The following is a 54,004-nucleotide window of genomic DNA, read 5'->3' on the forward strand; positions in this document are numbered from 1 at the left end:
AGTTACAAATAAGTTAAAATAGAAAGGTGTATTTTTGTTCTTTTACATATATAAAATAGAAAAAATTAAAACTTTTAAAACTTTTGTTTTAAGTTTAATTGCGCATTTTTTTGTTTTACTTAGGGATTAAAATAGTACTATGAAAATTTATGGTCCATCAAAGTAGTTTCGATAAAGATCAAGGGCGTGTTTTGACTAGTTTCCTGTTTCCTGTGCGACTTTGAAAAAAAACTGAAATAAATGTAATAAAAAAGCGATTGAATATTTTTTTAGATAGTTTATTATAAACTCATATCCATGTGCTAAATTTTTACAATGAATTAGAACTTAATTTATACTTTATTTCGCAAACATGACATAGTTTATAATCTTTTTTGTAGAAAAATATATAAACTATCCAAAAATTACAAAAGTTTCGCATTTGAAGTATAAGAGTTTTGATTCAAAATTAGCCAACAGCTACTGAATTTTAATAGCCACTTCAGAAATTACTTTACTATCAAACAAAAAAGTCATTCTACCCTACTGGAAAAAGTAGAGACAAACCCCTGAAATAAAGTGTTAAAAATATGTATTACCAACTTTTTGATATTTTCTTAATTTTTCTGAAAGTTATAGGCTGGAAATATGCAAGTTGGTATTTTCATACAAACATTCATAGTTTAAAAACTGCTATACTTGTAAAACTATAGCTAATATACAACTAATTTTCTTTTAAGTGTACGAAAACGTAGCCTATATTGATATCTTGAAATTTTTGCAAAAGTAGTTACAAAGTCAAGCATTTCTCCCATAATTTTGCAGAAACTTCTTTAAAATGTTTTTTACTTTGATTTAAAGAAAATCTATACTTAAACTTCGATAAGTTTTATTCTGAAATGTACTGTCATTTGTAAAAGTTTATTCAAAATAAATATTGCCAAGTTGTATACAGTTAAAAAATCTATGCAACGTAAAACAATGGAAAAATTTGTTTGTCAGATCAGTAACTATTTTATGTTATTAAAGTTTCTCACAAGGAGTAAAAAAAACTTAGTTAAACAATTTTTATTAGTTTTTCTAATAAAATTTTTGTTTTTTAGCGTACGATCTAAAACTAAGGGTCAGCAAAGATTAACTCGACAAATATTTTTTATTCTGCACTGTTACTTTTTTAAAACTTTTAGAAAATGCATTTTATTAAAATAAATTATAAATATACTTATTGAATTGTGAGCAAATTATTCTTTATCTTTGCTATACATATATTTTATTACGAATCTGCTCTTATATATATTTTTAGGTTAAAGTAAAACTTTTAAATAAAAGTTTTATCGGATTGTTTTCCTTTTTATAAGTTTCGGAAGATTAATAATTTCCCAAAAGAATTATTTAGCAAATCCTGGTCTGTTACTGATAAAAAGTCGCCGGTTCCTGATCTAAGCTAACACACTTGTTTTTATGATTAAATAGTAGTGCCCGTTTATTACAAATAAATCCTAAGATTTTTGTTATGAAGTTTTTTTAATATAACTAGACATATTTAATGTATTACAGTTTTTGAACTGAGTTCAGATATTTTAAGAGTATATAAGCTTATTTGAAACTAATAAAATTTTATTTAACTTAGAAGCTTTAACGTTGAAGTTTTAAGTTTTGTATGTGTAAAGAAATATTCCTCAAACCCCAGTTGAAGCTATACTTACTAACTGATCTCAACACTAAAAACCTAATGATTTAAATAAAATTTTACCATAGTTATGTTAAAAAAAACTTTATATTGCTAAAATTTATTTAATAAATAGCTGAAAACTTTACAGTTTTTTAATCATAAACATTCAAAAATTTTAGTTTAAATACGACGTCATAGTTTTCTTAGAGATTAAAATAAACAAATAAATTATAAAGAATAAATATACGATTTATTTAAGGCATTATTAAGAATAAGACAACTTGGTCTTAAATAAGAAAGTTAATTAAAAAATTATCGATCTTCAATTATAACTGTGAAGTCTCACATAATGCAGAAATCTAACTTCAATTAAAACTGTACTTCGAACTTGAATAAAAGTATGGTTTTAAATATACAAATGAACTTGACCACAAGTCTGCTTCTCATAACAACTTTCTCATGTTTGTTCTGCACCATCGCAGCTATTTCTTATGGCACAAAATTCAATGGATTTGCCAAACCGGATGACTTCCATTCCATGGTGGCCGTGGCAACCGAGTTCGCAAACAAAAAGACCATTTTGTGCGGCGGTGCGGCGATCAAGGAAAACTGGGTGGTAACGGCAGCTCACTGCTTGACCTACCAGGACGAGGTCGGCGACAAAAAAATAGTGGACGTTTCGGTCGTGCAAAGAGCAGTGTGGCTAAAGCGGAAGAGCGATTTCGTCAACGGCCTCGAGATTTGCTCAAACAACCCGATAAAAAATCCACTGAACCCTGAGGACGAGAACTACAAGGTCATAAACAGCGAATCCGAGGTTGTTGACGCCGAAAAGTACTACGTGCCCGCCAAATACACCCAGGAATGCGAGACGTACGACATCGGGTTGATCAAGTTGAAGAAGAATCTTACGTACATCACCGTGTCAAACACGCCCATTCCCGTGGCAGAAGATGCGTTCATTCCGGGAGATGACTGCAGGATTTTGGGGTGGGGAGAAACGGAAAACGGGCAGTACTCCGTTGCGTTGAAGCGAGGCGACGTCGACTTGTTCCTGCCGAAACCTTGCTGGGACGAAGTGGGGTTTGACCCGACGGCATCCAGAGTCTGCGCTGGGTACCTTGGAAAAAACAGGGGCGTGGCCGGTTGCCAAGGCGACGGCGGGTCCCCGTTAGTTTGCCGTAAGGCGAACGAGTGGCGCTTGTACGGCGTGCAGAACTACTACAATAAGGGCTGCGGTACCAAGAGAAACGTTGTGATGTACACGAGGCTGTCGGCGTACAAAGGCTGGATGGACTGCGTGATGAGCAAGCAGTCGGAGCCGAAGTCGGCCGAAACGGTAGCTGAAGATTGCCGGAGCGAGATCAAAGAAGTGGAAAAGAGTCCCGGAGAGTGCGGAGCAAATTCTGGCGGGAGAAACACAGCGCTGATCGTCGCCGGTATCATCTTCACCGCGCTGAGTTTCGCCGGCATGGTGTGGGCGTTTTCGAGGCGCAGCAGCATAAGACAGAACACACAGAAAGAGAAATATGTCAGGGACACTATCGACGTCAGGAAGACGGGACAAGTCAGTTTGTACGACAATGAGCTGGAAGGCAAAGACGCGGGTAGCGTGATCGAGCCGAAAATAATATCGGGCCTCATCCCATCGGATCTGCCAGCCAGGCCGAAAGAAGGAACGGAGCAAAACGTTTACTTGAAGCTGAACAATTACGAGAAGAAGCTGGAGCAGAAAAAATCAGCGGAAGAGCACCAGCAATCATTTGTAGGAAAATAATAAAGGTCGTATGCTTGTGAAAGTGTTTGTATTAGTTTTTTTGTGGAATAATTGTGATTAAGTCTTTTTTATTTGTTTAAACAACTGCACAAAAAATGCTTAATCTACCTTAAAATTAGTTACAGTTTTCCAAAATAACTTTTTTTTATTAGTAAGCTAACAAAACGAAATATTTTAACAGTGAAATACTATAATTACCATAATAAAAAAAGAATCTAACTAACTTTAAGTTCTTTTTTTATTATATGATTAAAACTATTTAAAAACTGTAACACGTTTAATTTAATTAAACTTATATCTTTACCTGAAGTGTAAATTAAAAAAAAAATATTTTTGATTTTTTACAACGAATTGTTTTTTTAATTATTTTAATTTGAAAAGGAAATTTTGTGAGAGAACTTACAGTACCACAAGATATGTTTGAGGACAAGTTTAACATTTTTTATAAGAGTAAAAGTGCTAGGAAGCATTGCAATATCTGAAAAAATAGTTTTTCTACTCATTATTAAGGGCAAAGGATTTGCACATGCATTTTTTTGCCTACCTAAGTTTTCCTGTATCTATCTCATATATCTATCTCTATTTATCTTTTCAAAATACTAAATAAACATTTTGTTTTAACTTATAATCTCATGCTCGAGTATTTTTGTGGCAAATTTCTATATAAATATTGCTATTAACCCTTGAGACTGTACTCATAACTTGTTAACAACAATGTTCTAGAAAAACGTCTTTACTGTTAATTGATGACTACAGATTCTTTGTATTCTACTGACTAGCAAGATTCAGACAGAACAAAACCGGGCCTCTTCAGTCTAACAAAATATTTTTTTTCAGATGATGGAAGTGATATGATTGAATTTTCTTATTAATACACAGTAGGCTCGTTAGCAGACATTGGCTACTTTAGTAAATAGAAGTCTAGCTCTAGACTACGTGTTATGTATATATTGTTTATTGAACGAAAAAAGCGCTCAAAAATTTGGTCCAAAGACCTGGCGTTCGAAAATACCTTTCGGTTATCAAGTCATACACCAGGATACATTTAATATGCATAGTTGGATATTTTCTGTTTCAAACTTTTTTTTTTGTTTTTACACTTTTCCAAACTTTTTAGAAGTTAAGCATGTTAGGATGTGGTTAACTTTTGTATTATTTTGATAAAAAATTACCAAATTGCTGCGCTACTTCACCCCAAAACTAAAACCTGCACATAAATATTTAAACTATCTATGGCTATTTTCATCACTTTAGTTGGAGAAACTCGGAGTTACTGAAAATTTATGATATATTTTAAGTTTGAATTTGTTTATTTTATTTCCGAAAATTCGACAATGCTTTTAATGGTTAATAAAAACAAATTGTTTAGTAATCTTCCTTTATTGTACCAACATATGCTTCTGTGTGTTAACGAACCAACACTCTTCAACTGGGTTCTGTAAAAAATAATTACTGTAATGAAAGAATAGAAGCATAGAATAAAGTAGGTGTATACATGTTTTAATTAAAATGAAGTAATTTCTACAGATAATAGTTAATAAAAGGTAAAAATACTTAATATTAAATCCGACTGTTATAAAACTATATAATACTTGTAATAATTAAGTCTACAATAAGTAAAGTAGACTAAAATACACAACAAAACAACAAATCATAATATAAACAAAGCACTCACGTTAATGGAAAGAATAACTGATTAAAATTTACTTTTAATGGTGAGCTATTTTAAAAACCTTCAGTTTTTTTACAAGGAGATATATATTTTATTTGAGAAAAATTATAAAAAATATATTTAATTCAGAAAACGTACACGTACGTCAGTTAAAAAAGTATAATACTGTGAAAACTGCTGTTGTAATTATTACTGTTTATTTCTTTTATTTGTTCGAAAAGACAGAACAAACAGAATTGTTTCTTAACTATTAGTCAATTAGAACAAAAGACTTTTTACAATGTTGCATTTTATCTGTTCTTTATGATTTTAACGAGAGGGGTCATTTCTTTTTTTTTTGATTAGCTTTGCTTTGTAGAATTTTATCTAAGCTATAAGTTTCTTTTTACAGTTATTTCAAAACAAGCCTAATTTTCAAGATATGAACAACCAAAGTTTGTAAATTCATTGGTTTCTAATAGAATAAGTAAAATGAAAAAGCAAAAAAAGACTATTTTGTTTAAAGTTTATCTTCTCCTAGAACAGGGGTCGGCAGCCTTATGTAACTCGCGGGCCTACTTTCCAAGAAAAAATTGCTCGCGGGCCGCACTATTTACAAAAAAACATTGAGGGCCGCACTTATGAAAAAAAAAATTTAGTAATTGGTAGAAAAATATTATTTATGTTCAATAATATGATAAGTTAAGCAATATTAAAGCACTAATAAAGATTATTAATTGATATAAGAGCCTAACTGTAAGTTTTTATTACAAAATTTTTATTTATTGTCTTTAAAATGTATATTTTTGGCTTAAAGGAGCTCGCAGGCCGCAAATTTTGACTTTGAAGGCAGCATTTGGTTCGCAAACCGCAGTTTGCTGATCCCTATCCTAGAAAATGAATATTTTTTTTGTGAACTAAAGAATTGCAAGTTTGGTTAAATGTCGAAATGAACAAAACAGATAAAATCGGCCTCTAAAAATATAACAGTAGAAGTAGTACTAATTTCTAAAAATACTATGAAAGTAGACTAGAAAAATTTTCTTAATCAAAAGACAAGTAAGTTTATTCTAAGTAAGTACTAAAAGTTTATTAAAGATTTTCAAATAACTATTTTAGTTTATATACTATCAAAATTTTAAGATAATTGTTAAAAAATAAGTTCCAAAAACACTCTAGTAAATCAAATTTAATGGCTTCATGAAACTACTTTAATAAAAATAAAATAGATTTTAATCAGTTAATTAAATACATATTTAGAAAACCAAAGTAATATATACGTTTTACTTTAATTAGCAGTTTTCTACTCTTAAATAAGTTTTATAGGCTATTTATAAAATACAAAAATGTTTTAAGTTAGTGCAATCTTTTTTTATTTAGTTGTATATAACCAACATTTTTAAAATAAAATTTATCCTTTATTCAAATAATTCATACTAAGTAGATTTGATAGTCAAAACTTTCAATGTTTTTTTAGGTAAAAAATGGTTTCTGTAAGCTATAATTTAATGTTTTATGTACTTTAAAGATATATATTATTTATTTCATTTTGTCATTACCTGTTCTAACATTTTAGTTTATTAAGCTCTTAGACATAAGATAAAACTACTTTACTTAGTGTTCACAAAACTTATAAAACTTTTTCTTTGGAAAAATTTTCAAATTAGTATTTAATTTGTTTTGTTCTATATATTATAAAGTTTCTTTTTTTTATTATTATTCCAATTACAGTCTTTTAAAACTATGGCTAAAAAACGACTTTAGTTTTGCAGTTAAATTTAAGTTATAAGTTAGAATAAATATGCTTATTCATCTACAAAAGCTTTTAAATGTTTTATTAACAAGTAATAAAATCATTAACATAATATTAAAAATATAACAATATAATAAAACATTTTTATTAACAACTATCTTTTTTTTTGATACCTTGTTTAATTAAATATATAACAAGTAGTTGATAGCTTTTATTTTATATATAAATATAACTTTCAACAGTGTTTCTTACATCATTAAAAAATATGTAAATCTTAAACATGTTTTAATACTAGTCTAAAGCTGTAATATAAAGCTTTTTATACCAACGGAAAAGATAAAATAATAACACCACTTAGTATTCGTTACTTGTTTTATTTATTTTTCATGGTATGTATCAATTACATGGTCAAACAATTTTTTTTAATATTTATTGACAATAAGTTAAAAGGTATCCGCGGTGTGCGACTTGATAACCGAAAGATTTTTTCGTACCCTAGGTCCTAGGACAAAATACTTGGAGCGCTTTTTTTTTCGTTCAATAAACTCTACTTGTTATTTAAACAGGACATTTAGTTAAATTTTTAGTGTGTGAATATAAGTTACAAAAGAAAATAAAGTTAATCGTTTCATTCGATTAACAAAGCAAGGATTAAATATTTTATTAAAAAATGAACTTGAATTTAAGTAGCAAATGGCTGTTTATATGAAGTATTTTTTGTGACACAAGATTTTTTTTATAAAAAAAGTAATACATACATACAAAACTTTTGTTAATTTTTGTTACTGAAAACATTGTTTAAATGGAAAATTTTGTAAAAAACTCAACTAACTTTAATAAAATATTTTTTGGTCACATACCAATAATATAAAAAATAAAAAAATGTTTCACAATATTGATGTTTTTTAACATAAATAACAGAAACCTTGAAAACTGACGAGTAAAAATTTGTTACAACACTAAGAATTAAGAAGTTATATAGGATAAAGATACAGAGCTTTGCAAACGCATTGAAAATAATGTAAATAAAAACAATGCAGTTTTTTCTTTCTCACAAGTTTTTAGAAGCTCATGTTTGACTAAGGTGTCGATTTTGAGTTTAGAACGTTGTTTTATGACTACTGCTGAAACAAAAAGCCTTCTGGGTATAGACTATTTATATGTTAGAAATATATTGGCATATTCTGAGTTATTTGCTTTAAAAAGCTACAAGTATTAAGTGTAGCATGTAAGTTAGGAGTTATAAAGACCTTGAACGTATTGAGTATTCAAAAGATCTTTTATTCAAAGTTCGTCTTACATCAGTATCAATTTTTTGAACTTTATTCTACGTTAAGTCACATGTTTTTTATTTGATGATAAATGTATTTATACTATAAAAAAATATTGAAAACTAAAAAAGAAACCAACTCAAACAATTTCAGTATTTCGAGTATTGCAGCCAAAATAAATTCAATATAGTTTTATGTGGAAGTCGCAATTCTAAAACTAACGAATTTCTAAGTAGTGTGTTTAATATTGAGGCAGGAAATAAACAATGTTAACATCATGCCATAAATAAATGAAACTTGGCTATGCTCTGAAATAGCTTGCATAAAAGATGAAGTTTAAATGCTTGCTGGCTTTTATTTTCGTCCTAAATCCATTAGGTACATAAATATTCATCTGCTAGAAACTTATGGGTTAAAATAGCTGAAATGTACGATTATCGCTTTAGTTTCTGTTGCTGTTCGTTTATTGATGAAATTTACGTTTTGGGAGGATCCGTATTAGACAATAATGACAATCATTACAGAACAAGTTCTTGCATTAAGTTAAACACTGAAAATAGCAGTTGGAAAAAAATAGCAGAACTAAAAGAAGATAAAATGTTCATCGTGCACGGTTTTCGAAGGAAAAATAGCTGTCTCCGGTCGGATCTATATAATCGAACACGATGAAGAAGATAACGAGTGTTTTGACACGGTTTAGGCGTACGATCATTTGGGGCATTTTTGGTCGAGCATGCGAAGATGGTTGAAGGGAGACACGATCACAGTTCCGTTGCTATCAGAAAGAAGCTGTTCGTAGTTGGTTGTCGTAGGATGACCAGTGAAGTTTGCAATTCGACTTGAAATAGATTTGTTTTGCTGAAACAGGCTTTGCAGTTTTGCTTAACAAAAGTCTTGAAATGTACACTCGCAGTCATTTTCATGGAAAACAAATTTGTTTGTTTTTAGTGAGCTTAAAAAGCGTTTTATGGATTATGACGCAGAAAAGAACGAATGGTTTGCATATTTGAATGAGTGAATGTTTATTTGGATACAGTTGTATTAAATTACCTCAATTATACAAAGTACTAAAAATCTCGCACGATTTTTAGGAACTTTTTTAAACTAAAATAAATAATTTTATCTAAGTTCGTATGGTTACAAAAACTTAAAAAGTAACTAGAGTTGTTGTTTTAATTTAACATACATATTTGTCTTTTTTTTTTGATCAATTAATTACATGAAGAGTAGTTTTGAAGCAAAAGATAAATAAACAAAATTTTTGTTATTATCTGAACTATTCTAAGAGGCTTTTAGTTTTATTTTGTAATTTAGGAAAAAATTCTAGTATTTAAAAAAAAAAGAAGATCTTTAGTTTCACTTAGTTTCAATATTGGAATGAAGAATATAAAAACAGCAATGAAAGTTTTGGAATATTTGTATTGCCTTAGTAATAAAAGTTTTAACTATTTAAAGATAGATATTAGATAAATACAGATGAAATCTTCATATTTTAATATTCTAATATTGAATTAGTCGAGGTATGAAAATGTATTTATAACTTAGATTTTAATGAATATGTTATGAGTAGAAAAGTTTAAAAAAGTGGTAGATTTTATAGAAGGGATTTATTTAGAACTTTTTAATGGACTAGCAAATTTAAACCATCCTTTTTCTACCTCAAGTCAAGGTATTGAATTTTAATTCGGAAGCACTTAAATAAAATCATTATTTTTGCTGGTAACTGAAATTTAATACCTTAGGTTATTTATTTAAAAGTGCTTTACTTAACATCGAACTAATAAAATAGTCCTGGACAGAACATTAAACTGTTATCGTGGTTTATGACTTGATAAAAAAAATCGCATAGTTTTTCCTTTGACCAAATTTTTGAGCCCTTTTTTTTCGTTTAATAAACAATAAAAACTAGAAGTTTAATTATCAATTGAACTGTTATAAGTTAAAGAACACGTGCTCTAATTGAACGTATAATGTTTTGCTCAGAAACAAAAAGTTTAATTTACTATTATTTTAACAAAGTTTTTACTAAGTCTTGTAAAACCTTTATCGAAAATAAAAACTTGTTATGCATAATGATATGATATAAAAACGCTTTTAAAATATTTACAAATTATTACAAATTTACAAAACCTTAAATATATTTCTTGAAACAGATTAAAAATTACTTTTATTTAGTGCTTTCCTAAAAATGAAGCTAAAATTATGGTTGAATTCTCTAAACTTTAACAATAGCAATTGGGTTTACTGTATAAACGCTAACAGCAGTATTTTAAGTTAATTATTATGATCTTTAGATAGTGCTTGAAATATACTTTATTGAAAGTCCCTGCCTTGACAAATTTTTAATTGTTAAAAAATTCTTAAAATTAAAGTATTTTAAATAATCAAGGTGTATGTTTAAAACTGTGAAAAATTTAGTGATTAACAATAATTTAGTAATTTTTTAAAGTTTTATATTATATAACTGAAAATGCTGCTTGTATAATTCAAAGTATTCAGCTTTCAAACTGATATAAAAAAATTATGATGTTAATAAATATAGGTTATTACAGATTTTTATTTAAAACATTTAAATTTAATTTAAGATATCTAACAAATTTAGTTAGTTTTAAGTAATCTAATAATAAATTTTATTAAAAAAACTGTTATATCTTACAAATATAAATTTATCTTGTAAATTTTCCGACTAAGTTTCACTATTTCAAAATTAATTTTTAACCCTTTGGATATAAGTATTCTACCATACAGTAGCAAAAAAGTAATAAAAGTTTGTACCTATGAAAAAAAGAATTTAAACATATACTTTTGTAATTTTTAAAAAAAGATAAGTTTAGCCATATCAGATTGTAATTTTGACTTTATAAAGTACAATCAAGTTTATATATTTTATAAATCTAAAGTTAGATCATGCTAAAATTATTCAAAAAAATCGATGCCCGAAAAAGGACTAAAATATTTTGATATAAGTTAAAAAATATATTTAGTTGTGGTTAGGTAGTTAAAATGATATGTTCCGTTTATAGTAAACTATGATAATTAAAACTTTAAAATCAAAATTAAATAATGTAAAAAATTACCGTTCAGTGTTCATTAAGTACAGCCACACTGGCATTGTGGTTACTCTAAAATATTGTAATTTTTATTAGCCTTTTCTGATTTTAAAATAATCTGTTTATCAGGACTTAATTAATAATTTAAAAGTAGAAATCTTTAAAAACCAAACATTAATTTGCTAGTTTACAGATCTAGTAGTAAAGTCTCCTTTTTGATTAGTGGTAATAAAAAAAATTCTTTAAAACTATGTTTTATAAACAATAAAAGTTGTAAAACGATCCAAGTTTAAATCACGTTTTGTACAACTGCTAGAATTAGAAATTGTTAATTATAGTAGCTATGGTCCTAATTTTTAGTATAAAATTGTTTTTAAATTTTTGTTGTATATATATTTTCAATTATGTTTTATTGTCACATTTATGTCGTAATTTCGATCTTTTAAAGTTCATATTCTTAATCACTTCAATTAACTGGCTAAAAATAAAACCAGTCCATACTTGATCAAACTATAACTTTACAGATGTAGTTTTGTTATTGGGACTTTTAAAAACAAATTCAAAATTAATTTTTGTCCAGGATATCAGAAATAGAAAATCAACAAAAAGGAAGAAATTGTGGGTGTGAAAAATTTTCTCAATAGATTGATAGGGAGAAATACTTTCTTAATACAGACATACACGCCAATTACTTTTTGTAAGCAGTTGTACTCTTATTTAGCTATAGCTAGCTAAAGTAGAAATCCAATTAATCGTTGTGCTTGAGTAATATGAAAACAATTTGACCTGGACATGTCCTGTACGTGACGTTAAACTGTATCTTGGTGTATGACTCGATAACCAAAAGGTTTTTTCGTACACCAGGTCCTTGGACCAAATATTTGAGCGCTTTTTTTTTAGTTCAATAAATAATAAAGTACTAAAATGTATAATCCTTGCAAAGCTTTATTTTAAAAGAACTAAAATTCAAATAATTTTTTTTGTGTCTTTATTTGATTTATTAAGACTATTTTTGCAAAATAAGTTAAAATTATGATTGTATTTGTTAAAAACATGATTGCAACATATTTAGTTTACTCCAGCTAGTTAAAAATTTTTATAAGATTGAAGCTCACTCAAGATTTTTTAAATTTTTTGAAAATTTAGGAAAGTTTTGATATTTTTACTTTATCTTTGCTAGTTTTTAGGGTTTTAAATCTTTTAAAGTACATTTATCACTTGATACTATGTCAGCATTGTATTGTTATGAAAGTTTTAGGTATTAAAGCTTAATTTACTGTACTTTTTTTTATACTTAATGCTTCTTACAGGGGTGCTAAAAAAACTTGAAAACCTGGAAAAATCTGGAATTTGACATTTTAGGCTAAAAAACCTGGAAAAACCAGGAATTTTTAACAATTTTAAAATGTTTAGTAGTAAAATTTCGACTTGACACAAAAAATCTATCCTATAGATAAAATTTTTTTGTCTTCATCAAAATTTTTTTCTATAAAAAAATCATTTAAGTAGCTTTACGGTATCTTTTAAACGTTTTTATACTAAATAACACAGTCCTTTAATTTAAACTTAACTTTAAACTGAAAATAGACCCAAAAATGTGTACTTTTGAAAACTTTTTGAAAATCTGGAGAAAACTTGCCAAAAATATTTGGCAACCCTGTTCTTATTACATTTTTTTGTTTTCCTATAAACTTAGGCTAATTTGATACAACTTAAGCTATATTTTGGTCACTCGGATAGTTTGTTACTTCTAGAGTGGTCAAAATACCTGGAATCCTGAAAAATCTAGAATTTGACAATTAAAGCCAAAAAGAAACTATAGAAACCTGGAATTTTAAACAAAAATCACTAAAAAATATGAAATTTTTGACTATTTTTACATGTGAAATAGTGAATTCTCTTAAATATACACAAAATGTATGATTTGAATATATATTTTTGTATCTTTAATTTTTTTTTAACAAGAAATAAAGTAGCTTTACTATATCTTTTCTATGTTTTTATACCATTTAAAACAGTTTTTACCTTAAATTTGGTGTACACTTAAAATGAACTATAAAAAAAGCTTTTTCTTTAAATAGAAATCATGGAAAGATTTTTCAAGAAACTCTTTGAAACCCTGATACTTTTTAGAGTGGCAACCTTATAAAGATGTACAAAAAATTAAATACTTAAATTTAGAAAAAAATGTAGTCAATCACTTTTTAAGACTATTAAACATTTACAATTATAAAAATTTCAGCTGTAGTTCTTCACAATATTTATTTCATAAATTAATAACTTTTTTTGAATCTTTAAGTTACGTAAATAATATATTTATTTACACATTTACTAACAAACTCAGGTAAGTTTTTTTAGTTACTTTAAAAAAAAATTGTTAAACAATATGTCAAATCTAGCTATAAAAAGGGGGAAATACACTTTTATTTACTTTTTGGTAACAGTATTGCTGTTGCTTACACATAAGCAAAAAAGCATTTTACTTACTAAGACTGCCTATTAAAGCACTAAAAGTATGTCCCAAGTTTACCAAAAATTTTAGTTATTCTAAAGTAGAGGACTAAACATGTAAAGTTTCTAGTTCTGTAATCATTAAGTGTGAACTATAAACTACTGTATTTATAGCAAATAAAACCAAAGTAACCAAATATTACAGTAAGATATTGAAGTTGACAACTTCAAAGAAATCAATGAGTTATGTCGCTTTTCCGACTTTACATACCAACATATGCTTCAAAGTTTAGGTACTTATTTAAGCTTGATTAGTTAGACTGGATACTAGATTATTGTTTCTATATCTGCCATATAAGTTCTTGTAAGGACAAATTCAAGTTGCAGACTGTTTCATGGATTTTGTTGATGTTTGTGTAGTTCAGTTTGGAGCTAGTTAAACAATAACACTGAAAAAGTACTAGTAACAAAAGTTGTCTATTTGTTATTTTAGAATACATTAGTTGGCAAATGTAATAGATCTTAATGTCAAGGTATTATAAAGTTTTCAAGTTTTTTTTAGAACTACTTATACTGGGTAGCTGTCAAGTTTGCATAAGGGCATAAAATGCACAAAGTTACTTTTGCATGAAGATACTTTTACACGAGAGGACAAAATTGCACAAAGACACTGTTGCACAAAGGGTCACTTTTCTACAAAGACACTTTTGCACCAGTTGACAATTTTGCAGGGAATTATTTTTGCAAGGGTTGAATTTTTATTTATTTTTGTCTTATTATTTTTTTATTAATTTTAATATAAGATTATAACGTTAAAAGGCATTAAATCCTGGAGATCCTGATAAGCTAAGCTTATTGGAATAAATACCACAGATGTTCTTGTGCTAAAACTTTATTTCAACTAACGGCGTTTAACTGCTTTTAAATAAATTTAAGAACAGATATACGGAATCTATAAAATATTAACACACATTAGAAAAAAATCAGAAAAAGCATGTATAATTATACATAAAATAAACAATATACATAAACACTATACATAATTATACATGCTTTTTCTGCTTTTTTTCTAATGTGTGTTAATATTTTATAGACTCTGTAGATCTGTTCTTAAATTTATTTGAGAGCAGTGAAACGCTGTTAGTTGAAATAAAGTTTTAGCACAAGAACATCTGTGGTTAATTTTAATATATATATATTTTTTTACTATCACTGTTACCCTTAACTCTTACCCTTGGTCGGTAACTTTTATTATTATTTTTTTTTTACTATCACTGTTATCTCTAAACCTTACCCTTGGTCAGTAACATTTTTTCTTTTTGATTTTTATTATTATTGTTATTTTTTACTCCTGTGCAAAAATGACCCTTCATGCAAATCCATGCAAAATTGTAACTTGTGCAAAATTGTCTATGTGCAATTTTTTGCCCTTGTGCAAAATTATCTTTGTGCAATTTTGTGCACTCGTGCAATTAAGTAACCTTGTGCAATTTTGACCCGTTCCCACTTATACTAAGTACATAAAAAGGTTATATAGGGTTAGAAAATTTAAAATAAAAAATAAATTCTAGTATGAAAAACCTTTTTTTTCATATATATTTTTTACAGATATAATTTTACCCGTATTAAAGTTTTGTTACTATCTGTTACTGGAAAGTTCAATATGCTATCGTGTTAGTTTAATTAAATCTTACTATCTAATTAATATAGAAAATGTAGCACAATACTTGAAGTTTATGAAACATGTCTAAATGACAAACAAAATATTGTTATGTAAACTATAGTTTTATATGTTTATATTTTAAAATCTGTATAAAAACAGAAGTAGAAAGTTATAAATAAAATATAGATTTTATTCTACAAAAAGTATTAAGTTAATTACTTGTTTTTTTTACTGTTAAAGTTGAATACATTTAATATTTAAAATTAATCTTTTAAACTAATGACGTACTTTTTTAATAAGTTTAGAAGGATACTGCTAACACTTTTATAAAGTTTGTTATAAATGAGAAATAAAAGTTTGTTGTAAAAAGAAATAGTTTAAAATCACAAAAAATGATATAAAATCAATTGTAACTAAAGTTTTTAATATTCATATTAAAACTAACTGTTTTTTTAATGCAAACTGCTATTTAAGAAATTTCATGACTAGTAATGAAAAAACTGTTTAGATGTAGTATTTTTTAAAAGAATTTGTATTTTTGAAAGTGGTTTTGAAACTATTAATACTGTTATAACAGTTACTAGTTACCTTATTAAAATTAAAGAAACTTCTTAGTTTCTTGATTATGCTTATTTTATATAGTTTATTCAAAAATACTAATAGTTTAAGGGCATAGGGGAGATAAAACACTTTTTTTACAACTTGATCTTATTTTATATAGTTTTTACTAAGCTACAAGATGCTTTTTACAGATTTTGAAAATTCAAAATAGTTTTTGAGATATAGCTGGTAAAAGTCGGAGGTAAGAACAGTTAGCGGTTTTAGTTTGCGCCTCCCATAAGGAACCTATTGTTGCCTCCGACTTTGACCAACTATATCTCAAAAAATTTTTTGAATTTTTTAAAATCTATAAAAAGTATCTTGTAGCTTAGTAAAAGCTATATAAGATAAGATCAAATTGTGAAAAAAGTGTTTTAGTACAAACATATAGACTACAATTTTTACATTTAGACTTTTATCGGAAATTAAAAAAATTACTAAAGAGCCATATACTTTTTTATTCTTTAAGCTAGAGACCTCAAATTTTTAGGAAATTTTCTTTAAATAGTTTAAATCAAAGACATTTGGAATTTTTCAAAATAAAAAAACTAAAACTATACATATATAAACAAATAAAAGTCATTTGTTCATAAAGTAATACTTTTTTTTCAATTTAAAGTTTAAAGTAAATAAAATTAAATGTTTGAGTTTGTATATAGATATTTATAATGACTAATCTAAAAGTTTAAAGAAAATAATATTTAAGTGACATAGTATTTTTTTATTTTTGGTTTGTGACTTAATAAAGGAACTAATTTATCTAACCAAGTTTAATTCTCTCTATACCCTAGTTACTTCAAATTTAACTAAGTATTAAAAGTTATCTGATAATTAAGATAAAGCTCTACAAAATAAGACTTCTTGTAAAAAAGGTTGACAACCTTATGGTTTTAATACTAACTGTTAGTACTTGAGTTTTTTATAAAGTGTAAACTTATATTTTTACTAAAATCATATGTTCTTTTTATTCAATAAGCCATTGCAAGTTTCTAATTTTTAACTTATTATGTATTAAAGCATTAAATTAAAACAATTGAAATTTTTTATAATTTAATAATTTTTTTAACAATATTGTGAGATTCAAAATTTTTAAGTTTTATTTGTTTTTTGAAATGTTCACAATCATATTGAAATTTAATCATGATAAAAGAAACTTTTTTTTAACTTTGTTTAGACACTTTATGCTTGGCTAGTGTAAATTATTAAGGTTAGTTTTAATTAGCCCCAGTTATTCTAACCATAGTTTATTTTTAAATTTTCCATAATTGTTAATTAAAAAATAGAATTACAGCTTAATGTTGAATAATATAGTTATAGTAAAAATTTCTACTAAGTAGATTTTACTACAGATATTGATTTATTTGAATATAGTAATGCTTATGGTAGAAGTTAACAATTAAGTTCACAGAGAGCCACCCTTTAAAGGAGCCAATATAAATAAAAACAAAGGTTTTACTGAATTTATTACTTAACAATTTTTCAGGTGTGTATGACAGTAAATTGCAAGTAAATGAACCAAGATTATTGTTAGTTCTTTTGCTTGTGATCATCGTGCAAGTGTGAAAGAATTGTAAAATAATAAACCGAATAAATTTTTGTTTTGATTTATATTATTATTAACTTTTAATTAAAATATTTAACATTGAATATTGTACAATTTAATATAATTAGTCAATAAGTATTTTATTTTTAGTCTGTCTAATGATCAGTCTTTGTATAAAGTATATTTTAATTTCAGATACAACACTAGGAAGAGTTTTAAGATCAAGCATTCTTAAAACAACTCAAGCACCAAAATTTCAAAGTTTTAAATCTCTAACAGTACCAAAAAGAAGTTTTTCAAAGTTTTCTGGTTATAATTTACAATGTTGTCAAAGAAAAACTATAGTCAGAAGATTTCAGTCTAAAGCATCACCTATTCAGAAACAATTTCCAAATAAAAGTTCAAGCGAAAGTTTCGTTTTTATTAAGTATGCTGGCTTTTCTTTAGGAGTTAGTTCAGAAAAATTTTACTATACTTTGTTGAATAATATTTAAAGTTTGAGCTAAAAATTAATAAAACATTTTTTTTAAATAAAAAAACACTAATTTTTAAGCTTACAGTATTTAAATTCCAATTTTTTTAATATCTGAGCTAGTTGATATTACTTAGTCAACTACAATATGTATGTTGAGATTAATTTTATATCAATTTTGATTTTTAATTTTGATATAACAGTTTCATATAGAAATAAAGTTGATATAATCATACAAATAAAACTTTATATGAAAACAAGTGTGTAGCACAGAAAATTTTAAACTTGTTATTCAAAGAAAAGCCTATAATATTAACTGTAAGTAAGTTTTAAATAGAGTATTAAAGGTTAAGTTTAATTTCGAGATAGTACATTTTTCAAAAAGTTTCTGATGCAAACTTATGAATCAAAAATTTTTCAATGTCATTTAGGGAATTAACTAAAAATCTATACATATTTTTATATTTAAAGTTATAGACCTCAAATTTTTTGTACAAATTTTTTTCTTATAAAATCTGTCAGAACAACTAAAAAAATTAAAAAAAAGTTTATGACAAAAACTGGAAAATACTTTATTTTTTGTTTATTAAAGAAAAGAAAATTAGTAATGTTTTATGATTTTTACAAAGACTAGACTAAAAAATGATTGTACATAAACTGTAATGGGAGATACATTTTTGGTGAAACAATACTATTTCTTTTTAATTTGCACTATCCTTAAAGAATTTGTAAAACTTTCAAAATCTGATTGCTCATATTTTAAAAGTAACCTTGGACTTAAAAAGAATGGCAAAAAGTAAATGATAGCTCAAATTTTTTTTTATGTTTAAAAAATATAAATAAATATAAACATTAGCAGTATTACTTATATGCATTGTTATATTAAGGCTTCCAATAATTGTTACAAAGTAAAGTTTTATATAAACCACTTAATGCTTAATTAAAGTTGTTTAGTACAACAGTAATGCAAAAAAACTAATCATTTTTGAAAAATTCAACTAGTTTAACTTTTTTCACAGACCATTTTATTTGTGTATGGAATTGAAGGTCTAAAGAATTACCAAGAATCAAAAACAAAAAAATCACATAACAATTTGTATAAAAGGCAAGAACCTCAAAAGGGTCTTTATATTAATAATCAGGTTTTCAGAGTTCTTAAATGGTTGTTTTAACTTGCATGTTCAATATATTATAAATATTACATATTACAAAAATTGTTATTGCTTTTATTTTAGTTTGTAAAAAATAAAAACTTGATATTAGTTATATAATCTACTAACACTAATTTTTCAGATGGTAGACCCAACGTACTTACGCATACTAATGGCTAATGCAGTTGTATTTCTTGGCTGGAAAATTAGTAGTCTTGAAAGTTTTATGACGAAATATTTTACACTGTGTACAGTTGAAGGTTTAAATCATTATTACAGAATAAAAAAATACATTTTTTCAAATTTTGCGTTCTGCATACATTTAACAAAAAAAAAACTTTTACTTTCATAAATAACAACTATTTTTAAAATTTACGAAATTGAAGCTTGCTTACGTTATCTAGATAACAAAATTAACTTACTTTAAAAAAAACAATAAATAAAAATAACAATTAAAATTACAGTTTAAACTTAATTTGAAATACGAGAATCAAAAATAACTAACCTTAAGTATACAGGTGTACGAAATTTACCTTCGATGATAGCAAATGCGTTTAGCCATAGAGCATTTTTTCATTTCGCTCTGAACATGTACGTGCTGAAAGGGTTTATGAATCCTTGGAGCAGTGAAGAAAAAAACACAACTGTGCCTGTATGTTTTACTTTTAACAGCAAGAATTAATTTAACTTTAAAAATGAAATAATAACAGAACGTCAGTAAGCACGACATGTTTCTACCGTTCTACATTTCTGCAGCCTTATCAGGAAGTACTTTGAGCTTTTTCGTGAAACTGTTGACTAGAACTCCAATTCCTTCACTTGGAGCTTCTGGTTAGTGTACCGTTACTTAATTTGTTAATTGATTTTCAAGTTAATAAAAAGATTAACATAAAGTAAAAATTTCACAATACTAAGATTTACAAAATTAGAAGTGAGTGTAATACTAGAACTAAAAATTATTTTAGTGAGGATTTAAAACGGAACTAAGAACTTAATTCTGTTGTGAATTATTTCCAATGTTTTTATTTAAACTCTCATCGTTTTTAACTCTACTGGTTGTAACATATATGCGCTAATAAACAAACATTTACTTTATTTTTTACTCTAAAACTTTTATTTTAAACTTCTAATCTAAAACTTCTAATTTTAAATTTTTTATTTTTAGCATATAAAAAGTAGTTATTGTTTTAAATATCCAACTAAAATAATATAAAAATTCGAATATATATTTTAAGTTCCAGATTTGTAATTAAAGTTTTGATGTGATTTTTTTATTAGAAGATCATAAATTTTTATATTTCTAAAACGTAATCAAAAATATATTTCTAAAAATGTTTTTATATGACTCGAGTTTAGCTTAGAATTTTCTAAACATAACATGTTTATTATATTTACACTAAATATCATCTGTGTTAGTTAAAGTGTATTTTTAATATGTAATACATTTTAAATATAATTAAAATATAACGTGCTTTAATTCTGAAACCAATTTTTAACAACTTATAATAAAACAACATATATTATATTTTTCAATTTCAAAAAATGTTTAGTTACAATTGCAAAGCTAAGATCTATTTTATAACAACTAACTTTGTCTCATGTTTAGTATAAGTGTACTAAGATTTACAATACAAAGAATTATAATGTTCTGATTGACTTTATTTATTGTACCACACTTTCATTGTTAAACTTGCTATACAGTAAAAAAATTCTTAAGATTTGTATGTTATGAAAAAACGATAAACTGATAAATATCTTGGTTAAACTAACAACTTTATAGGAGCAATAATGGGGTTGCTGGGATACGCTTGCGCCAAATACCCGAACAGCCAGCTGAGTATCGTGATTCTGCCCAACTTCACTTTCAGCGCGGAGTCGGGTTTGAAGGCGGTCTGCTTGTTTGACATGGTCGGACTCGCCTCGATGATTTTCAGAAGCAGAATATCGCCCATCGACCACGCCGGTCATCTTGGAGGACTGTTTTTCGGAGTGTAAGTCAATAAAATGGTTCATCAGTGCATTAATAAAACTTATCACAAAACCCAGTACAGTAACCACTCGCATCTTTACGCACTCTTGACTTTACGCACTCTCGTTTAGTTACGCATTTTAGAATTCCAAAAAATTCAAAAAAAAATTAATACTTTTTTAATATTGCAGAAATTAGGTTTGTTTTTTTTTTTATGTAAAATATGTTTTTAAATGCTAACTCACTTCACTATATCTTTAGACTTTGTAAACTTATGTTCCTTGACTAACTGATAAACATTTAGTTATACCTCAGTATATCAGAAATATTGTTAACAATAAGAGTTAAATTTAAAATTCTGAAAGAAATATGACTGTGTTAAATATTGCAAGTATAATGAAATAATGAAAGTTTAAAACACAAACTAATAATACAGCACTCTTGCACTATATATGAACAAACATCTAAAAAAGAAATCTTATGAAACTTCCTAGCAAAAAGTAGCAGTGATACTTAATAGATATAGAGTTTACATTTAACACAAATGCTTAATTATAATTGAATTTTCTAAGTAGAATAGAATATAAATGTTCAGTATCAAATAAATCTCATATAAATAAAGATAAAATCTACTTATTATTAAAATCAGTAAACTTTTCTAAAAGTATTATTATTTTATATAAATTTAAATCCTTTTTTTTAATATATGTATAGTTTTATCCTTTGATTTCATATATATAAATAAATTAAACAAATTTTTTAAAAATGAGAAAGTCCCTTGTTTGCTTTTAACTAGAAGCAATATCAAAAAACAGCCATTATAGAAAGTATATTTAGTACCTCTCGTATCTTTACGATCTCTCGTATCTTTACGCAGTTTTTCTGTGGACACAATGTGCTTAAATAAGCGAGTGGTTACTGTAGTGTACTATTGAAAATTAAAAGGTAATTCTATTGATATAGTCATTAAGTTTTATTAAACTGTTATAAGTTTAAGGTTTAAAATTGATAATATTTTAGAAAATTTTGTGTTTAAAATAAAGTTAGATTTAAAATAATTAAAGGAAAATAAATTAATTCAATTTTATTATTTTTGTCTGTAAACAGTTAATCAATTATAAATTAGTTTTGAAACTAAAAATTTTTGTTTTAAAACTAAACATTTTTGTTTTAAAACTTCTTGGTTTTTATTACTTAATTTTTTTTTTGGCTTTCAGTGAGTACTAAGCTTAAAATTCAGGTAATTATTTGTAGATGGTACGCGTACGGAGGTGAACAATTGATGCTTGGTTGGATGAATTATGTTTGCAGAATGTTTGACAAGTTCACCAAAGATGACTAGAAAGTTTTGCAACGACAATGATGTTGTTTTATATTATTATTTAAACAACAAACTGCCAAATGACTTTTGTTAGAGCTAGTTAAGGAATATATTTGATCGACTGTGGATTAGTTGTGAAAAAAATATTTTGATAAAAGTTCTTTCGCTAATATTTTTTTTTACTACAAACTTATAGGTACTAAAACAATAGTTTTTTTTTGTTTCGTGCTGGAAGGTTTTTGTAGTGAAACTTGTGTTATGTTGCCAACCTATGTAAAGTTTGATTATCTTAACAGATTGCAAACAGTTTAAATTTTTTATAACGTTTATAAATTACTTAATTTGATACCCTAAAAGTTTATTACCCGATCAATATTATTTTGGTTTACTTGTTAACATTAATTAAATAATTTTGATTAAAAAAAATCCTAGGAGCACAACATATAAGTCCTTTTGAACTTTAATCAGTCTCCTTTTTTTATTTGTTAATAAAAGTAAAATATTTTATGACAAAAGATGTTTTATTCTTTCTAAAAGTCGTCTAGTAAAGTTTTGTCGGTTTTAAAGTTTTGTTAGTCAAATAACTTAAATAATGTTTAAGTTTTACTGAGGTGATTCTAATTTCTGTTGAAATATGATTTTATCGTTTAAATTAAAACAATCTTTGTTTTTACAAATACTACAAATATTTTCGTAATTTTTTGTTTTAGTGATTTGTAAACTACTTTGTTTTGGAATACTTGTTTAAATGTTAGTATAATAAACATACATACAGAAATAATGTTATAAATGTTTAAACTTTTTATAAATGGCGTTTCATACTAGGTTCTCCAAAAGCTTACTAAGTAGAAATTTAACAAATCAGTACAAAAAGATCAAAAGTGAGTTTTGTGTATACTTATTGTGATACGATTTATTTAAAGTGTGTTTATTTCAGTCAGCCAGGCACCCGTCATCACCCATGCGAACTACTTACCTTTGAGGAACTCATCGTTCGCCAAAAGCCTGTTTCTGGGCAAAATAGATCAAGAGTATTTGTTTCCCTATCCATCCCACAAACTGCAACACGAGTCCAACGATGACACCAACGTGTTGTCGGATTCCGTGGAAAAGTTCTTCGACCAGCAGGTCGATTCGAAAAAGTTCGACTCCGACTGCAGAATAGACAAGGAAGTTTTGCGGGGTTTGAAGGACATGGGACTTTTCGCCCTGCTCATCCCCGAAGATTACGGCGGCCTCGGGCTGAGCGCCGCAGAGTTCGACCGGATAACCGAGAAAGCTCTGTGCAGGGACGCCTCGATTTACCGCGTGCTGATGAGCCACAACATGGCCGTCGAGGCGCTGCTATCATCCGGTAGCGAGGATCAGAAGCAAAAGTACCTTCCCATGATGGCGAGCGGCGACGTGATTGGCTCGTTCTGCTACTGCGAATCGCCCGACGGCGTTGACCCGAGCCAGATCGAGACGACGGCGGATCTGGACATGGGTGAGGAGAACTGGGTGGTGAATGGGGAGAAGAGGGCGATTGTTGGCGGGAAATTTGCCGATGTTTTTGTGGTGTTCGCTAAAACCGCCCTGCTCGAAAGAGACGACAGGACAGTTGAAAAAGTAATCACTTGTTGTTTTGTGTACTTTTTACTTGTTTTCAACTTTTGAAGTAAAGGTACTAGTTATTTTTGAACTTAATGATATATTTTTAAAAACTTTTTTTTTTGTTAATTATTAAAAAAGTATTTACTAAAATGTTCAGGGTTGCCACTCGGTCAGGAAAAGTCAGGAAATCAGGAAAAGTCAGGAAAAATTTAAAAAAATGACAAAAGTCAGGAAAAGTCAGGAAAAAATGGGGGGTTTTGAAAAAAAGTCAGGAAAAGTCAGGAAATTTGATAAAATAAAATAAAAAAAGATCAGATTTTGTCAGTTTAAATTTACAAAATTCCTTGTTTTCCAAAGCCTTCAAATGGTAAAAATTAATTAAAAGTCCTTTAAAGTCAGAAAAAAATTCCAAAATTTTCCTAGAAATTTACAAAAATATTTAATTTTATTTCCAATGCCTTCATCTGGTATAAATTAGTAAAATATCCTTTATAAAACTGCAAAAATTTTCTCAAAACATTTTGAACATCTTTTAATAGTTTCAATTGTTAGATTATGTATTTTAGAATAAGTTTAATTTAAGAGTTTGATTTAGAAAAGTCAGGAAAATTTTGGTAAAAAGTCATGAAAAAGTCAGGAAAAGTCAGGAAATTTTTCTCTGCTTGATCAGTGGCAACCATGAATGTTTATTTAAATAGTTTCTTCAAACATTTCTTTTTGAAATCAAACCAAAACCTTATTTTTTATCAAGTGTAACTTACAAAAAAATAGTTTATAAATAAATCTTTTACCATGACAGATAACAACATTTATAGTTGAAAAAGAAGTCGAAGGTTTCTCAGTAAAACACGACGACGCTTTGTTGGGAGCTTGTGCGAGCGGAACAGCGACTCTGAAGTTGGAAAATGTCGTCGTTCCAACGTGCAATGTGCTCGGTAGAGTTGGAAGTGGGTACAAGACCGCTGTGCAAGCATCTCAGCTCATCAAGTTTGTTTTCTTATACAACTTAAAATAATATCTCAATACATTTGCAAACACGTTTTCGTAATTACAAACGTACTAAATCATATTGCCTTAGTCTTATATTTAAAACATATTATAAATGTTACTAAAGTCAAATATAAAGCAATCATACTTCGTTAACAAATATTCACCATCAGTTTATCCGTTTCATTCACAATTCTACAAAAAGACAGAACAGCGGAAGTTACGCGAGCGGCATCATCAAGCGCATGATAGAGTGGGCCGGTTGCCACGCCGACGAGAGGAGCCAGTTCGGTCGGAAGCTGAGCAGCTTCGAGCTGATCCGAGACAAGATTTTAATGCTGAACTGCGAAGCGTACGCACTAGAAAGCGCCTCCGTGCTCGTCGCAAGCAGGCGGGAGTGCTCGCTGGAAAGCAGCATTTTGAAGGTGTACAGCAGCGAGTGCTTGTGGCGGGCTGCCAGCGAGTGTTTGCAAGTTTTCGGCGGAATGGGCTACATGAAGGACTATCCGTTCGAAAGAGTGCTGCGGGATTCTTCTCTGTGTTTAATAGACGTGGTTAGATTGTTTAGTTGGTATCGTATGATAGTTAGTACTGATCTTTTTTATTTCAGTTTAAAAATGTTTTATTTGTAAACTTTTGAAATAGTAAAATATTAAAGTTTTAGAGATATTTTTTTACATTTGATGTTTTTGTTTTTAAGGCAGACTTGTTTAATGGTGACATGAAATGTAACAATTTGCTTCAAGATGAACTTAAACAATTTTTTATATTAAAAAAATGAAAATAGAACTTTTAGAACATAATACAATATTTTTGCTAAATTGTTTTCTTCAGTTTTTATAGAAATTAAACAATTAAAAATAGACTTACGTGTTTGTACACTTAAGGTTCAAACTAAATACTAACGATGCAAATTTATTTGACTGGGTTGAATTTTATAGATTATAAAGTTATAATTTTATTTGATAGACGTGATTGAAGGTTTTATTAGTTTCATAGTTTAGGTTGAACTATGCTTAATTTTCCAAACTTATGACTTATTTACATTTAAAACGAGCTCAAAAGGTATGATAAGTAATAAATGTTTTTAAACTAATTTCACTTCTTTCACAAAACGTAGTTTACAAAAATAACATATTAAAGTTTGCAAGTTTTTCATTTAAAAATATTATCTGTAGCTATCATATAAAAAAATTATGTTTGAACGATTTTATGATTTGGATGTTTTAAAACTTAAAAAAGTATCCTTTTAATCGAATTAGCTTAAAAATTTTACTATCTAAAAATTTTTGATTACTGTACTTGATTTTTAAAAATAGTTAATATTTTACATTGACTTTTACTAAATTTAGCTTTTGATATTATCAGCACGGTAAAAATTTTAAACATAAAATAGTAATTAAAAAGTTTAAACATAACTGACTCATTTTCAAAAAAAAAGTTTATTTATTAATTTCGTTTAGCTCTCTTCAGAATAACATTGCTAAAAACTATGAATATTGTAGAGTAATTTTAGTTATATATAATGAATTTTGAAAAGTCTAACAAAAAATAGTTACGTCATAAAGAATAAAAGTCTGTTTAGAAAAAGTTTGAAAAAAAATAGAATAGAGCTATACTGAACTAACTTAAAGTAATTTATAAGACAAAATTGCTAAAACAAAAACATTTAAAATAGTAGAAATTTTTTACCTTAAACTAAATTAAATAAAAAGCACATTAAAAATACGACAATAACAACAACAAAAAATAATACTACTAAAGACCCTATTTGTAAAGTTTTAAATTGTAAAAATCTCTTTGTTTGCAAATTTTTGGCTCGCGAGATCTAATAAATAGAGATTCTAGAACTGAAAGATGGTAGGTGTTTCTAGCTCGGGATAGGATTTCAAACCTATTATCCAGGTAGTTCTCGGCACAAACAGGGTTGTTGAGGAGGTGCTGATGAATAGATGACTGTTCACCTTTAGGCTTCACGTCGTCATTAAAAATAAACCTTTTAAGCTTTTTCGTGACATGCTGCTCTCGCCTGACGTGGAAACGTTGAGATGTACGACCTACGTAGTCATTTCCGCAATGACATTTAAATATGTAAACTACATTACTCAAATCATGGGTAGGTGTGGCATCTTTTACGATTCCGTTAAGTGGGCGGTTGGTGTTGTACACAACACGTAGCGAAACGCTGTTAAAGGTGGATTTTATAGCCAATGAAGCTTGCTTAGCCAGTCCTATAGAGTTTTCACCCATATAAGGAAGGCGGAGGTACACTGGGCAAGGATGTGGGCCGAAAAAGGGTAAGCGATTCATTTTGGACTGAGTTGCCTTAATTGTCTTCTTGATGACTGTTTCGGGGTAACCTAGTGAGAGAAAAATTTTGTAGATGTTGTCAAATTCTAGATTCAAACAGTCAGCAGTGCAAATTTTAATAGCTCTGTTAGTAATGCATTGTATGATCTTCAATTTTTACATCGTCGTACATCTCAACGTTTCCACGTCAGGCGAGAGCAGCATGTCACGAAAAAGCTTAAAAGGTTTATTTTTAATGACGACGTGAAGCCTAAAGGTGAACAGTCATCTATTCATCAGCACCTCCTCAACAACCCTGTTTGTGCCGAGAACTACCTGGATAATAGGTTTGAAATCCTATCCCGAGCTAGAAACACCTACCATCTTTCAGTTCTAGAATCTCTATTTATTAGATCTCGCGAGCCAAAAATTTGCAAACAAAGAGATTTTTACAATTTAAAACTTTACAAATAGGGTCTTTAGTAGTATTATTTTTTGTTGTTGTTATTGTCGTATTTTTAATGTGCTTTTTATTTAATTTAGTTTAAGGTAAAAAATTTCTACTATTTTAAATGTTTTTGTTTTAGCAATTTTGTCTTATAAATTACTTTAAGTTAGTTCAGTATAGCTCTATTCTATTTTTTTTCAAACTTTTTCTAAACAGACTTTTATTCTTTATGACGTAACTATTTTTTGTTAGACTTTTCAAAATTCATTATATATAACTAAAATTACTCTACAATATTCATAGTTTTTAGCAATGTTATTCTGAAGAGAGCTAAACGAAATTAATAAATAAACTTTTTTTTTGAAAATGAGTCAGTTATGTTTAAACTTTTTAATTAAAACCAGTACCAAAACCAAACTATTCAAATACATAAAATAGTAAGTTATGAATATTCAAAATAAATTTTACTATATTCTTATTTCTCTTTCTTCTTATTTTTGTTTATAAGCCTATACTTGATATAAGGTGTCATAAAATGTAAAACTTCTAAAATTTAACAAAAACAATATACGTTACTTGAATTTATATTATTTCTTTAGTTTTTTTAAAAATTAAACAACTTTAATCTACTTTAGATACTTGTTCACAGGCTCCAAATTATTTACTGAAGATGCAAATTGCTTTGACCGGGTTGAATTTTGCATCAAAAACATTACCTGAGGAAACAAGGTTTGTATAAAAAGTGTTTTATCAAACATATGTATAGTTTTCTTGCTAAAGGTGAAGCTCAAACACTTAAGTTTACAATCTTCAGTATTAATTTTAATCATTATTTAATTTGTGTAAATACTCAGGTACGTTTTTATAACAAGTTAGTTTTACAAATTAACCCACATTTTTGTAATTTATGCATCGAAAAGTTATTACATTTTTTTTACATTTGTAACTTTGTTAAAATATTCTGGTTCATTAGAAAATAAATAATGGAACAATATTTTTCAGAATCCTAACAAATTTTTTTACATTTGTAACTTTGTTAAAATATTCTGGTTCATTAGAAAATAAATAATGGAACAATATTTTTCAGAATCCTAACAAATTTTTTTACATTTGTAACTTTGTTAAAATATTCTGGTTCATTAAAAAATAAATAATAGAACAATATTTTTTAGAATCCTAACAATTTTTTTAATTAAATAAACAAAACTAATTTGTAAAACATACTCTATTAAGTCGTATGATTAAGCATCTCAGTAAAAGTTAAGCTGTATACAGATAAAAAAAGCAATCTCTAGTAGTATAATAAAGCAAGATAATTCTTTAGATGTATTTTGTTTTTGTTGTTCACCTAACATTCTCTTTATAGTTTTAAATTGAGTATTTTAAAATGTTTTTGTTTTATTTAACAGAAGATGCCAAAAAAAAAAAAAAGAAATTTAAAATATTAAAACCACCAAATTATTTGAGTTGGTGATGGTATGAAAAAATTAAAACAACTCAAAATCACACTTCTGTATAACAAACAGGAACATGAAAAGTTTGCTGTCTCCCACCAAAAGGCTCATGTGGCGGCACCACAGCTCGGACGCCAGGACCATGATGCAGCAGCCGTGGAAGAGGTCGACCTACTCGCCCGCGCTCACCCACAAAAACATCTGCGACGAGCTTCAGTCCAACATCCACCCATGCATGACGGATTGCGCGCGCGTCGTCGACTTCTGCGTGGAGAAGTTCCACGCGAGGCTGCTGGCGCTGGTTGCCGGCATGGGGAATACCCTGACCGAAGACGAGCTGAAGCTGGAGCAGATCGCGGACGCTTGCACGAAGATGTTCATGATGTGCGCGGTGCTGACCAGGTGCAACGAGTCGGTGTTCATCTCGTCGGAGCGAGAAGCCGAGCGCGAGATCGAAACCGCCACCGTGTACATCAACAAGTGTTACGAGGAAGTTTCGCACATTTGTTTCAACCTGCACCCGCGGTTCGGCATGATCAGGGAGGATTACAGCGACGAGCAGCGGAAGGTTTCGGAGAGAGTTTTGCGCGACCGCGAGTACATCTTCTCGCACCCGCTGCAGCTGGCTCACAAGTACGTCGAGCACCCAAAGTACTTGGAAGCGCTGGAAAAAGTGTTGAAACTCGAATAAATTGTAGCGTAATTTATAGCCAATAGATCATAGACAAATGTTTTATCTGCGTAACTTTTTAATGTATCGTGTACAAGTTTTTACTTATCAGCTAACTTATTTTATGTTTTTTAAAGACAAGGAAACAAACTTTCTTAGAATGCAATGATAAAAGTTATTTAAAGTAACAAATAGAAATAAAATATTTGACTTCATATTATTTTTACATCAACTTGTTTAGAAATTTGCTTGAAATTTTATTTATTTTAACTAATAAAAAACTTTATCTAGTACAACCCAAGGGTAGATAATGAATTTATATATATTTTTATTCGATACATTAGTAACTTAAGAAAAACTATTTGAAAATTTTATAAATTATTTTTACCCTTTGATAGATTTCAAATCAATTTTAAGTATTCATATTTAAAGAAACAATTGTGCACAACTATGTGACTAAGTATAAAAATATTTTAATAAATCTTAACCTACTTAAATTTATTTTTATATTTTTCAAATAAAGCAAGTTTTTGTTAAATGCTACTCTCTCTCATTACTTGCTCATCAAACCGTTTTTTAGTTGAGTTTAGAAAAAAAATTAAATATTGCTAATTATAGTTTTTTACGATAGGTATACATTTTATACTAGTAGTTTAACTACTTATTTTTTACTACATAATGTGATTGAAACAGTTAAAGAAGTTTATGATTACTTTTTTTTTTCTTTTTTTAAAAGATGTGAATTCAACCATAAACTCAACTTAATTTTTACACACTATGCGTTAATAAGAAAAATGACGATAATAACAACAGAAATTTCCTTTTTTTTTAAATATACTTTTTTGTAATTAAATACTTTTCTAAGCCTAGAAATGTAGCTGTAACAAAGAAACAATATTTGCAAACATAAAAAAAGTGAAGTAAATTATTATAATTTTCCTTCAAACAGTAATCTTAATCAAGTTATAAAATGAAAAAGAAGTTTGAAAATTCTGAAGTTAATTCAAAAATTAATCTTATTTAATTATATGAAGAATAGCTTAATAAAAATGCTGCAATTTTGATAGAACCACTGTTATCGTAGCTTAACAAATAAACTTACAAAATAAAATTTATGGTATTTAACAAGACAGTTTTTAGTGTTTTCCTTAAACGAAAATAAATAAAAGAGTAATGTCATTGATAAAAACTGTATAAAAAAATATTTTGAAGTTTATCCTGGAAACTTCTAAAACAACTTAGACTTTTAAATCAAATATCAGCTCAGTACATAATTTACTACCTTGGTAGGCTAGCGATTTATGACCACTCTTGTTGTTAAGTGTAGGTATTAAAAAGCTCGCACGATACTTGTGGAAAATTTATATACTTAAAATTTAAATTAATCATAAAAGTCAGCTGGTAAAAGATTATTGTTTGATTTAAACATACATAGACCTAACTCATGTAGATAATAACTTTTAATATAACAAAAAAAAGTTTGAAACTATCATCATATTTTTTATAAGGTATGTAAAACGTCTTAGGATGTATGCTTGGGCATATATGCAACGCGGGCCTGGCGGTTACTGACTATAACGCGCTTGTATATAGGAATCCTAAGTTAGTTGTTAAGCTAGCGTTTAGACGGATTTAGTTAATTAATAAAGTAGGTTTGTAAAGTTGCAGATAAATTATACTACTGTTTAATTGAAAGTAGGTTTATAAAGCTGTAGATAACTTGTACTATGTTTTTAAAAATGTAACCCAGGCTAGTTTGTTGTAACTCAAGCAGAGTCCCACACACTTAGTATAACACATGACAGTATAAATCCTTTAAAATTCTCACGATAATTTAAAAACTTATTTTGAATTTCACTCCAATGTTTTTCTTTCACTGAATGAGATTTTTTTGTTGCAGTATAAATTTTCTGTTTTTTTTCTAAAAATTTAAATTTTGATGAATAACTTGAATTTTTATTTTAAATTTTGTAATATTTATTTATGATTTTTTATAAATATATCAAAAAAATTAAGACTCAGGATAGTTTTTTGACTCAACGAGTAACAACCCTGCATATGCTTGTTACTCAGGCTGATTTAGTTTTTAGAAAAGCAAACTTTACAATTATTATTGAACTACCAATTTGGGATCTCAATTCTTTTATTTATGAAATATATAAAGACAACAATTTAAATAATTTTATAAGAAGACTTATAGTATGTGATTTTAAAATGTAAATCTTACTTTATGTTTAACAAACATTCTTAAAATAGACTAAAAAAGTTTGTTTTGTATCTTAATATTATTTTATACTAACAATTAAAAGTTAAATATTTTATGATTAATTAAGTTAGTTTTTTTCTTTTTTAGTTATGTTTATTAAAAAAATAGTTTTACGTTTTAAAATATTTTAAAATTCTTCAGTTATTCTACTTTACTTAAACATTTTAAAAGAAATAAATACTGTTAATTGATATCTCTTTCAGTGTTTTTATTATGCAATTGTAAAATATATGTAGTTAAAATGTATTTTGATGTTCTTATCAAAACTTAGACTAGTAAGCACTTTTTAAAACATTCATGATGATTTAGAATTTTTTATCCGAACTAAAGGCTATTTATTTTTAATTAATAACTCTTTTTTTCCCTTAAAAATAATGCTTCAAATTGTCTGTTTGTTATAACTATGACATTTCAGTAATCAACAAGGTTGCCACAAATTCAGAACAATCCTGAATACTTTGAAATTTATGAAAATGTCAGTTTGACACTGAAGAATGCTTTTTAGCAACTGAATAATGCTAGTAAACTTAAGTATCACTATTTGTTTGTACTTTTATTCAAAAATATTATGTTGCACTTATTTCAGTCATCAAAGTAAAGTTTAAAAGTACAAGTAGTAATTTGCAAAACAAGAATTTAAAAACAAAAACATTATGTATAGAACTTTACTTCGTATTATAAAAATATAATATTCTTAGTTGAATCAGTACTAATTTAACTCAAAGTTGTTAATCTCTGGTTTTTAACAGAAACAGTACCTTCATACTACAAAAATGTTTGCAATGCAATTTTCATTGAATATTAAAACAAAAATTCATTTCAAAGTTCATGCACGACTAAAAATCTCTTAGTGACGTAAAAATATAATAACCACAAATGTTTGCTTCAAAAAAAGTATAAGTACTTTCATCTACACATCATTTTAATTTGAACCTCTGAATTTATGTCTAACTCAGAACAATTTAGAACAGGTTGTAAACACCTGTAAAACTTTTTTAAACTTCAAGATTTTCTTTCGTTAACTAAAACTGAAACATTTTAAATGTTATGTACAATAATTTTGTACTTATATTTATTTGTGAGCTAACCGATAGCAAAAACATGTTTAAAACTTATGGAAGCCGGTTTTTTTAAAGCCATAAAGGTATAGCTAAATGTTTATTAGTCAAGGAACATAAGTTTACAAAGTCTTAAGATATAGAAAGGAATTGTATAATCACAATTTAAAACAGGTTGTGAATACCTATTAATTATATTTAAAACTTCAAGCTTTTTTATTTGAAAAAATAGAAACATTTTAAGTGTAAAAAGTAAAGTAAACTTTGTATTAAAATTTCTGTTTTTAAATTAACAAATAGAAAAGTATGTTTAAATTAAATTTTTAGAAAAGTATAACTTACAAAAGCCGTTTTTATAAAAAAAATACTGACAGGAAATGTATTTTAAAATTTCGCTTACTGAATTCATAGCTTAACCACCTCAGCTGTTTACTTAAGAAAAAAGTCTAAATATTTTCATATAAAATGTAATTCAACTTCATGCTTTAAAATGATGTTCAGCTTGGAACTAGTTGAAACAAGCTGGAAAACTCAGAAAGTTTTTTATTTGGTTTTTAAACTCAGGCTGACTCAAGACAGTTTTTTTTTTACCTCAGTATAGTTTTAAGATTTCAGACCAGTTTTTTTCTTTTTTTTGAATGAGATATACTTGATTTAGTTTCAATATTTTATTACTTTGTGGTATTTTTTGTTGAAGTGATTGGTTTTTCTTGTCTAATTAAAAAAATAAAAGAATTTGAAAAAAACCCTGGCTGCCTACAGGTCAGTTTAAAGTCAATCAGGACAGTTTTGACTGAAAGGGTTGTCAAACTTAATTAACAGTTTCTACTTTCAATGTTTGACTAAAAAAAAAGAATATTTTAAGAGTAGCAATTATGGTGTTAGTACAATTAAATTTGTTTTTATTGTAAATTATAAGATTGTCATTGTAACTCTTTTTTTTTTGAATTTTACATCTTTTACCTACTAGAACTCTGCTTTTTATCTAACTTGTTTTATTAAAATAAGCTAAAATAAAAAAATTAACATTACAATAAGTATTAAATATTTACTGTGTAAGATATCTAATTTACTGTATAATACCAATCTTAAACTACTTTTTTCACTAAAATTTGCTTCTTTATATTTATTATAGAAATAAAAAGTTAAAAAAGTTTAAAATCAGCAAAATTTTTTCTTCTAGCTAGTATTATTTATTTTTGCTATTGATTTAACTAGATTAAAAGTTAATAATGACATTAAGTTGTTTATAAAACAGGATTTTCGTACACTCATATTACTCAGGATAATTTTAATGCTATTTTAAAAGTTTGAAAAACTTACGCAAAGAATTTATTTTTTGAAAAACTAATGCTGGTACATGTTTGTTTGAACTTTTTTCGAAAAATTCAGACTAATGTGACGTTATTCCTGAATCTTAAGCTATTTTTCAATTGACTATTTGGTGAGTTATTTGGTGTTTTTTTCATTTAGCTTTATTATTATGTTATTTAGTTTTTGGTCAACATAGTTATAATTTTAAAATTTTAATTTTACTTTTTCATAAGTTGCAACTAAAAATTGCCTCCTTTTTAAATATTTACTTAATTTTGTTCAAAAAAAAACAATAATATATAATACGCCTAACATAAATATATTAAGTTTTTAAAATTTAGTCTGCTATATTATATTTTATTAGAACACATTACAAAGAACTTATTTAGATATGTTAAATATTTTTTACTAATCTTAATCAGAACCCACCATTTACTTAAACAAAACAAAGTTTTATTTTCGTGCAATGCGTGCTTTATTTAGCGACAGTAAAAAGTAAAATTCAAAAAATTAAACAAGTTTAAGGAGTTCAAAAAATCTCAAACATAAATAATTTTACATTAGAAACAAAACTAAATATATACTTGAAATTATATTGTATTAACAAATCTGAACTTTCCATACAAGCAACGTTGTTTTACAATTTCGGATACTTTTGAAAAGCTGCACACTTTAAACTACCATTTAGGATGGTACCTTTAGAAGTCCAACTTTTTTTGTTTATATTATAAAGATACAAATTTAGCTTGAAATCAAAAATAAAAATTTTATCATTTACACCAAAAGCCTCAATATATCCAAGTTTTGCTCTAGGTAGACTAAAGGTAAACATGGTAAACTTTCTGGAAAGTTTGTCATATATTTCATAGCGCGATAAATAACCACTATCTATTACAAACAATTTACTACCCAAACTAAAAGAAACATGATCACTTTTAGCTATATTCAAGTCAGATAGACATGTCCATTTGTTATCATGATGATCATAAGATTCTACTGATTTCAACGTTTCATGGTAACTATAACGTCTTTCAACATTAAGTTTAAAACCTCCAGTAACAACAATTTTACCTTCGAAAACTGCACATGCTGAGTTACTTCTTTCTGTTTGTAAGCATGCTACCTGATTCCACTTATTGCCTTTTATGTCATACTTATAACAATCATTTTTATAATAATCATCATAATTGTCTATGAATCTTTCTTCATGGTAAGTTCTAAAATAGCCGCCAATTACATAGATACTTTGCATAAATGAGCAGACACTATAATATTCTTGATCAAAATGTACAGGCGACAAATTTTGCCACTGCTTTTTTTTGATAGAGTACATTTCAAAAGAAGATGTCCAACTATATTTATTATCATACCCACCAAGTATGTAAATATCAGAACCAACTACAGCTGATTTGTGTATATACCTTTTTGTTAACATCGGACGTAAAGTTGAAATTTCAAAATCAGGACCTTTTAATTCATGAACTTCATTTGTTACTTTTTTTTTAATACTACCTCCACAAATAACAACATCAAACTCTTCTTGATTGCAATAACGACTTTCATACAAAACTGAAGGTGTACCTCGAAAAGGTTTGGTCATTTTTAAAACTAATAAAAATTTGTTTCGACCTAAATATTCAAATATTAACAAATATTTAAAATAGACACAACCTATATTTTTCAAAGGAACAAAAATAAGTCTTACAATATTGAAACTTGACTATAAAAAACTATAGAAATTTTGTTCTTTACATAGTTTTTTTTATTAATAGCTAGTTATAATAACTAAACATTTTTAGATATTAAAGTTAACCTATTTTTTATAATTATTCAAAGTGATGTTAATCTTCGTTAAAAATCTAAATTGAATTAAATACAAGTAGTTTCAAAAAAAATGTATTGATTTTAATAATAATACACTTTCTATAAAATAGTAAAAATAAAAATATACTTTTGAAAATTGCTGAATCGTACACTGTTTGATGTTATTATCTATACTTAACCACTTTTATTATGTGTCTAAAACTACTAATCCATCTAGTTTTAATTGCAAGTCCTGTATTAGAAACTATTATCGAACAAAGCTAATTTAAACTTAAACTATTTTTTTAGCATGTAAGCACTTCAAAAAAAAAACTATTCAAAAAATAAGCAGTTTGAATTAATTTAACATTTAAGAAGGCCTGTCATAATTAATGAATTAAAATCAAAATTTTTCATTGTTTAAATAGTTTTAAATTATATAAAAAGTTTAAAAATTAATACCTTATCAAAAACTTTTAATATCATTCGCAGTTTTATACTTTTGCATGTTTGCACTTGGCTGTGAGCTGTGAACGTGAAAAATTCAAATGATTTCGAACGCACCTTAAAAGCAAAAATGAAATTGAAACAAAATTCTTCTTTTTTGTTTAACTAAGTGATATCTCGGATTTTTTTATGATGTTAACAAACTCTACTATTAACTTGAAAACTTTATTTGACTATTGTTATTAATAAAACTTTACATTTTACTAATGACTTCATAAAGTAGTTTAATTCATTACTTTTCAAAAAAAGAATAGAAATATTGTTGTCCTTTATTTAATTTGGCTTAATTTAACAAAAAAAAAAGGAAGTTTTTTACATAATTTTCATTTGTTCCAACTGTTTAAAAGTATTAGTAGTACTTTTTAAAAACCTTTTTAAAAACTAAATTTAATTTTTAGAGATAACTGTGCAATGTATTATATATCACTAATATGTGTATGTAAATTTCAATATAAGCAATATGTAGTTTTGCTTAAAGAGTTAAACATGTATAAATATTAAATATAAATTGAAATATATATTTAAATCAGCGTTTACTAAAATTGATATAAACTTCAATGTATTTATTTAAAGCAAATACTTATTTGGTTTTACGAAGTTACATTTACGTTGAAAAAATATTGAAAAAAGCTATTCAATAAAGTTTTATAATAATAAGTTTAGATTTAAAAGCAATTAGTTAATTATTTCAAGATGTTTAATAAAATAATATTTAATAGTCTTAAAAAACAGTTGTAAAGCAGTTTAATTTAAAGTATAATTTCTATTATATAAGCTTTTAAAAAAAAAGATTTACTAGTTAAAGATATTATCTAAAAATTAGTTATAAAACAAAAATCGTTTTCTTGTTTTTAAAATAAGTAAATACTCTTTTTTTATACTTTATAAAATAAAACTTTAGTAAACACTACTAGTTATAAATAAAAAATATAAAAAACTTAAACTACCATGAAAACACATAATGTTATTTTTTTATAAGTACTTTACTAAGGATTCTAAATAAAAATCAATATTAAACTTATTTACTTTTTACTAATAAACAAATTCCTGTTTTAAAAATACTGATGTTTTAAGTCTGTTAATTGTTGTAATTATCAAAAACACCTTTTGCAACACAGAAAAAAGATTAATATTTTAGACAAACAAGTACATATAAATTATAGCTCTTAATTTAAGTATTTATTTATTTTTAAAAACTTTAATAAACACAATAAGAAAATATTATATAATGTATACAACTTACAAAAATATTCGTTTGAGTAAGGGCTATGTCATTGTTGTTTTTCTTTATAATAAATCCATAGATTAAATTTTACGAGATTCTGTAGAACACGTATATATTAAATATATATTTATCAAATTATATAGAAACTATAATTTAAACAGCTGTTTCACACATTGAAATGTAAAATTTCATGTGATCGTCAGTAAGTTACAGTTTATTATAATAGTGAACAGAAATTTCGATTTTAAAATTTTTATAATAATTGTGACGTAGTAATGGTACAGTTTATTGTACGATTAGCTGAATTTGAAATACGCTGTGAATGTTATTTTATGCTTTTTTGTTTTACAAATTTGTTTTTTTGCATAACTTTTGTATCTTTGTTTAGTACAGTGCTTTTTATTTTGAATTTAACTGGCTGATGATTAAAGCTTTAAGAAAAATTAAAGCTTTATGAAACATATGTTCCAGAATTTTTAAAATCGCCATTTCAATAAATTATTTAAAAGCCCTTCAAGTGGGCTCAGTTGAAAGTGTTTAAGTTTAAACATTAACCTTATTTTATATATATATATATATATATATATATGTAAATATATAAAAAAAACACTATGTTTGTTTTTTTCTATAAAAGCTAATTCACAATTCTGATAAACATTATTTATCTTCAGTCACTTTTTAAAGTAGATAAATATACCGGCACTTACAATTTGTTCCTCTCTATTTTAATATTTACTTAATAATAGACATATATATTATTTATGTAAAATGAACCAATTTATTTTCACTTATCTTAATTACAATCGTTGTTTTTTTTTACTAAAATTTCATAGTTAAAATATTGAATTGTAACGTCAATAATTGTGTGAAAATAATTTAGTATGCTTTTTTTTGTTATACTAACTTAACAACAAACTTACAAATTAAGTGTCCTTATTTATAACATTAGTTGGACTTTGTCTCAAATTTTAGACATATATATTGATTTGTTATTAGTAAAACTTTAATAAAGTTATCTACTCGTGATGTCAACCACTAAGATTATTTCAGCATTAAGCATAACTACAATACAATTAAAAAGACTATATGAATAAAAAGTTATAGTTTTGCTCTCATCCGGCAGAAATAGTAAATATGAACTGTTGTTTCAGAATAAGAAAGTACTCGCATTTTAAAACTTAGATAACACTTAAATAAAAATATTCTTTAAAAAAATATTTTATAAGCAGATTTTTAGAATAGCCTATATTAAGTCTAATTAATCAACTTACGGCCAAAACTATTTAAATGAGTTATTAGTTTGAAGTAGGAATGGAAAACGTACGGCCCTTAAAACCTAATTTCAACTTGATAAAAGCTTGTGCAGAACAAACAAAACATTTAGAAATGTGCTCGTAATATGATTTTCACTACAAAGTGTATATTCGTTATTGAAAAATAGTTTCATTTTAGTTTTTTAATAAGTTGTTATGGTTTAACTTGCAGCCCGCAAAGACAGTTTGGTTTAACTGGCCTAGTGACTAATAAAACTGACCACGCTAAATTCAAGTGTTAGAAAAGTTGTTTATTTAAAAAGTTTAAGTCATTATAAACTGAAGTAGTATAAAGTTAAAATCAGTACACAACACAGCCATTCTGAATATGTTTATATATCCTTATAAATTTTAACAGTTTATTGAAAAAGATGTTCTAAATTTATTAAAAACGAGGTTTTTTTTAAAGTTAAGGTGAACAAATGTGGATATTCACAGATTAAGTACTTTTTGATTGTTTTACAAAAAATAATGTTTCTTGCAGTTAAAAAAATATAAGCCTGAAAGCATGTGTGTTTAATTATCATAATTTTATATAACTTAATACAAGCTTTTTCTAAAAGTGAATGAGTTTTAACAAAATTATCAGACAAAATTTTGACAACTTAAGACTCAGAGTTTTCGATCTGATTATTATGCAAAAATATAAATCATGACCACATTTAATTTGGAAAAAACTTCAAATGATTTTTTTAATAAAATCTTTTAGTTTGTAAAAAGAAAACAAATGTTTGTCTTAAAGATAGTACGCATTAAAAGATAATTTGTCGGAAGATCTTATAAAAATGAATTAAACTTTTTATTTGAATACTAAAGTCCTATTTTATATAAACAGAAGATATGTATAGTATCAGTTATTAGTTAAAATATACCTTTTTGTTTGTTTTCAATTGGTTTAAACACATTTAAAATAGAGATTACAAATGAACAATCAAAGGAGCAATTTTTTAAAGACATAAATATTTACAATGATCTAGTGTGCACAAGTAATCTTCTTCGATGATTTTATGTGCTCATTTTTAGAAATTTAAAGAACTACTGTGCAATATACGACCATGTTTAATCAAGTGATATCATTAATAATTGAACTAGGTATTAGTGAGTTTAAAAGTTTTTCAAAGGATTGTGTAACAAACAATTTTATTAAAAATATTGTTCTGTGTTTTACTGATTTGTGTACAATTGTAGAAGCATTACTAAAATAGACATGTTGTTCGCTTAGAAAATATTTATATAATTTAGGAGTATTTCCACGATTAACAGTTTTAAGTTTCCATAAAAAATGTTTTTACGTAGATTTGTTTCATTTAAAACTTCCTTAAATATTTAGAGCATACAAAACAAATTAGGAAGTTGAAATTTATCGTTCTCGAATAGTGTAGAAGTCTAAAACACTTCAAAAAAAAAACTCTGCTACGAAATTTTTACAAAAACATTTTTTGTTTATTAAAACGTATTTAATAAAATAAGCAGAAACCAGATAAACAATAAAATAGTCAACTATAACAAAGTACTTGTTTATAAAAACCTTGTTCTAAATAAAATACTTGAACTTCAAAAAAAAAATTAATTTGGTTGGTATGTGTATATCAGAAATCGGTGAAAAGTTTACAAAAACTTATGATTTAAACCAAACTGATGATAAGATACGCATAAACGTATTCAACACCTAATAATGTTATTAAAAAAGACAGAAATAGTAACATAAAGAAATCTATATTGTATGTGACGAATCATGTGGACTAGTTTAAAGTTTACTTCTACAAACATTCACTATTAACTTTAAGACCAGTGCCTTTTTTACAATAAATGATTTGTTAAACAAAATCTTTTTATTTTGAAAACTGTATTCTACTATATCTGAACAATGTTTTATCAAGACATATATCTCACTAAAATTGCAGTGATAGGAATAGTTAATACTTTTTTATAGAATTTAAAATATATAAGCATAGTTTTACAATCGTTTTAACTTCTTAAAAAATAACTTCACAAATTAAAGCTGTATTTTGAGTTAAATTGATCTTAAAATCAATACCAGGTCAAAAATATAACTAAACAATCAGTATATATCTTCAGCCGAGAAAACCAAGAATATAAAGCGAGTAATAATACTTTAAGAATACATTTTACTTATTACAGAAAGCACATTTAGCAAAAGTTATGAACAAAAATGTAATTAATCATTATCATATCAATATTACAAAATTTTAGTTAAAAAAAAAGATATAAAAGATAACTGCTTTAAAAAACAAAATTAGCTAAGCCTAACTAACAAAACTAGCAAAAAACAATGAAGCATCTTCCGAATTTATATTTAAAAATTGTTTTTTTTCCGAAAATCTAAAGTAAGCAGCAGTTTTCAAATCTGCCAGCTTGGTTCTTGTCATCGCTTCTTGTCCATCAAAGTTTGTAAAGCTTTATCTCGGTTCAAACTTTCTTCACCTGACGTCAGTAACAAAACTCCTTTTATTTCATCTTGGGGAAATCCCATTTGCGAGAGTTGCAGTAAGACTTCTAAGAACTTGTGGGTCTGCGAAAAATTTTGACATTTTAAATTTGGCAAGCACCAACATATTTCAGTTAAGCATTATTTTATAATAATAAACTTAAGTATACAAGGAAATAATATAAGGATAAATTGCTATAAACTAATCTGTAGTTTGAAAATTTTCAAAAGACTAAACAACACTAAAGTTGAAAAATTATCCTTTTTTAACATCTTATGAAGTATTTTTCCCCAAGTAAACTAAACTTTTTCAAGAACTTAGTGCAAAAGTTTAAAGTTCAACAAGTAAATACAGCAATATCTAATAAAAGTATGAGAAATATCTTCTTTTTTTTTTGTCAATAAACTTATGTAAGTACTTAAGTTGTTAAGGTTTGTAATTTTTTTTACATACTTTTATGAAATAAATTTAATACAAAATTTTTTTTTTAACTTTTTTATATAAATCATAACATGTTATTAAATGTGATTATTGATTCCGTAGTATTCGAAAAAAATATTATATAAAAGTGTTGTAGCATGCCTCTTTACTTAACAGTAGACAAAAATTATTAAATTTTATCTAAATATTAATTAACTAATCAACTTGTTATCAACTTAAAAATAGAACAGATAAACTTTATGAATAAAACTATGTTGTTTTGAATAAAACAGTTTATATTAAGTTGTAAACAATAAATTACCTTTTTAATATCTCCGTTATATATGTCAAGGGCCTCATCAATATTATTGTATTCGTACAATTTGTTTTTCTCTTTTAGTTTTGTAATTTTTATTAATCTTGATACTACCTGTTGAATTTATTTCTATATAAAAAAGCGCACAAGTTTAGTCAAGCGTAAAATACCAATGAACGGTCGATGAATATTACACAACAAATTTAGAAATAGGTAAAAGCCTTAATTACATAAATATTAAATCATAATATAAAAACATAATAAATTAATTTTTGTTGATAATATCAAGAAACGTACCTTAAGTCTTTTTGATAACAAACATATGAGTAATTATTTGCACAGTAAGTAGCTATAAATAAAATATTACATAAGCGAGATTTTCACGTCTTTATACAATTTTATTATTAGTTGTTTACTGGAATTAAATGTAAATAAAGAAGAAGTTTCTAAAAGTTTTTATTATTCTAAAATAAAAACAAAATATTAAGATTTTTAAAGAAATAAAAATTGTAGTAGTATTATATCTTAGTTATTTAAAAAGATAAGCTAATATTTTATAAACGAAAACTTACTTATTAGAATGCACAAAAGTTATTGTTTTAATGCATTTTTATAAAGTTAACATTTTCTTTCTTTTTAAAACAAGTTAGATTAGTTAAGTTTTAAAACACTAGCAGCTAAAGAACAAATAATTGTTAAAATAACTTATTTAAAATAAAATATGTATATAAATATATATGTTATGCATTTTATGTATATACAATACAAAACCTATGAAAATACTCGCTTAGCTATCTAAAACTTGACTCATTGTAATTATCACAAAAATATATAATTAAAAATGAAACTAAAAGATAAAACGAGATCACAGAAAATAGTGCTAGTAATTAAAATAAAGCGCTTAAAACAATACATTGATGGCTACTTTCAAAAAAATTCAAAATAACCATCTATAACTAAAATTAGTAATAAGCGAATTCTGAACGCTTATAACAACTTTCACGTAAAATACATACTTTCGACTGATCGATACCGAACTTCTGCAGACACCTGAGCACCAGATGCATGCTGAAGCCCATCTGTGCGACGTTGTTGGCGAAATTGCGCTCCTCCTCCGTCAATCCTCGCAGGAGGGACTGCACGTCACCTTCCTTCCTCTTGTGAGAAGTCACTATAGGGTAGCTCACAGGTTCAGGAGCCTGAATATTAAAAAAAAGTATTTCAAATAATATATTAAACCTTTTGATGGTTGTTAAATAGATTAACTTTTAAAACAGTCTTAAATTGTTTTTAATTTTCTTCAAGAAGTATGAATATGGTTTTTAAAATTAACTAATGTTTTTATAAACAGCTCAACAAGCTTAATAAAATTTGTACTTTTGACAAAAGCTCGACGCTTAAGTTTGACTTCAAATTTTATAAGATTAATATTTTTCTTGATAAATATACTTTTAAATCAAACTAGGTAAATAAACAAATTACTTAAGAAAGTTATATTTCAAAAAATGCAAATAACATACATTTGTTCTAAAACTGTCTACTAATCAAAAACCAAAAGTAAACATGCAAGTTATTAAGTATATAACATTTTTTTTATCAACCTGAAGTAAATTAAATAGTAAATTAAAGTAATTATAATATTTTGAAGAATTTTTTTGTCTATTTATGTTTACTTATTGAGACAATTAGTAAGACTTAAGTCTAAAGATTAAATAGTTATTAAAGTTAGTTTTAAAGATAGCAAAAAATATGATTCAAATCAAAAGTAACTTAGAACTTTTAGTTAAGACCGCTATAATGAACAGTGTTTTGATGTTCACATAAAGTTACTTTTAAATTATAAAAATACAAAGTTGATTCAAAAAAAAAAATTAATTTTAGCTTAGTATTCGTCATAACATGCATTTTTTAGTTTAATAAGCAAACTGTTAAAATTTTTGTTTCTACTTCATTTCAAAATGCAAGTATACCTTAACTAAATTAATATCGTACTAATACATAATGGAACTGCTAACGTTTACGTGTATTTGATAAATAATTTAACTTGCTTTATAATTACAAAAAAATTGCAGTACGTTCAAAAAGTGTTTTAAAGTATAAAACAGAAAAACAACACCTACCTTTTTTCTAGCAGTTGGTGTTGGAAGTTGGGGCAAGCTAGTTAATGCTTTGTTCAGTGTCTCTTCAAATTTACGTTTCTCTTCTAAACTTCTTTAAATTATAAATTCAAAATTTAAATCACTACTAACACAAAAAAATACTTTAAAAATTCTGAAAATTTTTATTATACACTTAAAAGATATATAAGAAAATAAAAAGTAAACATGTTGTATCCTTTTACCTAGTATTGTCTTTTGGCACTGTTCTTGGTTTTGCAACCGGTGGTGTTTTTACCAATGGGCTGTAATTGTTGGTATAATTTTTGTTTTCTTCCTTAATACTTCTGGGATATCCATTGCTACTGGTAGGTTTCGATTTTTCAACACTTTTTGTAACTTCATCGGTAAGCAAGTCTCCCAACTGGTTGAGAAGCATCTGTTTGTTCTTGACCTGGTCAGTATGTTTCACAGCACCGTTGTGATGTACCAATTCTTCTTTTACAGTTGTGTTTTGAGTTTCAGGTTGACCTATAGTTAAGTTTTTTTTCTAACAAATTTAGCTTTTTTATGAATATAAAATATACTACTCAAAATCATCTTATCATCAAGTTGAGCTTAAGGCTTTAGCAAACTAATAATTTTTTATTATTTTTAATATCACAAGTATCTGTTTTTTTCTTATAATGAAACTTGCTCTTCAGCTATCAGAAAATACAAACCTATAAAATAAATAAAGTTTATTAAATATCTTTCCAACTCAATGCGTTAACACATACATTATTAAAATAAACATTAAAAAACTGTTACAAATTTAAATCAAGAGTTTATCATTATTAACTATAATTTATAGAGTTTAGACGCAAAACTTTTGAGCATAAATATACAAGCCAGGAGTCGGCAGCCTTTTGTAACTTGTGGGCCAATTTTTCTAGAAAAATTGCTCGAGGGCCGCACTACTAACAAGAAAGTTTTAAGGGCACCAATTATTTTAAAATAATTGGTAGAAAATTTTAATTCTAAACCAAAATATTATAAAATAAGCAGTAAAATAGCACTAGTTAAGAGTAACTATTAAATTAAGAGCCTAATTGTAAGTTTTTATAGCAAAACCTTTTCTTTATTGTAATGATTTTAAAAAATTGTGTTTTTAGCTAAAAACTACCTCACAGGCCACATATTTGGCTTTAAGGGCCTTATTTGTCATGTGGGCCGCATTTTGATGACCCCTGATCTAAGGAGTAAATTTTCATATTTTTGCTAAGGACAGGGTTGCCACTTGTTTTTTCAAAATTTTTTCCAGGTTTTCCAAATTTAACGGCAATATAGATTATTTCACTAAAAATCTATCTTCTCCTACGTTATTTGAGATAACTACTTCAAAATTTTAGAAAGTGTTCCTTGATATATTAAGAAATATAGAAGTAGTTATCTCAAAAAACGTAGGAGAAGATAGATTTTTAGTGAAATAGTCTATTTTTGCCGTTTTAGTTTGCGCCTCCCATAAGGAACCTAATGTTGCCTCCAACTTTGACCAGCTATATCTCAAAAACAATTTTGAATTTTTTAAATCTGTAAAAAGCATCTCATAGCTTAGTAAAAACTATCTAAAATGAGATCAAATTGTGAAAAAAGTATTTACCCCCTTATGTCCAAAAATAGTATAAAAACATTGAAAAGAAACTGTTAAGTTACTTTTACTTTTTTTTTAATCACAAAAAATTTTTGATGATGACAAAAACTTTATCTATATGATAAATTTTTTGTGTAAAATTGAAATTTTACTATCTATCATGTAATAATTGTATGAAAATCCAAGTTTTTTAATGATTTTTTATTCAAAATTTCTCAAACTCCAGGTTTTTTAGTCTAAATTGTCAAATTCCAGGTTTTTCTAGGATTTTAAATCTTATGGCAATCCTGAAGTAAATAAAAATTGGTTTTAGCATATTGTACTATTAATTAACAAAAAATTGACTTTTTAAAATAACTAAGAAGAATATATGAATTTCTATGAAAAAAAAATCAAGTTATAGTTAATATTTTTAAAACACTTAAACATAACAGTGCAAAAATATCATAAAAAACACCAATGTAAACTGTTCAGACTTTTAATTATTAATTTTTAAACGTATAATTATTAATAATTAAATTTTAATTACATTTAATCGTTTGTTGCAACTTTTAACAATGAGGCAGTTATAACTAAAAATAAATTAAGCATGCTTTTAAAAATCTATAATAAAAACCAAACTTTAAACTTACTGTTTTTAGAACTAGTACTAGTTGTAGTGTTGCTAGTTAATACTGTGGTTTTAAATACATCCAGTAGTATTTTTTTGTCATCGATAGTGTTAAGTTCACAATTTGAAAATGGATCCAAGTTGTTATCTAGCTCAAAATCTTGTAAGTTAAGATTTACGCCTTTTGAAATAGTAGGTGAGTCTAAAACAAAAATTCCATTTAATATCAGTTAATTTAAAAAAAATTCTAAACAACTATAGCTAAGATTGGGATTGCCATTCTTTAAGACAAAAAAGTCAACTTAAGTGACCAAAAACTAGCCTGAGTTGGACTTTATATGAAACAAAAAAAACATTAATATTAGTTAAAATTCAAAAAAAATGTTAATAAACTAGCTAAAACTATCAAAATAAAAACAAAAGAACTTAATAAAAACACAATTTATAAAAAAAAAAGTCTATAAAGCTATACAGAGAATGACAAATAAAATTAAATAAGTATGAGTCTTTCAAAAAGGCTAAAATAAGCCTGAACTGGCATGAACTTTCAAAAATTTAAAACTAGCCCAAGTGTGTTGTAGCCCTATAAGAAAACTAAACAAATATGTATAAAACTTAACAACTCTTTACAATGTTTGGTTTCAAACAGCCCTATTATTCACATCAAAATTACCTTTATTCTTTCTAGTCGCAGGAAGAGGTTTTAAGATAGAGGAACTGTAATTAACAGCAGTATTAAAATTGCTTGGTCTTGCATCAGAAGTCGTGTTGTCAGGATCGAACTTGTTAAACTGAGAGGTTGTAGTGTTGCCAGAACTAGTTTGGTTATTGTACTGAGAAACGTGAGCTTCATTTTCTTTTTTAAGCTTTAACTTTTCATATTGTGCAATAGCTTTATGTTCAACATCAAAACTGTACTACAAATTTTATTTAAATAGTTAGTTAATATTTAGAGATAAAACTTAAAAAGCAAAAGTTAAAACTAATTGTCTTTGACAGAAATAAATAGTTTATATAAACTTGAAAAAAAACATTTATAAAAAAACTAAATGAGCAGTTTATTTATATTAATAAATTTATATTTTTTTGATTATACAATTATTTTATTAGATATTTGTTATTTTAATTAAACTTGGTATACAGTGCTCAATACTTTGTCTACAAAGAGGAGCGAATTATATTTATTGTAAAAAGAAAAGAACAGGTTTCATGTGTTTCACACCTTAAGTAAAAATGTTTAGGTTTAAACTAGGTTTTTTTTAAAATAAATATCATAAGTTTATTTGATCATTAAACACTGATTTAAGCAACCTTACCTTATTTAATTTAAAGTAAGGTAACAAAAACATCTTTCAAATTTAAGTCAATAAATTACAGAATATTCAGTATAAATTTAAATTAAAAACTCTTGGTATAGGTATATTTCAGAACAACCTTGTTTTTTTAATAAGGTTTAAGAGAAAAAAAAAAACTTTAAATTTTTGTAAAACTAAAAAGAGAAAAAAGTATAAACTATTTAAAAATATAACACAGCTTTAAATAATACACATCTAATCTTTATTTATACTTAAAATATATTATTTCATCAGTGTTTACACATAAACAAAAGTAAGTTTTTATAGTTTTAATTTAGATGAGAGTTATTTTAAAACTACAAAACAATTTAATGTCACCCTTGTACTTTCCATACTAAAACTAAAAAAAAGTTAAAGCTTTCATTTATACTAAAAAAAGTAATGTTATAACTTATTTACTATAAACTTTTGCTAGTACTGTTTTTTTTTAATATCAAAGAAATACAGAAGTACTGCTGAGCATATAAATACATTATTTTAGCTGTAAGGGGATATATAGTTGACTGTAAAATTTTATTGACACTTTTAATAAAAAATAAAAATTTTCTTTACATTACAACTTTTTTTCACATTCTTTAACAAAGTAAACTTAAACTTGCTATCTCTTTACAAATATTTTCAAAAGAAACTATTTATAAAAAAGTATAGCAGTCATTTTGTTACGTGGAGTACTTTATTGTTTATCACTTTTATTGAATCAATATGGAAATATATTTTACCTTGTAAATTTCTAACAAAAAATGGATAAAAATTTTAATTGAAACAGTTTCAAACTTACATAAGCTTTCTTTAATATTTCATCTAAATCCTTTACATAAGGACAGCTTGGACTTTTATGTTGACCATTCTTAAAAACATCTGAGAAAATAAATTTTATACCATCTAGGTGGGGATGTTTAGAACCAGACATCTTTATTATCTAAGCAGCTGTGATAATCAAAATAAATTTTACAATCTCATACTTTCTACAAACCAACTAAAACTTTCAACATTTTTATTTGGTTTTTTAAGGGCATAAGGGGGTCCTTCTTTTTTTTTACAAATTGATCTTAGTTTGTAAAGTTTTATTTTAGCTATCAGACATTTTTTAAAACTTCAAAAAATAAAAGTAAGTTTTGAGATACAAGTGACCAAAGTCGGTGTGCTCAATAGAATTATAGTGGAAGTTGCAAACTAAAAACACAAAAAGATTAATTAACTAAAAATCTACCTTCTTCAATTTTTAATCGATTTTCTTCAAATATTTACAGAAAGTCTATTGGTAATACTTAAATCAACTGAATGCAGAAATTTTTCATTTTTAATTATTAAAACACCAATTTCTTTGTTCTTCTAGTTTCAATAATATTATCTAGTAAATTTTCTCAAGCATTAATCTGTTTTCAGGTAAATAACAGAATATTACTTTTTACAGCCGTAAATGTTATTTAAGTATGTTTGTTTTATAAACTTTAATCTAGCTGAAGACCATTGTAAATGCAAAACAAAGTTTAAGTAATAAAAACGAGGATATACTTTGTTATATATCTTTCTTAAGTTTTAATTTTTTTCTAAATTGCAACATTCACTGTTTCTTAAACTTAAATAAGAACGCTTCATGAAAATTTGAGTTCTCTAGTTAAAAAGTGAAGGAGAATATATATTTTAATGGCGTAGGAGGCATAAATAACCTTTTTCACAATTTAGGTTTATTTTATTGAGTTTTAACTAAGCTACAAGTTGCTTTTTATAGATTTTTAAAATTCAAAACAATTTTTGAGATATAGCCTGTTAAAGTCGGAGACTACGATAAGTTCCTGATGGGAGGCAAAAACTATTTGCTGTTTTAGTTTGCACCTCCCATAAGGAACCTATTGTTGCCTCAGACTTAGACCTGCTAAATATCAAAAATTATTTTGATTTTTTTTACATCTATAAAAAGCATATTATACCTTAGTTAAAACTCTATAAAATAAGATCAAGTTGTGAAAAAGTGACTTACCCCTATGCCCTTAACAAAAATTTTAAATTTCCAAAAAAATTGACTATGAATTGCAGCCTTAAAGTCATTTTCTAAATTTTAATGCAAAATTTTTAAACACTTTCTACAGGGTTACCAAATGTTTTAGGAAAATTTTCTACAGGATTTCAAAATTTCCTTCAGGTTTTTAAAAGTACACATTTTTGGGTCTTTTTTTTAGTTTAAAGTTAAGTTGAAGGTAAGAAACTGTGTTGAATGTTATAAAAACAGTGAAAAAAAACTGTTAAGCTACTTTAAATGTGTTTTTTAATAAAAGAACTTTGATAATGACAAAAATTTTTACTTTTATGATAGATTTCTTGTGTCAAATCAAAATTTTACTACTTAACATGTTAAAAGTGTTAAAAATTCCAGGTTTTTTAGTCAAAATTGTTACATTCCAGATTTTTGGCAATCCTGTTACTTATGTTTTTTGTCTATAATTCTATTGTTCATTATTTAATTTTCCAAATTGTTTTGTTTTCTATAATTTAAGAGAAGTGTTTCCTAAAATCTTAATATCTTAATCACAAAATATAGTAAACTTAAAATAAATAATTTTACTTCTGACAAACTGATGATGAAAAAATTATGGTTTATATATTTGTATTGAATTATTTTTTACAAAAACGTAAATATCTCATAGAGTAATTTTTATTTTTGTTTTATAAAAATTGACTTATAGTTTATACTTTTAGCTTAAAAAAAAACAAATGTTAAATTTAGCAGGGTTGCCACTGACTTTTGGCAAATATTCTCCAGGTTTTCAAAATTTCTTCCAGATTTTTTAAGGACATGTTTTTGGGTTTGTTTTTAGATTATATTTAAGTTTAAGGTAAAAAACTCTGTTTTATAGTTTAAAAACATTGAAAAGATACTGTAAAGCTATTTCAAATGTGTTTGTTAATATAATAAATATTGATGATGACAATTTTTTTTAATCTATATGGTAGATTTTTTGTATCAAATCAAAATTTTTCTACTTGACATGTAAAATTTGTTTAAAATTCCAAATTTTTCCAGTTTTTTCTTCAAAATTTCTCAACCTCCAGTTTTTTACCAGGTCCGTTTTGCCTAAATTGTCAAATTCCAGGTTTCCAGGTAAAGTGGCATCCTTGTTTAGTAAAAAAATATTGGATCTCCTTATGCCCTTAAAAGAATTAAAAAAATAGGATTTTAACAGTTTGTAAAATCTAAAGATATAGTGACATTAATATCAGAGATCTTATATTTTTAAAATTTAAACTTTTGTATTGTTTTTCTTTTTTGGCTAAACAATTAACTTTCAACAACAGCTATACACTTTGCTTTAATATTAAATCCATATTCCTTAAAAACAGTTTGAGTTAAACAAGTTCCAAGTATATATTTACAGTAAAATAAAAACAGAAATTAACAAAAACAGTTAATACTTTAAGTTATAAGTATTTATTTTGTGTAAACTATCAAACTAATTATTTTAAATCTCCCAGATAGTTTCAAAAATCACCTGGTTTAAGTACAATTATTGGAGAAGTGTCAAACTTGCATATTTTTACTAAATTACTTTTAATTTTCTAAGCTGTAAAAAGTGTCTGACAGCTAAAATGAAGCTCCGCAAAAAAAGAACATTTTGTAAAAAAAATATGGTGAATACTCTACAAATTAATGCAATATAATATATCATATAACTATATTCTTCTAGGATAGAAATTTAATAATAATATGTACCAAAAATAAATATCACAATATAGTCTTTATTTGTTATAAAAAATACAATTGAATCAATAAGACTTTAGTTACAAATATAAAACTTTGCATGTACCATTCTTTAATAAATAAATAAACAATAATTTAATTACTAAATAAACATTTTTTGAGTGGTAAAATAGATCTTAAAAATAATATAAAGTACTTGAACATTAGCATGAAAATTGCAAAAACTAAAATTCATTCGATTTGCCTTTGCATATCAGTTGTTTGACTTGTTTTTTTAATAATGTTTTTTTTATTATTAATAAATGTTAAACTCTAACAAAAACTTTCCAGTAGTAATTTAGAACTCTGAAGAACCCATATGTAAGTTTTCAAATCTTATAAATTAATTTAAAGTACTTGAACATTAGCACAAAAATTGCAAAAAAAAAACATTATGTAATAAGCGTTTAGTATTTTATATACGCTGCCAACTTCTTGTTAATCTGTGTGGTCCAATATATAAAATACAACTTCCAGAAAAATCTTCATTCGAAACTATAAAAATAGATTAAATGTCTAATTGAAGGGTCTACACGTCAAAAAAAAAAACAATTTCAATGTGCTTTAAATAATATTTGTGACTATTCTTAATTTAAAAAAAATTAGGCTATAGATTATCACTTTAGAAAAATTCTCAAATTTTAATATGTTTTACCAAAAAAATATAATCAAATTAGTTTTTACAAAATTTTGAAAGCCAACTAATTTGATCTAAATGATCAATTCCTCATCTTGCACTCATTAACAAAAAAATAAAAATATGAACTCTAACATTCACAACTATGGTCAATTGGTTGGTTTGGAGAAAAATATTCATGTCAAAAATTACTATATTTCTAAAGACTTAATAACTCTATTTAAACGCTTGATAAAAGCTTTATTACTATGAGAGTCAAACTTGTGTAATTATATGCAAGCAATTTCAACAAAAAGCACTATGACATTTATTAAAAAAATCAAGACTTAATGTTTTTATTTGATAGTATTGCTTCACTTTAGTATAAAACTAAACTACTCATTAAGTTTCAAAACAGGGAACTACCCTTAAAAAACGTACTGAACAAGTTCTGCGATTTTTTTAATAGCACCTGTTCTTTTCTGTAAATTTTTTGTTTCAGTGTTCAGTATGTATATTATTTAACATAAAAAGTAACATATAATTTCTCAAGTTTAAAAAAAAAATATCCTATTTTTTTAGTGAGAAAAAGTCAAGTTTTAGCTTAAGAAACTAATTCAACATTTTTCAAATAAATACATTTCAGACTTAAAATGAAATAAAAGCTAAAGAGTGAGAGCGCAAGGAAAAGAAAAATATATAGTTTATTCGGTATATTAAAAATTTTCGTACATTACTTTTATTTTTTTTTTTTAATTTCTATTATAGTCAACTCTGATGTTGTTTTTTAAGTAAGTGGTTTGAAATATCACATATTAGGGTTTTAATTTTAATTCTTATCTAATAACTTACTATCAGGATGATCCATTCTGGTTTAGTTATGATTTTTTTTTAATGCTTTAAAATTATGTTTTGTTAAACCTGCTATCTTTTAAATCCCTATCAAAAAATAAGAATCATTGTCACACTAAAATGCAGCTTAGAACTAAAACTGTAGTTTTGATGTATACATGCTTGAAGATTAGACTAACTAGAATTGACATGACAATTAAATTTAAAAAGGTTCTACTCTGAAAGTTTTTAATGACTACAAATTATAAATTGAAGAAAAATGTTTTTGATTTAAGATGATAAGTAAAAGTATTAAAACTTTTCATTTTTACTATGATTAAAACAAAGTTTAATTAAAATTAATTATATTGAAAGTACAATTCAAAATTTTTAATTTTATTAACATTACAATATTTCACTCGCTTGAACCTTGTCAAACGATATAATCAGTTGTATAATATTTAAAATTTTGATTTGATCATTCTCCTTATATTTAAGTTGAGAACTTAAATATCAAATACAAAATATCAAAAGTAACAATATCAGAAGTACAAAAAATTAATGACTGAAAAAAGGTTATAATAGTTTAAAACATTATAATATTTTTTGCGCTTTTTATTATCTAAATTTTTACTTTCTTGTATCAGGTAAGTTTTGATTTTGATTTTACTCCATCTTATTTAAAATTATT

General features: G+C 26.1%; 3 protein-coding genes across 3 annotated transcripts; 2 read left to right on the plus strand and 1 right to left on the minus strand.

Annotated features, from left to right (window-relative positions):
- The first annotated feature begins 15,216 nt into the window (after positions 1-15,216).
- On the plus strand, positions 15,217-22,726 carry LOC145842552 (presenilin-associated rhomboid-like protein, mitochondrial). Its single transcript, XM_082950010.1, has 8 exons — positions 15,217-15,277; positions 17,606-17,859; positions 18,902-19,024; positions 19,176-19,293; positions 19,552-19,685; positions 19,744-19,864; positions 20,814-21,024; positions 22,257-22,726. The coding sequence occupies exons 1-8, from the start codon at positions 15,268-15,270 to the stop codon at positions 22,342-22,344; spliced, it is 1,059 nt and encodes a 352-aa protein (XP_082806136.1). The 5' UTR covers positions 15,217-15,267; the 3' UTR covers positions 22,345-22,726.
- A 370-nt stretch (positions 22,727-23,096) lies between these two features.
- On the plus strand, positions 23,097-30,049 carry LOC145842415 (complex I assembly factor ACAD9, mitochondrial-like). Its single transcript, XM_082949853.1, has 6 exons — positions 23,097-23,204; positions 23,261-23,931; positions 24,716-24,903; positions 25,109-25,457; positions 28,290-28,369; positions 29,167-30,049. Exons 1-6 carry the CDS (start codon positions 23,132-23,134, stop codon positions 29,783-29,785), a joined length of 1,980 nt encoding a protein of 659 aa, XP_082805979.1. The 5' UTR covers positions 23,097-23,131; the 3' UTR covers positions 29,786-30,049.
- A 10,781-nt stretch (positions 30,050-40,830) lies between these two features.
- Positions 40,831-49,053, minus strand: LOC145842489 (uncharacterized). Its single transcript, XM_082949943.1, has 8 exons — positions 48,909-49,053; positions 47,449-47,692; positions 46,798-46,977; positions 44,778-45,063; positions 44,557-44,647; positions 43,453-43,635; positions 42,443-42,550; positions 40,831-41,783 (listed from the first exon to the last, which is right to left on the minus strand). The coding sequence occupies exons 1-8, from the start codon at positions 49,038-49,040 to the stop codon at positions 41,637-41,639; spliced, it is 1,371 nt and encodes a 456-aa protein (XP_082806069.1). The 5' UTR covers positions 49,041-49,053; the 3' UTR covers positions 40,831-41,636.
- Positions 49,054-54,004: the final 4,951 nt, after the last annotated feature.

The sequence above is a fragment of the Thalia democratica genome, chromosome 8, assembly GCF_965202585.1.
Source record: "Thalia democratica chromosome 8, ktThaDemo2.hap1.1, whole genome shotgun sequence".
In the NCBI taxonomy this organism is placed as follows: domain Eukaryota; kingdom Metazoa; phylum Chordata; class Thaliacea; order Salpida; family Salpidae; genus Thalia; species Thalia democratica.

Coding starts and splice junctions, on each gene's coding strand:
- LOC145842552 (XM_082950010.1), top strand. Junction 19,025..19,175: donor GTCTTTATATTAATAATCAG/GTTTTCAGAGTT, acceptor CTAATTTTTCAG/ATGGTAGACCCAACGTACTT. Junction 19,294..19,551: donor TACACTGTGTACAGTTGAAG/GTTTAAATCATT, acceptor TTAAGTATACAG/GTGTACGAAATTTACCTTCG.
- LOC145842415 (XM_082949853.1), top strand. CDS start 23,132: ATGGCGTTTCATACTAGGTTCTCCAAAAGCTTACTAAGTAGAAATTTA. Junction 23,205..23,260: donor TCAGTACAAAAAGATCAAAA/GTGAGTTTTGTG, acceptor TGTTTATTTCAG/TCAGCCAGGCACCCGTCATC. Junction 25,458..28,289: donor CTCTGTGTTTAATAGACGTG/GTTAGATTGTTT, acceptor ACTTGTTCACAG/GCTCCAAATTATTTACTGAA.
- LOC145842489 (XM_082949943.1), bottom strand. CDS start 49,040: ATGTCTGGTTCTAAACATCCCCACCTAGATGGTATAAAATTTATTTTC. Junction 44,648..44,777: donor GTGCCAAAAGACAATACTAG/GTAAAAGGATAC, acceptor TATAATTTAAAG/AAGTTTAGAAGAGAAACGTA. Junction 41,784..42,442: donor ATAACGGAGATATTAAAAAG/GTAATTTATTGT, acceptor AATTTTTCGCAG/ACCCACAAGTTCTTAGAAGT.